At 36.1% G+C, this 72089-nt stretch overlaps 1 long non-coding RNA gene across 2 annotated transcripts; it reads right to left on the bottom strand.

The window, feature by feature from the left end:
• Positions 1-23360: 23360 nt before the first annotated feature.
• LOC110634499 (uncharacterized) lies at positions 23361-46739 on the bottom strand. Of its 2 annotated transcripts, XR_009143684.1 has the most exons (4): positions 46365-46739; positions 44792-44845; positions 40624-40769; positions 23361-23603 (listed from the first exon to the last, which is right to left on the bottom strand). It is a non-coding gene; the product is annotated as an uncharacterized LOC110634499 (long non-coding RNA). The 2 variants fall into 2 exon arrangements; XR_009143681.1 differs by lacking the exon at positions 23361-23603 and having other exon boundaries at positions 40534-40769.
• Between the last annotated feature and the right edge of the window lie 25350 nt (positions 46740-72089).

The following is a 72089-nucleotide window of genomic DNA, read 5'->3' as shown; positions in this document are numbered from 1 at the left end:
TCATGCCCAGTCCTACAGGTCACCAAGGGCAGCCACACTAACCTCAATTCCCACTACACAAACCACTTCATTTCTTGTTTACATATAATCAAATGGTCACTAATTGACCATTAAAACTTACTTTTACCATTACATGATCAAAGTCTCCATTTCATACCCAAACCCTAACCCTAACATCTCAAATCATGCATTTAACTTGCATTTCACCATTTCACTTAAAAGACTAATGTTAAGGTAGCCATACTCCCATTTCTAGTTCCATGAAATCCTCAAAACCTTACCACATCCAAGGTTGCCAAAAATGTGGGATGGGCATACACATGTTATTTGTTAAATTTCTTTGTAATTTTGCACTCAATCATACTCCTTCAACATGAATTTAAAGAGAAAAACAAGTTTAAGTCACTAACCTTTAATGGAGCTAATTTCAAACTTGTAAGAACTCTTCTTTAACACTTCTTTTTGCTCCCAAAAGATTCACCAAGATGAAAGAGCAAACTTTTGTGTTAACACTTAAGGTTTTTGTTGGAAGAAAACTAGGGAAATCAAGCTTTTGGTGAGCTTAGCTATGGAGGAGTGAGGGAGAGAGCATAGGTGACGTTTTGAGGAAGGGAGAGGCTGCTGGTTTGTTCCAGATTTCTGTCCTCTTTTTTCTATTTTTAATGTATTATAATTATCTTGCTTTAATTTGATTGGCCATAGCATTTTTAATTACCTCATGCTTACATAAGCATGAAGTAATAAATCTCATAATTTTCATTTTCTTTTCTTTTATTGGCTATTCATTTTTAAATAATTTTTCATCAATATTTGTTCATATTTTATGTCATATTATTCACTTACATAAATGGACAAGTTGGTCAAAAATTATCTCTGAAGACGAAATGACCAAAATGCCCTTCGTTTGGCTTAACGAGCCAAAATTGTGTGTACCGATTGATTAAATTTTTCTTATGTTTTCTTAACATTTTATTGTCATTGGAACCAATAATCCTTCCCTGAGGTCTCAAAAATTATTTCATGAAGTTTTCTCCAGGTCTCGGGTTGCTAACGGCCTTCACCGTCACTTCCCTTTTGGGTTACTCATCCCTGGGGTTTCGGCTCATTTAACCTTAGTGTATTTCTTTCCTATAAATTTTTCCTTGATTTTTATGAGTATTATTTGATTTCTTTATAACTCCCCACTTTAGTCTAATTATAATTTCAAACATTCTAGCTGCCCGGATCAACATTGGTCGCCAGAATAATAAACTGTATGGACTAGCTAAAGTGAGGATGTTACACCTTACCTCTAGAGTTGGATAAGATTCATAATGTGTTTCATGTGTCCATGCTTCGAAGGTATAGGTCGGATCCTTCACACATATTGTTATTGGAGTCTATTGAAGTTAGTCCATATCTTACTTATAATGAGGAGCCCGTGGCTATTCTGGCAAATGAGACAAAGCAGTTGAGAAACAAGTGAATTTCTCAAGTGAAGGTGTTATGGAGGAACCACTCCAAAAAAGAAGCCACATGGGAATGCAAAGAGGACATGAGAAGACAACATTCACAACTATTCAGAGTTTGATACTAGGTAAATTTCGAGGATAAAATTTCTTTTTAGAGGGGAAGAGTTGTAACGTCCCGAAAATTTCGAACTCTGAATAGTACTATTTTCGGACTGTGAATAGTATTATTCAAAGGCAACTCGAGGACTAAAAATGAGATAGAAATTAATTGAGATAAGAAAAATAAAAACTAAAGTGACCATCGGGTTATAGACTTAGTCGGTATTATTGAAAAGGATGGACTATAACCCGATAAAGGACATTTTGGTCAATTCACTTGAAGAGTTGACTTTTGACCAAAATGTCAATTAACATGAGTAAGATTGATACATTAGAATGGGATTTAATTAAGGGAAAGAAGCATGAAAAAATTTAAGGGGACATAGGAGGAATTATGGAATTGTAATAACTATAATTAAACTTATAATTATAATTAATTATGATATTTTGTAAATAAGATAAATTTGACTAATGGAAGAGAAATATCTATTTACATATGTCATATACCATCATTAACCTCATCATCTTCTTCTTTCTTCTATTGCGCCATTGTAGACCCTTATTTTATGATGAGTATGTGCATTGAGGCCGTGAGAAACCCAATGATGAAAAATTATATGACTGAAAGATATAATTTGAGGCATGGAACTGAATTATTAATTTCGTTGCATGATCTTGAAAAAAAAATAATATGTTTTTTGGGAAATGAATTTAATTAAATTAAAATAAAATTTTATTTTGTTTAAATTTAATATGGGTAGTTTTCTAAATGTACCTAATTAAGCTTAATTGGGCCCCATAGGCCTAAGAAAGCCTAGTTAGGAATTTTAAATATGACCCATTTAATTTATTTTTTGAAAATTAAAATAAGAAAATATATTTTTCTCTATTCCTCTCCCATACAAAAACTCTCTCTCCCCCTTTGGCCTCACTCTCTTCCTTACTCCCTATTGATGCCACCTTTTTTCCCTCTCTTCCTATTGGTTGGAACACCTCACCCATATCTCAGTCTCACCCAAATTCCTCAATCTCAGTTGTTTAAGTTATCTGAACCTTATCACACTAGGACTTCAAACCCTATCACATCTCTTCCTTTGAAGGAGCAGAAGCATGAAAAACACAAGTTTTGTAACACCCTCACTGTAGCAATTCCATACATTCTACTGTTCTGGTGACCAGTGTTAGTCTGGACAGCTAGAACGTCTAGAAAAATATTTAGACTAGAGTGAGGAGTCATAAATAACTCAAATAAGTGTAAGAAAAATTAAGGAAAAATTTTAAAAATAAAAATACAATCAAGTTAAATGAGCTGGTGCCCTAGCGATGGGTGACCGCACGGGGAAGTATCGGTAAAGACAGGTATCGACCCCAGATCCTTGAGAAAATTCATGAAATAATTTTTGGGACTCCAGAGAAGAGTCATTGAGGTTTCTATGGTATTAGAATGCCAAGAAAATATTTAGAAAATTTTTTCAATCGGTACAGACAATTTTAGTCTGTTAAGCCAAGCGGAGGGCATTTTGGTCATTTCATCTTCGGAGATGATTTTTGGCCAACTTGTCCAGTTAAATAAATAATTATTATGATCTAAAATATAAATAAATATTGCTACAAATTAAATTGAAATTAAGTAGAAAAGAAAAGAAAAGAAAAGAAAAGAAAAGAAAATGAAATTTAATTAGGATTATGACATCATGCACATGTAAGCATGATGTAATAAAAATTTGTTAGCTAATCACTATTCAACAAGCATTCATAAAAAGGTTAAAATGAGATAAAGAAAAAAAACCCAAAAATCACTCATCTTCTTCCATTTTCTAGAGTTGGCCGAACCATTCCCTAAAGAAAGCTCCATAGCTTCTTCTTTTTTTCAAGCTTTATTTCTCTTAATTTCCTCCATAAATCTTCATACAACTGTAACATCCCCATTGCACGTGTTCTGTACGTTTTGTTGCTCCTATGGTCAAATAACAGTCCAGGCAAGTCAGGATGTCTAGAACTACACTTCGGTGATAGTGAACAGACATATAATGATGAAATAAATAAAAAAAAAAATACAAGAAAAATCAAACAAAAATGAAAGAGAGAAAATGATGCTAAGTTAAACGAGCCAGCACCGCAGCGATGGGTGACGGCACTTGAAAGGCCGTTGCCGACCCCAGGACCGCGGGGAACCCTCTGAATTTAATTTTGAGACATAAATAAAGGTTTATTGAAATGTAATTGACACTAGAAATATAAAAAAAAAATATTAATAGATTAGTACAAAGAAAAATGAAAAATCGAGAAACAGACAAAAATCGGTGTTACCGAAAAATCGGGAATATAACCCGAAGTGGGGTATTTTGGTCATTTGACACATAGTGTTGCCTTTTGACCTCAATCTCCATTAAAAATAAATGATATTACACTTAGAAAATGTCAAAGAAAAATTAGAAAGTTAGTATAAACGAAAAAAATAAAAATTAAAGAAATCGGCGGTACAAGGAGTAAATCGGTGTTACCGAAAAAGTCCGAACTTGACCCGAAGAGGGGCATTTTTGTCAATTGACACCTAGAGTTGACTTTTGACTTAAATGTCCATGAAAAATAAGTGGTATTATATTTTAAAAATCCCATGAAAAATGAAATTCAAGATAACATGTAATTTAAGGGAATTGGAGGGCATAATTGCAATTAAAGGAAATCATGAATTAATGTAATTTTTAATTATGATTAGTGGGGCATTAGTGGAGTATATAAGGACCACTAGGACAGATTTTTCCACTATTCATCTTCTTCCTCATTATTCTTCTTTGCCGAATTGAAATTTCTCCAAGCTTCATCCATGGCCGCCCCATATACAAGCCTTCATGCACCATTGATCAAGCCATGATTCCATGCAAGTATCTTCATTAAACTTGGTCTACACATCATGGGCAGCATGTAGGAAGCAAGAAAGAGGAGTTTTTGTGAAGTTTAATCAAGCCCAAGTTGAGGTTAGTGCTTAATCTCCCCATTTTCTTTCATTAGATCTTGTTTTGTGCTTTGGGTGAGTTGATTTGTGAAGAAATTGAGTAAATTAATGTATATTTGGTGAGCCCTTCATTTCGGCAGCCAAGACATTCATGGGATTTTGATGTGTTTAAATGATGTAGATGAGTTTAAAGATGATGTTTGATATCGGTATATGTATGGGAAGTGATAGGACTTGAATTGATTGAAATTGAGAAATGTAAATTATGGTTTTAAACAATTATTGGAGATTTGTGTTGTTGCTTCATTTTGGGCAGCCATGAACCCTTGTTGAGCTTGAGTTATTTTTACTTCTAATGAATGAAAATGAAGGTTGATTAATTCAAATGAAAGTTGTAGTAAGTTTGTATTTAAGTATGTGCATGTAGTGTTTAAATTAAGGGTGCGAAATGGAACCTTGATGCCTTGAGCAAATTGCCATGTTTGGCAGCCCCTAATAGCATGAATTTGTGTGTGAACATGTGATTATTAATGGTATACGCTAATGTTAAATTATGGGCAGCAAGTGTAAGTGACATTGAAGTATGAATATGTTGAAGTGTATGGGTAATATTGACATTGAAGTATGTTGAATTTTGGTGGAAGTGAATGTTGAACTTAATGATGAATTGTGTGCATTGAGCACTTGAACATTCTGCCCAGAATTGTTGCTGGAATTGTGTAAAATATATGTATGGAAGTGTTGTTGACTGAATATTGTAGTAATGAGGAGGAGAAGGAACATTAAATTGGGAGTGTATGAGCTTTGTGCAGGTTGTGTATTGAAGGTAGCACATAAATTAGGCCATAAGTGCCAAACTGTGAACCCAATTGGTATGAGGCCAATGGGGGGTGAAACTAGACACCAAATAGGCCAACTTTCATGTAGAAAAGTTGCCAAAATTTTGCCTAGAAACTGACCTTAAAAAGTGACCAAATCCGGATTAGTGCATTTAAGGCCTGAAAACTGACCATTTGGGCAGTAGTTAGTGTTTAGTCCATAACTCACTCAAAATAGGTCCAATTGACCTGAAATTTTGACCATGAATAGTTAAGACCTATATCTACAAGTCTTATGAAGACACCCAAGCCCAGAAATGACCATAAACAAGTCAAAAAGCTTGCACAAGTTCGGGTCCAAAAACTGGCCGAACCTAAAATGACCTAAAATGACCTAAAGTAACCAATTTTGATACATTTTGACCAGCAATAGTAAAATGACCATAACTTGGTCTACATAACTCAGAATGACCTGAAATTTTTCCCCGAGTTCCATAAGACATAGACCTACAAGTTTGTAGTTTGGACCGAAACCCAAAAACCGAGGGAACTAGGTCGTCCGGCTAGGTCAAAATAGTAGACCGAAATCTAGTAAATTGCAATAAAATGCAATACACTTGGAAATGAAATTGGTAACATATACCAACACTAAAGGGCTATAAAATGTGACATATTGGTAACATTAGAATTGACTCATGTAGAGTGCATCAAGGGTCAACACTATAGGTTGACTAATGAAATGAATTGAAGGGAATAGTACCAAGAGAAATAGGACTTTAAGCTAGACAAATCTAGCAAACAAAAATTGAGAAATTGACCAAATTTTGCACTAAAGGTGCAATCTGTCCAACTTTAGTAGATTGACCATAACTTGGTCTATACAACTCGAAATGACCTGAAATTTTGCCCCGCGTGCAATAAGACATAGAGCTACAATTTTGCTTCTTTGACCAGAAGCTAAAAGCCAAGGGAAATAGGACTTTAAGCTAGACCAATCTAGCACACTAAAATTGAAAATTGGTAATTACATAAAATGATGCTTGAAGTGATTTGGTAATGAATGCCAACTTGTGAAAAGGGTAAATTGCATTATATTGACAACATATTGAATTGTAAATTGTGACATGTTGATGCTAGAATCAACGTATCCATGATGCATAAAAAAGGTCAATAATTTTATTGACTAGTGAAAGGCATAAAGATGTATAAACCCCATGAATAAAGAATTAAATATGTAACATTGTAATATGCCCTAATTTGCCTAGTTGACTAGTTTGGATAGGTTGGCATGCTAATAGGATTCTGACAGCTGTTCTGTGAATGACTTTACATCATACTGTGTTTTATGGCTTATTATGCCATACTATGATTTTAATAGCCTATGGCTATACAGTTTGTGTTATTATACTCGGCTTAATGCCTGATTGATTATATGGCTTTTTAGCCACACTGTTTGCACACAGGAGATACTTTGTGATCGATGGTGTGACGGCCGAGGTACTAGGTACCCAGTGCTAGTATATCGATTTATCGATGCAGTCAGTGTATAGGCTATATGGGCAGTCATTTAAAACATTATTCAATTCAGGAAGCTAAGTTAAGTTAAGTATAAGGAAATTTCAGTACAATTAAATTAAGTATTGAATGAATGAGTAAAAGAAATTAGCAAAAGAAATATAATAAAAATATAAATTGTAGGACCGTAGAGACTTAAGATACAATACAGTTAGAATAATTTGTATACTGGGTAATATTACTAAAAAGTTATAAACTAAGCACTTCCAAAGAGGAACAAACTAGTATATAAGATCATTGATACTAGAAATACCATACCAAATTAAATTGATTCTTCAGTATCTGAATTATGATTTATTTCTTTCTTTAATTGTATATATTATTTCTTGTTATACTATTGCACCACTAAGCAGAAATGCTTAGCGCGATGGAATTGCTTCCTCTCGTAGGTACTAAAGGTAAAACCAGTAGACTGTCGACTGAGATTTTTGAAGTCCAGATCTGCAGAAGTGTCAGAAGATTTGAAGGTTGTCACCTCCTCAGCAATGCATGTAGATAGGGCTCATATTTGCACATGTTATGTATTTTGTTCATTCTAAGTATAATGTAAATTATTTGTACATCCTGTACTTGACAAATTTATGTAATTAGTTGGCAAATTATGCAAAATAATAAAATGTAAGAATTTTGATATATGAGTTAAGTATCTGATCATGATGATTCTGATTGAGATTGAGTATGAAAAATTTTGAGACTGATTCTGAGTTGTGAATTTGAGTATACATTGAAATTGTTTTTGGCAGGTTCAGAAGAACTGTTAGTCCAAATTACTGCCGGCACTCTGCTGGATTATCTTTAAAATTTTTGAATTCTCCAAATTAGTCAGATTTTGATAAATAGTAAAAATAGCCTAAACCTTAGATAAAGTTTTTGAACAAGTAAATCTAGAACTATAATGAAATCAGGTAAGATCAGGTGCTCCCGCATGCTGTGTAGCACGCCTTGCTCGGCTACACTGTAGACGGGTAGGGGGTGTTACATTTAGTGGTATCAGAGCACGGTTTAGGCGTTCCTAGGCAAAGATAAGTAGAAAGAACTAGTGTGCATACATGCATTGCATTCATAAGAGTCGAGGTGACACTATGCAGATCTGTTTACTTTTGATTATTCAAAGTTAAGATATTGACTCAGAGTCGCAGAGGGCATTAGAAAAAGAAGTAGAAAACCTAGATCATGAGGTTATAACGTAGTGACTATGTAATGTTCTCGATGTTTGTATTGTAAGCTGCAGATTACAGTACCGACATGGGATTATTGTATAGAGCTACGTGCTTCCTCATGGTACAATAAACTAAGAATATTTGTAAGTAATCTATAATTTGATACAGTTACGCCCGATAGAGTACTATTACGGGAAATAAATGTGAAAAAAAAAAAATTATAGTCAGAAATTTAAAACTTCAGAACTAGCCTATCGAAAGACTACACTTCTAAGGTAGCTAGAGTCAGAGACTCGATTCTGAGAATGTGGACTACCATTACCACAAAAATTGCTATGAGCTTAGAGACTCTAGTATGGCTATAAATTAGAAAGAACACCTTGAGGATGAAGATATCTGGACATTGATATGGAGTCTTATCAGTATTTTAATATTTTTGACAGAAAGGAATGATGTAGGTATTTGAGAATACATTTAGAAATTGTATTGATGCTCTCTCCGGAAGCAAGAATAGATACCTTCCATTGATGGAGTTATTTTGGCTGAGTTGCAAGTGAAGCGAATCATATAACAGATACAGGATGGGCAAAAGACAGATGGGAAATTAATGGTCATATGGGCAAAATCACCGAGGAAGGAAATCTGAATATGAAGTGAAAGAAAATGGGTGCTGTACTATAAAGATAGAGTATGTGTACGGATGATAAAGAGTTGAAAACCAAGATTCGAAAGAAGCACATAACAAAGGTGTATGCTATGCACCTGGAAGCACAAAAATATACCATGACACAAACTCCGATCTGGTGGCTGTGTATGAAGAAGGACATAGTTGACTATGTAACTAGATGCTTGACATGTCACCAAGTCAAAGCAGAACATCAAGTTCCATCAGTTTGTTACTGACCCATAAACATACCGAATGGAAGTGGGACCAAGTCACTATGGACTTTGTCGCTGGTCTACCTCTCACTCGGAAGAAGCATGATGCAAGATGGGTGATTGTGGATAGGTTGACCAAATCAAGACATTTTCTCGCGATCGAATCGACTACTCACCTGGAAAAGCTAGCATAATTGTACATCAGTGAGATAGTTAGACTACATGGAATTCCACTTTCCATTATATCTGATAGAGACCCGAGGTTTACATCTAGATTTTGGAAGAAATTACAAGAATCCTTGGGCACACAACTCCATTTTAGTACGGCTTTTCATCCTCAGACGGATGGACAGTCAGAAAGAATAATCCAGGTCCTCGAGGATATGCTGAAAAGTTTTGTTATTGAGTTTGAGGGAAGTTGGGACAGATACCTTCCACTGGCAGAATTTGCATACAATAATAGCTATCAAGCTAGCATACAAATGGCACCCTATGAAGCCTTCAGATGGGAGAAAATGCAGAACACCTGTATGTTGGACTGAGTTGGGTGAAGATAAGCTAGTGGGGCCAGACCTGATAAAACAGACAGAGGAAAAGGTGAAACTGATAAAGGCCAATTTGAAAGTTGCCTCAGACCGATAGAAATCTTATGCTGACTTGAAAAGAAAGGACATTGAGTATGAAGTTGGCGAGAAAGTATTTCTCAGAGTATCACCATGGAAGAAAGTGTTGAGATTCAGGAAAAAGGGAAAATTATGAAGTTATTGAACGTGTGGGACCAGTAGCCTACAGATTAGCCTTACAACCTGAGCTAGACAATATACATAATGTGTTCCATGTCTCGATGCTCAGAAGATACAGATCAGATCCTTCACATGTCATCTCAGCAGAAGAAATTGTGGTACAACCTGACCTGACATATGAAGAAGAACCAATTAAAATCTTGGCACGAGAGGTAAAAGAGCTCAGAAATAAGACAATTCCACTAGTGAAAATCCTATGGAGACACCACAACACGGAAGAGGCAACATGGGAGAGCGAGGAGACAATGAGACAACAGTTCCCTCAGCTCTTCACATCAGGTAAATTTCGAGGACGAAATTTTTATTTAGAGGGGAAGAGTTGTAACATCCCCATTGCACGTGTTCTGTACGTTCTGTTGCTCCAGTGGTCAAATAACAGTCCAGGCAAGTCAGGATGTCTGGAACTACACTTCGGTGATAGTGAACAGACATATAATGATGAAATAAATAAAAAGAAAATACAAGAAAAATCAAACAAAAATGAAAGAGAGAAAATGATGCTAAGTTAAACGAGCCAGCACCGCAGCGATGGGTGACTGCACTTGGAAGGCCGTTGCCGACCCCAGGACCGCGGAGAACCCTCTGAATTTAATTTTGAGACATAAATAAAGGTTTATTGAAATGTAATTGACACTAGAAATATAAAAAAAAAAAATTAATAGATTAGTACAAAGAAAAATGAAAAATCGAGAAACAGACAAAAATCGGTGTTACCGAAAAATCGGGAATATAATCCGAAGTGGGGTATTTTGGTCATTTGACACATAGTGTTGCCTTTTGACCTCAATCTCCATTAAAAATAAATGATATTACACTTAGAAAATATCAAAAAAAAAATTAGAAAGTTAGTATAAACGAAAAAAATAAAAATTAAAGAAATCGGCGGTACAAGGAGTAAATCGGTGTTACCGAAAAAGTCCGAACTTGACCCGAAGAGGGGCATTTTGGTCAATTGACACCTAGAGGTTGACTTTTGACTTAAATGTCCATGAAAAATAAGTGGTATTATATTTTAAAATCCCATGAAAAATGAAATTCAAGATAACATGTAATTTAAGGGAATTGGAGGGCATAATTGCAATTAAAGGAAATCATGAATTAATGTAATTTTTAATTGTGATTAGTGGGGCATTAGTGGAGTATATAAGGACCACTAGGACAGATTTTTCCACTATTCATCTTCTTCCTCATTATTCTTCTTTGCCAAATTGAAATTTCTCCAAGCTTCATCCATGGCCGCCCCATATACAAGCCTTCATGCACCATTGATCAAGCCATGATTCCATGCAAGTATCTTCATTAAACTTGGTCTAAACATCATGGGCAGCATGTAGGAAGCAAGAAAGAGGAGTTTTGGTGAAGTTTAATTAAGCCCAAGTTGAGGTTAGTGCTTAATCTCCCCATTTTCTTTCATTAGATCTTGTTTTGTGCTTTGGGTGAGTTGATTTGTGAAGAAATTGAGTAAATTAATGTATATTTGGTGAGCCCTTCATTTCGGCAGCCAAGACATTCATGGGATTTTGATGTGTTTAAATGATGTAGATGAGTTTAAAGATGATGTTTGATATGGGTATATGTATGGGAAGTGATAGGACTTGAATTGATTGAAATTGAGAAATTTAAATCATGGTTTGAAACAATTATTGGAGATTTGTGTTGTTGCTTCATTTTGGGCAGCCATGAACCCTTGTTGAGCTTAAGTTATTTTTACTTCTAATGAATGAAAATGAAGGTTGATTAATTCAAATGAAAGTTGTAGTAAGTTTGTATTTAAGTATGTGCATGTAGTGTTTAAATTAAGGGTGTGAAATGGAACCTTGATGCCTTGAGCAAACTGCCATGTTTGGCAGCCCCTAATAGCATGAATTTGTGTGTGAACATGTAATTATTTGTAACACCCTCTCGGTAGCAACTCCGTACATTCTACTGTTTTCATGACCGGTGTCGGTCCGGACAGTTAGAACGTTCGGAAAAATATTTAAATTAAAGTGAGGGACCATAATTAACTCAAATATTAATAAGAAAAATTTAGTAAAAATTTTAGAAATAAAATACAACCAAGTTAAATGAGCCGATGCCCAAGCGATGGGTAACCCAGAGGGAAGTTGCGGTTCTCGCAACTAGGAGCCCTAGACCCGGGGGAAAAATCATAAAATAATTTTTGGGACTCCAGAGAAGGGTTATTGAGGTTCCCATGGCATTAGAATGCTAAGAAAATACCTAGAAAAATTTTTCAATCGGTATAGACAATTTTGACCCGTTAAGCCAAACGGAGGGCATTTTGGTCATTTCGCCTTCAGAGGTGATTTTTGGCCGACTTGGCCAGTTGAGTAAATAAATATTGTGACATAAAATATGAATTAATGTTGATGAAAAATTTATTAAAAATGAGAAATGAAAATAAGAAAACAAAAATAAAAAGAAAAGTAAGTAAATGGGAATTGTGACATCATAATGATGTCATTTAAAAATGGTCTACCAATCACCATATAACAAATACACTTAAAACAAACTAAAGAGGCTGAAAATAAAAGAAAATTTTCATCTTCTTCCTTTGGACCCAAACCAGCCAAAACCCTCCTCCCTCCTCCCTCCTCCCTCCATTGATTTTCAACCAAAGCTCAAGTTCTCTCCTCATTTCACCATAAATTTTCCTACTCCATTCACTAAAACTTATCCCCACATCACAAGGTAACTCTAGGCAGCCACAAAGAGGAGAAATTCTAGAGTTTTCACAAGCTCAATAAGTTGAGCAAAGAGGTTAGTGCTTTATTTCCTCTCTCATTCTTTTAATCTTTGTTAGAGCATCAAATTAAGTTAAGAAATTGTAATAATTTGAAGAAAATTATATATGTTAGAGTATCTTCAATTTTCGGCAGCCCTAAGGAATGAATGATTTTGATTGTTTGATGGACTTAGAGTGAAGTAGAGCTTATGTTTAAAGTGTATACATATATATATACAAAGAATAAAAGAGTTAACTAAGGAAATTTGTGAAAACTTTGAAATTGAGCTAGGGTTTAGGAGTGAAAATTTGACTTTGCTTATAAAATTGTTAAAGAACATTCTAATGGTCAATTAGTGACCATTTGAGGTAAGTTGACCATAAATTGGACTGAAATATGGCATGGCAAAGTGAAATGGTAGGCTGCCTAGGGACAGCAGCAAGGGTGGCTGAGATTCCAGCCCACTTCGACAGCCATAACTTTGGCTGTGTAGGTCCAATTGGTGTTTGGCCAATTGGACATGAAACTAGGCTTATAATAGCACATTTTTGCTGAAGAAACCATGCCCAAAAGACCAAAGCAAGTGGACCAAAAGTTGGCCCCAATCCGGATACCCTGCAACAAAGACACTGCAGAAATGACCAAATGAATAGTAACTGTTCATTTGGCCATAACTCACTGTAGATATGGTCAATTGACCTGAAATTTTTACAGAAACAAGTTAAGACATAGACAAACAACTTTCATGAAGAAACCTACCTCAAATTATGACCAGAACCTATCCAACCAAGCAGTGGCACTGTTCATAGTACTGTAGATTTGGTAATTCTGCAGTTTTGGAAATCCGGCCAGCTGTGGTTTTTGGACCATATCTGGAGCTACAAAACTCCAAATGGAGTGATTCAAAAAAGGAAATTCAACTAGACAAAATAAGGAACAACTTTCATGTTTGCCATTTCTTCAAATTCCCACTGTAACAGTGCTTAATAGAATAATAAACTTAGGCTTCAAAAATTGAAATTTCTGCCCTCTTGGTTTTAAGTTAGAAATGGTAATGGTGACCAATTCCAACAAGTTTTAAATACAAAATGTGGTATGTTGGGAGTGCCAAAACCAATGTACCTAATTTCTACCTAAAAGTCAACATTTTTGTTGACCAAAGAGGTGCATAGTGACACCAAAACTTGAAATTCACAAAGTAAAGAATTTAAAAGTTCCAAATGCCCTAGTATACCTAACAAGATTGGTTTGGATAGTTTGGCATGCCAATAGGGTTCAGTTAGCAGTACTGCATATGGCAATATGCCATTCTGTGATTTCATGGCTTTTAGCCATTCTGACCTTGCATTGAGATTTGGCCTTGTGCCTGAGATTATTCTGACTTGGTAGCCGCTCATGCACACCGGGAGATGCATATGTGATCGATGGTGTGACGGCCCGAGGTACTAGATACCCAGTGCCAGTTTACCCGTTATCCAGTCCAGTCGTCTAGTGTAGGTTATTTGGGGCAACCAAATGAATGAAAGTGGACAAAGTTAATGATATACAAATTCAAAAATAAATAAAACATATACATTCACTACATATTTATTTTCTGCTATTTTCTTTTATTTTATTATTGCACCACTAAGCATTATTGCTTAGCGCGTTGCTTTTACCACGCGTAGGTACTGGAGATACAGATCGTGAGCCCAGTAGACCGCAGACTGGGTGAGTCCATCTGCAGATTCGCACGATGTCCGTGTCACCTCACCACCTGCAGTGCATTGGTAGGGCACTAGGTGTCATTTTGTCATTTTGTAACTAAATTTTTATTTTCTCATATGTATTTAGAATTATGTAATGTATTTGGATGCTCATGTAAATTATGAAAATTGTATTTGTGAATGGAAAAGTAAATATCTATTTGTGATTTATACTTGATTATCATGTGTGATGGATGATTGAGAACTGAAATTGAGAAATGTTGTTGAGATTTTGATATTGGAGTTTAAGATGATGAGATATGAATATTGGAAGTGTTTTTCACAGGTTTCGAAGAACTACTTTCTCCATTTTTAGCCGGTACTCTGCCGGATTTTCTTTAGAATTTTCGGAACCTCAAATAAATAATAATTTTGATAAATGGCTTAAATAAATTATATTTCATAACTAAATCCAAAACTATGACAACAATTAATTAAGGTAAAAATAGAGTGTGCCGGTACACCGTGTGACATTACTTACTCGGATATACTGTACACGGGTATGGGGTGTCACATTATTAATGGTATATGCTAATGTTAAATTGTGGGCAGCAAGTGTAAGTGACATTGTGTATGAATATGTTGATGGGTAATATTGACATTGAAGTATGCTGAATTTTGGTGGAACTGAATGTTGAACTTAATGATGAATTGTGTGCATTGAGCACTTGAACATTCTGCCCAGAATTGTTGCTGGAATTGTGTACAATAGATGTATGGAAGTGTTGTTGACTGAATATTGTAGTAATGAGGAGGAGAAGGAATATTAAATTGGGAGTGTATGAGCTTTGTGCAGGTTGTGTATTGAAGGCAGTACCTAAATTAGGCCATAAGTGCCAAACTGTGAACCCAATTGGTATGAGGCCAATGGGGGGTGAAACTAGACACCAAATAGGCCAACTTTCATGTAGAAAGGTTGCCAAAATTCTGCCTAGAAACTGACCTTAAAAAGTGACCAAATCCGGATTAGTGCATTTAAGGCCTGAAAACTGACCATTTGGGCAGCAGTTAGTGTTTAGGCCATAACTCACTCAAAACAGGTCCAATTGACCTGAAATTTTGACCATGAATAGTTAAGACCTATATCTACAAGTCTTATGAAGACACCCAAGCCCAGAAATGACCATAAGCAAGTTGAAAAGCTTGCACAAGTTCGGGTCCAAAAACTGGCCGAACCTAAAATGACCTAAAGTGACCAATTTTGATACATTTTGACCAGCAATAGTAAAATGACCATAACTTGGTCTACATAACTCAGAATGACCTGAAATTTTTCCCCGAGTTCCATAAGACATAGACCTACAAGTTTGTAGTTTGGACCAAAACCCAAAAACTGAGGGAACTAGGTCGTCCGGCTAGGTCAAAATAGTAGACCGAAATCCGGTAAATTGCAATAAAATGCAATACACTTAGAAATGAAATTGGTAACATATACCAACACTAAAGGGCTATAAAATGTGACATATTGGTAACATTAGAATTGACTCATGTAGAGTGCATCAAGGGTCAACACTATAGGTTGACTAATGAAATGAATTGAAGGGAATAGTACCAAGAGAAATAGGACTTTAAGCTAGACAAATCTAGCAAACAAAAATTGAGAAATTGACCAAATTTTGCACTAAAGGTGCAATCTGTCCAACTTTAGTAGATTGACCATAACTTGGTCTATACAACTCGAAATGACCTGAAATTTTGCCCCGCGTGCAATAAGACATAGAGCTACAATTTTGCTTCTTTGACCAGAAGCTAAAAACCAAGGGAAATAGGACTTTAAGCTAGACCAATCTAGCACACTAAAATTGAAAATTGGTAATTACATAAAATGATGCTTGAAGTGATTTGGCAATGAATGCCAATTTGTGAAAAGGGTAAATTGCATTATATTGAAAACATATTGAATTGTAAATTGTGACATGTTGATGCTAGAATCAACGTATCCATAATGCATAAAAAAGGTCAATAATTTTATTGACTAGTGAAAGGCATAAAGATGTATAAACCCCATGAATAAAGAATTAAATATGTAACATTGTAATATGCCCTAATTTGCCTAGTTGACTAGTTTGGATAGGTTGGCATGCCAATAGGATTCTGACAGCTGTTCTGTGAATGACTTTACGTCATACTGTGTTTTATGGCTTATTATGCCATACTATGATTTTAATAACCTATGGTTATACAGTTTGTGTTATTATACTCGGCTTAATGCCTGATTGATTATATGGCTTTTTAGCCACACTGTTTGCACACTGGGAGATACTTTGTGACCGATGGTGTGACGGCCCGAGGTACTAGGTACCCAGTGCTAGTATATCCGTTTATCCAGTCTGGTCAGTGTGTAGGCTATATGGGCAATCATTTAAAACATTATTCAATTCAGGAAGCTAAGTTAAGTTAAGTATAAGGAAATTTCAGTACAATTAAATTAAGTATTGAATGAATGAGTAAAAGAAATTAGCAAAAGAAACATAATAAAAATATAAATTGTAGAACCGTAGAGACTTAAAATACAATACAGTTAGAATAATTTGTATACTGGGTAATATTACTAAAAAGTTATAAACTAAGCACTTCCAAAGAAGAACAAACTAGTATATAAGATCGTTGATACTAGAAATACCATACCAAATTAAATTGATTCTTGAGTATCTGAATTATGATTTATTTTTTTCTTTAATTGTATATATTATTTCTTGTTATACTATTGCACCACTAAGCAGAAATGCTTAGCGCGATGGAATTGCTTCCTCGCGTAGGTACTGAAGGTAAAACCAGTAGGCTGTCGACTGAGATTTTTGAAGTCCAGATCTGCAGAAGTGTCAGAAGAATTGAAGGTTGTCACCTCCTCAGCAATGCATGTAGATAGGGCTCATATTTGCACATGTTATGTATTTTGTTCATTCTAAGTATAATGTAAATTATTTGTACATCCTGTACTTGACAAATTTATGTAATTAATTGGCAAATTATGCAAAATAATAAAATGTAAGAATTTTGATATATGAGTTAAGTATCTGATCATGATGATTCTGATTGAGATTGAGTATGAAAAATTTTGAGACTGATTCTGAGTTGTGAATTTGAGTATACATTGAAATTGTTTTTGACAGGTTCAGAAGAACTGTTAGTCCAAATTACTGCCGGCACTCTGCTGGATTATCTTTAAAATTTTTGAATTCTCCTAATTACTCAGATTTTGATAAACAGTAAAAATAGCCTAAACCTCAGATAAAGTTTTTGAACAAGTAATTCTAGAACTATAATGAAATCAGATAAGATTAGGTGCTCCCGCACACCGTGTAGCACGCCTTGCTCGGCTACACTGTAGACGGGTAGGGGGTGTTACAACAACCTTCACAAAAAATTCATTTCTAGTCTTGGGAAAGCTATTGGTAGTAACAAAGAGAAGAAATATTGAAGTTTTGGAGAGCTTAAATTGATCTCAAAGAGGTTAGTGCACTAATTTATTTCTATTTCTTTTCTAAGTATGACAAGCTTGCTAAATTAAGTTAGATTGATATAAAATGAAAAGAAATTTGTAGGGACAGAAAATTTCTAAATTTTAGCAGCCATTATATGAGTTGTGGTTTGATGGTTTTGAGGAAATTATTTGTGTTTATTAGTGATATTGATGAGTAATTGTGATGAACAAATTGATTGGCATGTGTTTACATGAATTGAAGAATTGTGAGTTAGGGTTTTTGACCTAACTTTGAGGAAATTGATGTGTGACTTGAAATGGATGATGTTGAGATGATTTAATGGCCATTAGAAGTGCTATATATGTTAAATGAAGTTTGTGGAGTTGGAAGAATTGAGTTTGGGAGTATTGATTTTTATGCAGGAAAATCGGACCTTTGAGTCCAGTGCATTGTTTGAGTTATAACTGGAGTTGTGTTGCTCCAATTGGTGTGAGGACAATTGGAGATGAAACCTAGGACAAAATGCCCAATTTTTCATGAAGAAACCATGCCCAAATTCTGTCCATAAGTTGACCAATTTACTGTCCCAATTCGGATGTCCAGACCTTGAACCTAGAAAATTGACCAAATGAACAGTACATGTTCATTTAGCCATAACTTCTTCTAGACAAGTCTAAATGATCTGAATTTTAACCAATAAAAAGATTAGACCTAGGGCTACAACTTTCATTGAGAACACCAAGCCCAGAAATGCCTTTAACCAAATGAAATTGTTGACTCAAATCGGGACACCAAACTGACCTGCACTATTCTGCCCAGAATTTTCTGGACTAAAGCTCACCCGACCAGTTGGCAAAATGGCCATAACTTGGTCTATAAAAATCCAAATGCAATGAAACCAATGGAAAAAGTTTTATAAGACATAGATATACAATATTGATCTTTTAACCAAAACCCAGAAACCTAGGGAACTAGGTCAATTGACTAGGTTAAGTTAACATATAAATTTTGGAAATTTTCAAAAGAACCATTTGACCTCTTAACACACATTTAGCTATATCTCCTACTAGAAAACTCCAATTAGGTTGGGCCATACAGATCTGGAACCCTAAGAAACAGGGCTCCAACTTTGTTTTAGACTTGGTCCTCAAATTATGAACATAAGAACCCTAAAATGGGAGTCAAAGTTTCTGATCTAAACATGAGTCCTGGTAGAACAGGGTACATGAGTCCAGGCCAGTGATTTGGCCATAATTAATTCTACAGAACTTGAAAAATTGTAATAAAAATTTTTGAGTGACTATAAGACATAGAGAAACAAATTCTATGAAGGGAGTGTGGCCAAACAGTGGCCACATCCTAGTCAATCTGCTATGTAAAGACAGTGCACCAAATCTGGACGTAAAGAAAAGTCCATAAAAAAATTAGGCATATGACATGAAATGAATTAGAATAAATTGTTAAGCATAAAAATAACATGAATTAATGAAATTATAATTACTTAATAATATTATTCTGCCCAAAGTATACCTAGACTCATTTATATAGCTTGGATCGATTGGTATACCAATTAGGGACTACATATTGCAGTACTGCCCACAGGGATAATCATTGACAGACAACATATGTCTAAGATGATTATTCTACTGGCTTTATGCCTGCCCGATGGCCATAGTGCCAATTTTTATTATTACTGGCTTATGCCTGCCTGCTGGCCTTGTGCCTGATATGACCGTTGTATACTTGATAGACATACGGCTATCTAACTTGTATACTCCCGTGTATCCAGTCTTTATAGTCTGTCATAGGTTACTTGGGCACAAAAATAAGTAGAAATCCTTAATTGAAATAAATACATGAGAAGATTATTAAGGTGAACTTCATTGAATTAAACATAAGATACATGATAAAAAGACTCCGATTAATTTATTTTGTCCAAAGTTCTATAAACATGTAAAAGACCTAGAAATTCATAAAATTTTATATTTCCTTATATGAATACACATAGAATAATTATTTCAGTTATTTGTTTATTTTTATTTCAATATATGCACCACTAAGCATTATGCTTAGCGCGTTGGTTCTTACCACGCGTAGGTACAGGAGAGCCACAGCAGCAGCAACAGTAGAGCCTAGACAGAACTTGAGCAGATGTGCTACAGTGTAGATTGTCACCTCACCAGTTCTTTTTGGTAGGGCTCATGTATAGTTAGATTTTGTTTTTTGGTTATTGTATGTAATAAATCAGATGGAGATATGCAACTAAATTTTGGATTGTATATAAAATTGTATATTATTGTGAGTAATGTTATATGAATAAAATGCAGGTTTATTTTATTTGAAAATTTTATGAGTAATGTTATGATATGGTACATGAACGATTAACATGAGAAATGATGTGACAGAATGGGATAAAAAAAAATTCTACACATAATCTAATATAAATGAATTAATATTGTACATGACAAAACAGAATAGGATACTCCGGCACCGAATATAGCACACTTTGCTCGGCTACACTATGGACCGGATAAGGGGTGTTACAAGTTTAGATCATTGAAATTCAAAATTTTTCATCTAGGGTCACGTGCATCATGCAAGATTTATTTTTATCTATTTGATTTAAATGATAAACAGCATATTAAAACTCTTTTAATATATTTTTGGATCTACATTTGCCATTTAAGATTTTAGAATTAACAGATTAATCCATTAGAACCCTAGATTAGATCAAAAACAAGTGCACTAATCTTTTGATGTACTGCAGTGTGTTTGGCACCTTTGGGATGTGTCTTTAGGACACCAGATATTGTCCCTCTAGCTTGTCCACATCAAGATCACCTATGGCAACCCTTGAACAACTTCTAAAGCTTTTTTTATGAATTAGAAAATCAAGTTTTGCCTTTTAAGAGATTATAGATGTAAACAGAACACTGGAAACAATTTCTAGTATTTTTAATTCAAGAGATTGTTTGCTAATCTTTTTGAATTGATGAGAGATGAAGAAGAAGAGAAGGGGGAGGCCTCTTGGGTGGCGGCACCAAAGAGAGCAGCAGCCATGTTATTATTTTCTTTCATAACAACACATTATATAGCTAGGTCATCACTTAAAACCCTTGACATATGTCACCCTCTGATTGGTTCTAGGTTTAATTGACCCAATCACATGTGCCAAGTGTCAAACCTATATTTAATCTTGACTTTGATCATCTTACATGATTAAAAGACATTTGGCAAGCTTATGTGTAGTGCCATGTGTCACCATCTCATGGTGCCACATGTCACCCTGTGAAATGACCAACATACCCCTGTGTCTTAATTTTGAGTTCTCAACCCAAAATAATTATTTCTCTTCTTCTAATCAATTTATATCAAATATAAATTAGTTAGTTAATCTCTATTAATTAAATTCATATTTAAACACTTTAAATATAAATTTAACTTATACTATACATCCAATAACCTAGATTTGGTTTCAAGCCATGCTAGGGACTTTGTAATCTAATTGCAAACCAAACATATTTAATTAATCAATTAAACTCTTTAATTAATTAATTAAATCATATTTAATTTTGTGATTACTTGTGTATGTGTGTGACTTACTAGGCTCATCACTAATTGGAAATGAGACATGATATCAACTCTTAATATCATCAGAACTCTTTCTTACCATAAATGATTTCTCTAAATCATTTTATGCACCTCATAGACCATGGTTAACACCTAGCATAGCATGCCATGGCCACCCAATTAATAATAAGGTTTACCTTAAATGAACCTATAATCATATGTTATCATGCACTAGAATCTCTCTGTTACAAAATCTCAATTCCAAGGTCAAACCCCATTTGCTATGAATATTATGTTCTCTTCTAATTCCAGTTCTTGATTAAAAAGATTTTCTTATCAGAAACTCTTTTTTTATTAAATCTCTCTGTCCTAGCTAGGAGCTTGAAACATCAAGAACAATTAAATGAACATATGATTTTATCCCTATTTACTTAGAGGAATAGATTCCATCTTGATTAACACCTACCTCCATAAATAACTAGTAGGAGCCAACACATGCAAATATACCCATACACAGTACAAGTATGAAAGCAGTATCAAACTCAAACCACCTATATACAAGATAACTGTGCTATCTCAGGTCTAAAGATTATATGCACTGATATGATTTATGACAATACATTGATAAGAGTAAACTCCATGTGCTCGTCATAAATGTCACTGGTTCGACCTACTTATCATGTATAAGTGTCTATCATGTTTGTTATATGGCATAAGACTCACCATTCAATCTTATTTACATCTTATATAAATAACTTGGGAACAAACATGATTACAATCTTTCTGAATAAGTAATGTCCTTATTGTGAAGTAACCTCGATTGTGAACCTATTTATGATGCTTTGTATTAGAAATACTGTAACTCATATTCTTAACAACTTAAGAATAATATTTTTAATAAAATATCAATGGACCTTTTCTATTACACATAAATAAATTATGTAAACGGAAAAGTGAAAATGCCTTTTATTAATAAAATATATACAGGATACATACTAAATGATTTGCTCTATGGCATACTACTAGCAATCTCCCACTAGCACTAGAGCCATTCATTACAATACCTTAGACCCATCTTATCAAGATGTCGGTCTAACTGAGCTTGTGACAAAGGCTTAGTGAATGGATCAGCTGGATTTTCAGCTGATGCTATTTTCTGCATAGCTGTATTGCCTTACCCAACTATTTCTCTGATAATGTGGTAGTGCCTTTCTATGTGTTTGGATTTCTAGTGAGACCGGGATTTCTTATATCCAAATAGCTTCCTTTGCGACATCGATGCAAAGAATATACTCACCTCGATGAGTGGAATCTGCAGTCGTACTCTGTTTGGAACTCTTCCAACTGACTGCACCTCCATTACAAATGAACACATATCCAGAGGTAGACTTTCTATCATCGATATCTGATTGAAAATCAGAATCAGCATAACCATTCAATTGCAAGTCTCCACCTCCATATATCAAGAATAAATCCTTAGTTTTTTTCGAGTACTTAAGGATATTCTTGAAAGCTATCCAGTGTTCCAAACCTGGATTGGATTGATACCTGCTAGTCAAATTAACAGCATATGCGATATCCGGCCTAGTACACAACATTGCATATATCAAACTTCCAATAGCCGAAGCATATGGAATCCTGGCCATTTTATCTCTTTCTTCAGGTGTCTTTGAAGACATCTCTTTAGAACGGTGGATACCATGTCTCACTGGTAACAATCCTCTCTTGGAATCAAGCATGTTAAACCTCTTTAACACCTTTTCAAGTATAGATATGACACCCCTTACCCATCTACAGTATAGCCGAGTAAGATATGTCACACAGTGTACCTGGACATCCTATTTTATTTCAATCATTTTTATTCTTCCTTAATTTATTTTTATTCATAGTTATGAAGTACAATTTGTGAAATATAATTCATTTAAGTCATTAATTGAATTATAAATTTATTTGAGGTTCCGCAAATTTTATAGAAAATTTCGGCAGAATACCGACTAAAAATGGAGAAAACAGTTCTTCGGAACCTGTGAAAAACACTTCCAATAAGTTTTTAATCATTCCCAAACTCCATTTTATCAACAAAGTCTCAATATTTCTCAATAATACTTCCATTTCTCATTCATTCATTTCACATGATATTCATACACAAGTCATAAATAAATACTCAATTTTTCATTTTTAAACACAAATTTTCACTATTTACATTAATATCAAAATATATTACATAAGTCTCACTTATACATGAGAAAATAAAAGTTAATTACAAAATACCCAAATGAAACGTAGTGTCCTACCAATGCACTGAAGTCGGTGAGGTGGCATGGACACTATGCAGAACTATGGACGGCCTCACCCAGTCTGTGGTCTACTGGGCTCTATGTCAGTCTCTCCAGAACCTACGCGTGGCAAAAAGCAACTCGCTAAGCAATAATGTTTCGTAGTGCCAATAATAAAATAAAAAGAACTAAAAGAAAATAAATATACAATGAATATATTGATGTCTTATACAGACAAATTTTTTTGTAATTATTTTTAATCTTATTTATTTGGTATTTGTTATATTCATTATTTCATTAAATTTATCAATTTTCATTTTTTTTTTGTCCAAGTAACCTATTTCATTAAGCTTGCACTGGATACCAAGTACCTCGGGCCGTTACACCATCAGTCACATATGTATCTCCCGGTGTGCAACAGAACAGCTGATAAGCTGTAACAAACATTAGGCACAGGGCCAAGTATCATCATAATATCAGAATGGCTAAAAGCCATAAAATCATAAAATGGCATAATGGTATGTGCAGTACTGCTAACTGAACCCTATTGGCATGCCAACCTATCCAAACCAATCTTACTAGGTGTACTAGGACATGTTACACTTTTAAATTTTCTTGAAATTGAAGTTTAAGTGTTACTATTCATTTCATTAGTCAACTAAAATATTGACTTTTGCATAGACAATAGGTACATTGGTTCTAATATCCTCAACATACCACATTTTGCATTCTAAAGTTGTTGGCATTGGTTGCCAATACCATTTCAAAACTTAGTGTTAGTTATTCACAATTTTCAGATTTCAAGCACTAAGTTTACTATTCCATTATTCATTTGTACAGTAGGAATTTGACAAAATTATCTTCATGAAAGTTGTTCCTTATTGTGTCTAGTTATATTCCTTTTTTGAATCACTCCATTTAGAGTTTTATAGCTCAAGTTATGGCCTAAATACCATAACTGACTGGATTACAAATTTTTCCGATTTTTTGGATAGAACAAAATCTACAGTGTTTTGTACATTGACTGCAGGTTAATTTTTGAATATCTTATGATCAAAATTTAGGTTTGTTTTCATCATGAAAGTTGTAGGTCTATATCTCAGCTACCGGATGGTAAAATTTCAGGTCAATTGGACCTTTCTACACTGTGTTATGACCAAATGAATAAATATTGTTCATTTAGTCATTTTGCCCAGGCAGAATGCAAGTCACCCGGATTAGGGCAATTTTTAGGTCAACTTGATTTGGTTTTTTGGGTAGAGTTTATTCATCAAAGTTGTACCATTATGTGTCTAGTTTCATGTCCAATTAGCCTTGCACCAATTGAACCTATACAACTCCATTTATGGCTGCCCAAACCTGCTGGACACACACCCAGTCCTGCAGGTCACCAAGGACAGCATAGCTAATTTCAAGTCCAACATCCTTACTCACTTCAATTCCTCCTCACACACATTCAAATGGTCACTAATTGACCATTAAAAAGTTAACATACCATTACATGAGCAAACCCTAATATTGTTCAAGTGTCCATATTTTTTTCAAGTTCTTTCATGTATTCCACTTGCATTTCACTTACACAAACTTTTTCAATCACTCATCTCATACCAAGGGCAGCTCATAACCACTTTGCTATCAAGAAAAATCATCAAACCCTAATCAACCCTAGCTGCCGAAATTATAAGGGTGTGTACACACACAATTTTATGTTATTTTCTTACATTTCCTACTTATTTCATGCCATTAAACATGAATTAAATCAACAGTAGTAAGAGTTTGAACACTAATCACTTGGAGCAGAATTTCAAGCTAACAAAACTTCCTCTTTCCTTCCTCTTTTTGCTGCCTAGTGGTGATTTAAGGTGTGAGGATCAAGTTTAGTGAAGAGCTTGAGTGATTTTATGGTGAGATTTGGTGGGGAGTGAAGCTTGGAAAGCTTTTTAATAGAGGAATGGGTTTGGGTAAGGGAGACGTTTGGTTTGGCGAGGAAGAAGCAGAATTATTTTGTCAAGTTTTAGTCTTCCTCATCCCTTTTAATGAGTTTAATAAATTGTGATTGGTGACTGAAATTTAAATGACATCATATGATGTCATAATTAGCATTTCCTTTCATTTTCTTTTCTTCTCTTCTCTACTCATTTCCAATTTAATTTTTAATAATATTTATTCACATTTTATGTCATAATAATTATTTACTTATGTAACACCCTCACTGTAGCAATTCCATACATTCTACTATTCAGGTGACCGGTGTTGGTCCGAACAGCTAGAACATCTGGAAAAAAACATTTAAACTAAAGTGATGAACCATAATTAACTTAAATATTAATAAGAAAAATTTAGGAAAAATTTTAGAAATAAAATACAACTAAGTTAAATGAGCTAGTGCCCTAGCTATGGGTAACCCAGTGGGAAGTTGCGGTCCTCGCAACTAAGAGTCCTAAACCCTGGAGAAAATACATAAAATAATTTTTGGGACTCCAGTGAAGAGTCATTGAGATTTCTATGACATTAGAATGCCAATAAAATGGTTAGAAAAATTTTTAGATCGGTACAGACGATTTTGGCTCAATAAGCCAAACGGAGGGCATTTTGGTCATTTCGTCTTCAGAGATGATTTTTGGCCAACTTGTCCAGTTAAATAAATAATTTGTATGACATAAAATGTGAATAGATATTGTTAAAAATTTAATTGAAAATGAGTAGAAAAGAAAAAAAAAAGAAAATGAAAGAAAAGTGAAATTATGACATCATATGATGTCATTAATGAGCTCTCCACCAATCACAACTTAAGAAAATTACTTAAGGGATAAAATGGACACAAAATAAGATAAAAACAAAAAAGAAAAGTCCAGCAGCCATTTCTTCTTCAACCAGCCAAATTGCTTGAGAGAGAGAGAGAGGAGAGAAAAACCTCCATGAAAGCTTGATCAAGCTTGAATCCCCACCCTTTCTCACCATAAAAGCCCTAGTTGTCTTCACAAAAAATTCACCCCAAACCTTGAGGAAGCTTTGGGCAGCAAAATTTTAAAAAATAATTGAAGTTTTGCAAGACCCAAATTTAGTTCCAAAGAGGTTAGTGACTAAACTTACCCTTTCTCTTTCAATTCATGTTGAAGAAGTGAAATTGAATGCAAACTTACAAGAAAATTTAATAAACATCATGCATACGTCTTGCTTAAAATTCCAGTAGCCTTGGGCTTGGTAGGGTTTTGAAGATTTTCTTGAATTAAAATGATACCCTGGCTGCCCTTAATACTAACCTATTGTTTAGGATAGTGAAAGGCAAGTGAATGCATGATTTGAGATGGAATGGGTTAGGGTTTAGGTATGAAATTGAGACCTTGATCATGTAATGGTGAAAGTAAGTTTTAATGGTTAATTAGTGACCATTTGGTTATGTGTGAATAAGAAATGAAGTGGTTTGTTTAGTGGGAATTGAAGTTAGTGTTGCTGCCTTAGCTGACCTGCAGGATTGAGCATTAGTCCAGCAGGTTTGGGCAGGAATAACTTCAGTTGTAGAGGTTCAATTGGTGCAAGGCCAATTAGACATGAAACTAGACACATAATGGCACAACTTTGGTGAGAAAATCAAACCAAGTTAACCTAAAGATTGCCCTAATCCAGGTGACTTGCATTCTGCTTGGGCAAAATGACCAAATAAACAGTGTTTTTTCATTTGGTTATAACTCAGTGCAGAAAAGTCCAATTGACCTGAAATTTTACCAGCAGAGAGCTGAGATATAGAACTACAACTTTCAGGAAGAAATCAAACCCAAATTGTGACCATAACATGTTCAAAAGATGACCTGAAGTCACTGCATAAAACACTATAGATTTGGTCAGTCCAGAAAATTTGAAAAGTTTGCAATCCGGCCAGTTATGGCTTTTAGGCCATAACTTGAGTTACAAAACTCCAAATGGAGTGATTCAAAAAAGGAAATGTAACTAGACACAATAAGGAACAACTTTCATGTTGATAACTTTGCCAAATTTCCACTGTAAAAATGACCAATAGAACAATAAACACAAGGCTTAAAATCTGAAAATTTTGAACAAATAACACTAAGGTTAGAAATGGTATTGGCAATCAATACCAATAATTTTAGAATTCAAAATATGGTATGTTTGGAGTATTAAAACCAATGTACCTATTGCCTATGCAAAAATCAACATTTTAGTTGACTAATAAAATGAATAGTAATACCTAAACTTAAATTTCAAGAATTGTAAAATTTAAAAGTGTAATATGCCCTAGTACACCTAACAAGATTGGTTTGGATAGGTTGGCATGCCAATAGGGTTTTGTTAGCAGTACTGCATATGGCTTCATGTCCTTCTGTGTTTTATGGCCTCACGTGCCATTGTATGATATAACAGCCTTTGGCTATGTTGATTGAGTTGTTATACTTGGGTTTTATCCCTGATAATTATTACAGCTTATTAGCTATTCTGTTGCACACCGGGAGACACAATGCGACCGATGGTGTGATGGTCCGAGGTACTTGGTACCCAGTACCAGTTTACTCATTTATCCAGTCCAGTCGACTAGTATAGATTACTCGGGCAATTAAAATAAATCTTACCAAATTTTAATCGAATAATACTGCAATGAATGCTAGGAATTAAGTCTACATAAAATGTAAACATACATTCTGCATATTTATTTTATTTAGTTATTTTATTTTATATTGTCACCACCACGCAGAATTGCTTAGCGCGTCGCTTTTGCCACGCGCAGGTATTGGAGACATAGCTGGAGAGTCTAGCAGACCTCAGATCGGGTGAACTTTCAGATCTGCACACAGAGTCTAGAGTCACCTCACATTTGCAGTGCATTGGTAGGACATTAGGTTATTTTTGGTATTTTTTGTTTTGTAAACTTTTGTAATTAGACTTTTATTTTGTCATGTATATTACAAACTCATGTAATTATATTTTGATGTAAACATCTATAAATCATGTTCAGTAATAAATTTGATTATTTCTTATTGAGTTGAGTATGATATGAAGCGAATTGAATTTTGAGATATTGAAGTCATTTGAGAAATTGTAGAAAGATATTGGTGGTTGACTGAGATTGATATTATGATTATAGTGGAAGTGTTTCTAACAGATTCAAAAGAACTGTTTTTCCAATTTAGAGCTGGCACTCTATCGAATTTTCTATAGAATTTGCGAAAAATTCAAATTAATCAAAATTGTAAATAAACGAATTAAAAAGGTTAAATTATAATGAAAATATGATTTGGTGTTCCGGCACACTATGTGACATATCTTGCTCAGCTACACTGTAGACGGTTAAGGGGTGTCACATTTAGTGATATCAGAGCATCGGTTTAGGCGTTTCTGGGCCTAGATAGAGTGCATACCATTGCATTGCATTTTTTTATAAGTGTTGAGGTGACACTGATGCAGATCTGTTTGTTTGCTTATTTTGAATAGAATATGGATCCTACTTCTCAAAGAGCAATTGATGAAGAGGTGGAGAGTTGTGCTCCGCCATGGGCTGAATCTAGAGGCAGGGGAGAATCTGCCCTACCAGCAGCTGAGGCACCTGCTCAAATCTTATTTTGCATTATTTTAGCAAATGACCAAATTTTACTGGCAAATGATAGGGGCAATTCCACCACCACAACCACAGCCACAGCCACAGCCTCCACCAGCACCACAAAAGTTTCATTTAGAGAAACTGCGAAAACATGGGGCTGTGGATTTCTTTAGAAAGAAAGAGGATGACCCTATGACAGCGGAAAACTGGTTAGATAGAACATTCAGAGTGTTGAAACAGCTTCATTGCACCCCCCGAGCAGAACCTGGAAGGTGCTGTGTCCCTACTTCAAGATGATGCATACCAGTGGTGGGACACAGTAACCAGTGAGGTGCAACTGGATCAGATCACCTGGGCTTTCTTCCTCATAGAGTTCAGGAAGAAGTATGTCAATAAGGTATATTTAGAAGAGAGAAGAAGAGAATTTATCAGTCTGAGACAGAGGCAACTATCGGTGGTAGAGTATGAGCGTGAATTCGTCAGATTGAACCGGTATGGGAGGGAGATAGTCCCTATAGAGGCAGAGAGGTGCAGAAGGTTTGAAGAAGGGCTCAATGACAATATCAAAGTCATGATAACAGCATTGGAGATCACGAATTTTGCTAAATTAGTAGATGCTGCATCGAAAGTAGAAAGAGTCCGAATAAATGAGCAAAATAGAAGGGAAAGACAGCAGAAGAGGGGTCCAGGTCAGTTCAATTCATTTTCTGCTCCCAGGAAGAAGAGTAAGAGTCCTCCTGCTCAGGGTTCGGGACAACCACAAGGTCAGGGTCAGTCCCATGGGCCTAGACCACAGTTCACACCTAGAAGAGGCCAGTCCACACCATCGTGGATGCCTCTCGGCACGGTGTTCAAGGGACCACCAAAGATCTTCTCTGTCCCATACCGCTAAGTGGCATAAGGGAGACTGTTGGCGAGTGACTGGTGCATACTTACAATGTGGATCTACAGAACATCAGATCAAAAATTATCCGAAGAGAACTACTACAACTGTCCCAACACAAACAAATAGGCCTGCCCTTACACCTTAAAGGGGTAGGAAGCCCGGTAAATCTAAGGCAGTTGGTCCATCACTGAGGCCTGCATCTGAGTCAGCTGAGAGGCCAGACGCCAGAGTACCTGTTGAAGCCTATGCCATGAGAGCCTAGGAGGAGCAAGATGCCCCAGATGTTATCAGGGGTACGTTTTCCCTCTACAACACATTTGTGCATGCATTGGTGGATCCAGGATCCACTCATTCATACATCTGCATCAAACTACCCATAAAGAGGGGAGTTTCAGTAGAGGAGAGTGATCAAGACATTCTAATCACAAATCCACTAGGCCACAGTGTGGTAGTGAATAAGGTGTATAAAAGTTGCCCGTTGAGGATTCAGGGGTATGAATTCTTGGCAGACCTAATTGAATTGCCCTTCCACGAATTTGACGTGATTTTGGGAATGGACTGCTTGTCACGTCAACAGGCAATAGTTGATTGCAAATTGAGGAGGATTTCTCTGAAAACTCCTGAGGGTAATGAGATTTCAATTGTGGGGGAAAGGACAGATTTCTTGTCCAACGTTATCTCAGCCGCAGTTGCAAGAAGATTGATGAGAAAAGGCTGTGAAGCTTACCTAGCACATGTGGTTGATACTAGGCAAGCTAAGCTGAACTTGTATGATATACCCACAGTAAGAGACTTTCCAGATGTATTTCCTAAAGAATTGTCTGATTTACCACCAGAAAGAGAAGTCGAATTTGCTATTGAGGTAATGCCGGGTACAGCACTAATTTCTATTGCTCCTTATAAGATGGCACCCACTGAATTGAGGGAGTTGAAAATTCAGTTGCAGGAGTTACTCAATAAGGGGTTCATATGCCTCGGTGTGTCACCATGGGGAGCTCCGGTGCTGTTTGTGAAGAAAAATGATGGAACCTTAAAATTATGCATTGATTACCGGCAGTTGAACAAAGTAACTGTAAAGAATAAATATCTGTTGCCCAGAATTGATGATCTATTTGATCAGTTAAAGGGAGCCAGTGTATTTTCAAAAATTAATCTCAGATCAGGGTATCATCAACTAAGGGTAAATGATGCAGATGTGTCAAAAACTGCATTCAGAACCCGATATGGACATTATGAATTCCTAGTGATGCCGTTTGGGTTAACAAATGCACCAGCAGCATTTATGGACTTTATGAACCGTATCTTCCATCCATACTTAGATCGGTTTGTAGTGGTCTTTATTGATGATATTCTAGTGTATTCCAAGACTACGGAAGAACATGATAAACATTTGAGGATTATTCTGCAAACTGTGTGAAAAAAGAAGCTGTATGCTAAGCTGTCCAAGTGTGACGTCTGGATGAGTGAAATCTCCTTCCTTGGACATATAGTATCAGCTGAGGGGATCAGAGTAGATCCCAAAAAGATAGAAGCAGTGATGAAATGGAAACGTACCAGAAATACAACTGAGGTCAGAAGTTTCTTGGGGCTAGCTAGGTATTACAGAAGATTTGTGAAGGGGTTTTCTCTCATAATTGCTCCAATGACCAAGTTGTTACACAAAAATATGAAATTTGGTTGGAACGACAAGTGCAAGCCAGTTTTGAGAGGCTGAAGGCTATATTGACAGAAGCACCAGTGTTAACACAGCCAATGTCGGGAAAGGACTTTGTAGTCTACAGTAATGCCTCGCATAATGGGTTAGGATGTGTATTGATGCAAGAGGGGAAAGTGGTCGCCTTTGCTTCCAGGCAATTAAGGCCACATGAACAGAACTACCCTACTCATGACTTGGAGTTAGCAGCAATTATCTTCGCACTGAAGATATGGAGGCATTATTTGTATGGTGAAAAATATTACATCTATACAGACCACAAAAGTCTAAAGCATTTGCCAACCCAGAAGGAGCTCAATCTTAGACAGAGGCGATGGATTGAATTCCTAAAGGACTATGATTGTATGATAGATTACCATCCTGAAAAGGTAAATGTAGTTACTGATGCTCTAAGCAGAAAGTCCATCACAGCTTTAAAATCACTAAATGTCCGTCTGTCCCTAACTCAAGATGGAGTTATTTTGGCTGAGCTGCAAGTGAGGCCAAACCTAATACAGCAGATTTTAAATGGGTAGAAGGTGGATGAGAAGTTAATGGCTACTATGAGCAAAATCTCAAAAGGGAAGGCAACTGATTATGAGGTGAAAGCAGATGGGTTTCTGTACTACAAAGGAAGAGTATGTGTACCAGATGATGGGAATTGAAAGCCAGTATTCTAAAAGAGGCACACACCAGTGTTTATGCTATGCACCCAGAAAGTACAAAAATGTATCATGATCTAAAGCTTCAGTATTGGTGGCCTGGTATGAAGAAGGATATAGCTGACTATGTGACTAGATGCTTGACATGTCAGCAAGTCAAAGTAGAACATCAAGTTCCATCGAGTTTGCTACAGCCTATACGCATACCTGAATGGAAATAGGATCAGATCACCATGGATTTTGTAAGCGGTCTACCTCTCACCCGGAAGAAGCATGATGCAGTATAGGTGATAGTAGATAGATTGACGAAGTCAGCACACTTTCTGCCAGTTAGGACTGACTACTCACTGGAGAAGCTAGCAGACTTGTATATCAATGAGATAGTTAGACTGCATGGAATTCCACTTTCCATCATATCTGATCGAGACCTAAGGTTTACATCGAGATTTTGGAAGAAGTTGCATGAATCCTTGGGTACACAACTCCACTTCAGCACAGCTTTCCATCCTCAGATGAATGGGCAATCAGAAAGAGTAATTCAGGTAAACAATTGAAACCAATTAAATTAATACAAATATTAAACTGAAATGATAATAATAACATGAAATATATGTCAGGTCCTTGAGGATATGCTGAGGAGTTGTGTCATTGAGTTTGAGGAAAGTTGGGATAGATACCTCCCACTGGCAGAATTTGCATACAACAATAGCTACCAAGCTAGCATCCAAATGGTCCCGTATGAAGTACTGTATGGGAGGAAATGTAGAACTCCAGTGTGTTGGACTGAATTAGGCAAAGAAAAATTGGTAGGGCCAGACCTGGTGAAACAGACTGAGGAGAAGGTAAAGCTAATTAAAGCCAATCTGAAGGTTGCCTCAGGCAGACAGAAATCTTATGCCAACTTGAAGAGAAAAGAAATAGAATATGCAGTTGGCGATAAAGTGTTCCTCAAGGTGTCACCGTGGAAGAAGGTACTAAGGTTTGGAAGAAAAGGTAAGTTAAGCCCTACGTTCATTGACCCATATGAAGTCATTGAACGTGTGGGTCCAGTGGCCTACAGGCTGGCTTTACCACCAGAGCTGGACAAGATCCACAATGTGTTCCACGTATCTATGCTAAGAAGATACTGCTCAGATCCTTCACATGTCATCTCTATGAAAGAAATTGAAGTACAACCAAATTTGACATATGAAGAAGAACCCATACGGATCCTAGCTCGAGAAATGAATGTAATACCCCTATTTGCATAGCCTGGTATATTTCACTATTCTGGTGACCGGTGTCGGTCCGGACAATTAAAGGGATTAGAACCACACTTAAGACAACTAGATAAGCCATAAACACAAATAATTAGTAATTGTCAATTAGTTAAGTATAAATAAGAAAAACAGAACATAAGAAGTTAAATGAGCCGAAAGTCACAGCGATGGGTGACCTTCTCGGGAAAGACTGCGAAGTCAATTTAAACTCAAATTTTGAACCGTAAAATGTGACGCTGCGGTCCTTAGAACTATTACGAACACAGTGAAAAAGAGAAAATCACAAAAAAGAATTGTTAAGCCAGTCAAATAATTAGGTCAGGGAGCCAGAAGAAATATTGAATTATTTGCAAACCAGATCGAACCGGCGAGGGGCAATTTAGTCAATTGACCCCGAGAGCTGACTTCTGACCTAACTGTCAAATAAAATCGGAGAAAAGAAAAATTCAGAATCGAGAATTAAATTAAAGAACTAATGAAAAAAATAAATAAAAAAAAAGAAAAAAGAAATGTAAAAAGTGATAACATCATGCATGACCTCATGCATGATGCAATAAATATATAATTAATAAATTTAATTAATTTGATTTTATGGTCTTCCATAAGACTAAAAACATAAAAGAAAAGAAGAAAAAAATAAGAAAAAGAGTCATATTCCTCATCCTTGCTGCCCCATCTCTCTCTTCCTTCTCACTCATCTTGCTTCCACCATTTTTAAGAGTTAGGAAGCTTGAATATTCCTATTTTCTTCCATATTCACCAAGTCCCAACATTAAAAATTCTCCTTACATGTTGAGCAAGCACTACGGAGCAAAAAGGAGAAGAAAAACTTGAAGATAAGAAAGTTTAGAAACCCTTCAAGCAAGGTTAGTGTTTATTTCTTCAATTTTTCTCTATTTAATGATTAAATACTTGTATTAAGTTGGAATTTGATGAAAATTGAAACAAAATGATAAGATAAGGAATCATAAGGAATTCGGCCAGCCTAGGGAAATATTGGATTTGATGAAAAATTTTGGAATTAAAATGTTAGAGAAGTTGGATTAAGTGTGTAGATGTTGATTTTACACTTTAATGTCATTAGTGGAATGAATTATGTAAACTAGGATTTTGGCATCTAGGGTTTTGGAGATAAAAATGTGAGAATGTATTAAATGGTGTATTGGACTTGGTTTGAGGTGAGAAATGGTCATTTGAGACCAATTGGAGTATGTTAGAAGTGTTGGAACCAAATGCAAATTCGGGTTGCTTAAGATCATGCTGCAGGCAACAGGACCAAGGTCCCTTTGAGGGACTAAAACTGAAAATTTACAAATCCAATTGATGTGAGGCCAATTGGGAATGAAAATAGACACAAAATGGAACATTTTTCATTTAGGAATCATACCCAAAAAGTGACCAAAACCTAGTGAACAAATTGACCAAATCCAGAGTTGGCAATCTGACCTGTACCAAAAATGACCAAATGAACAGTTGGCCATAACTTGGGCTAGGTAGGTCGAAATGACCTAAAATTTTACCAGTGGAAAGTTGAGATATAAACCTAAAACTTTCATAAAGAACACAAACCCAAATTATTCCCTTAACTAAGTCATTTGGCCACCCAAAGTTGGTAACCTAAAACTGCCAAAACCAATTTGGTACCCAGAAATCTGGGTTAAGTCCAATCCGGCAGCCATGATTCAAATGGCTATAACTTGAGATACAAAACTCCAAATGGAGTGATTCAAAAAGGAGAATAAATTTAAGACAATAGGGAACATTTTCTATGAATAAAGTCTTGCCAAATTCTAACAGAAAAATGATCAATAGAACAGTGTAACATAAGACACCAAAACTGAAAAATTGCAAATTTGCCTAAAAGACTTAAATTTTGAGTAAACAACCAAAACCAACAAATTTAGTAACCAAAATGTGGTATGTAGGTGAAGTTGGAATTCTCATACCTATTAAGCCTTAGAAAGTCAACAAATTGACTTGAATAGTATTGGAATAGTAACTCCGAAACACAAATTTTAAAGAACGTCAAGTTTAGCAAATTAAAGCTAGGTATAAGTGAATTTGAATTTATTTTTGGATTAATGATGAGTTGTGATACTGAAACACTGTGAAATTGTGTGTTTTAGTGGAAAAGAACACCGGGAAAAATCCCGAAGAATCGAGTCAAGGCCAAGAGGCAACTCGCTTAAGGTTTGTGCACAACGTAAGATTTCTGTAAATTTTCTTCAGCGTATTGTTTTGAATAATTTGAAATATCAAATTGTGACATCATTGTGATGAAATATTTATTATGCTTTTGATTTAAATTGTTGAAAGTTATTTGTATATATTTAAAATGACAATGTTTAGTAAATTATTAAGATAAGTTTTGAAACCACAGTGTCATGACCATATATTTAAACACCTCACTAGCATGACTAGTGGGGGTAATCAGTTTCAAATTTTGATTCCTTCTCTGGCTGAAGTGTTGAGGTGTGTGCTAGTAGAAGAATAAAAATAATGAGTTCCCATATATTTGAGCTAGCTAGCCTTGTGATGTGACTTCTCTTTATCCTCTGGCTATTGAGATTATATTTGTTTCGAATAGTATGATATAACTGTGGGTTTTATGAAATTGGTTTTGACACTTCGAAATGAAATTGTTTGGATAAAAATCTCAATTCATGTTTTGTATTTAATTCTCATGTTCAGTTCAATTTTTAAATAAATATGATTTAAATTCTGCATAAAGATTATTTTAGTATGTTATGCCCACTGAGTCCTAGTACTCAGCGATGGCTGTTATTGCTGTCACAGATTTAGAGACTATAGGAGCAGCAGATTGAGCTGCTGAGGACTGAGGAACTACCTGCTTTGAAGTTATCGAGTATATTTTATACCCTGACTATAAAAATTTATTTTAATGTATGTAATGTATGTAAAGGTATGGACATGTAAAACTGGTCTTGAGCAGTTGGTATAAAGTTTCTAATAAATTTTAGTTTGAATTTCTCTTAATGTAAATTTTTGTAATGATGTATATAAATTGTTTTATCTTTTATGAAATATGAATGGAAGTATTTTGTTTTAAATTGAATGATATTAATTAATGGTATTTTTATGATTGTTGAATATTGGAAATTGTGGATTTGAATTTTTGGAGATTGATAAATGATGTTGAAATTGATTGGGATGATTGTGAATTTGAAAAAGTTATTGAGACAAATTATTAAAAGTGCTTTTTACAAGTATTTGAAGAACTGTTTTCTTAAAATATAGAAAGCACTCTGCTGAAATTTTTATAAAATTTGCGAAAAAATAAAATGGGCCAAAAATTTTAACTAATTTTTAACTTTAATTAAATGTTTTAATACCTATTAGAAAATGCTCACCACTTATAAAAAGTAAGAAAATTATTTTAAAATCCCTTGTAGGGTACTTAATGAGTTATCGGTAGATGAAGTTCGGTAGTTCATTAGGTATTCTACGGGATTATGTTATGCCTTACAGAGGGGTAAGGTGTGACACGTTTTAGTGGTATCAGAGCAAATTTTTGAAGTATGTTTTAACTTGTATTGTGTCTTTTCTTTGTTAAGTATAACTGCTCAATGTCCTTATTTGTTATATACAGTGCATTACATCATAAATATGAATTAACGGGGGGAAATCTCCTTGTGTTATTTGTTCAGGAGATAATCTAACTTCAGACTGAAATGGAAGAAGGGGATCGCTCAGTCGAGCAATCTGTTGAAGTTGAGGCACAAGGGGAAGCCCCAACTCTACAGAATGTCAGTGGATCAGTAGCACCAGCCCCACAAATGCCGCAGTTTCCTGCACAATTCGCACAGCAGATAACTACGATGTTTCAACAAATGGCTGGGAGTATGCCTGCTCAAGCTCCACCCCAAACACCTGTGGTACAACCACTACCTCCAGCCAAACAATATGACAAGTTATTAAAGTATGGGGCTACAGAGTTTAAAGGTACAGTGGACCCTTTAGAGGCAGAGCAATGGCTTGAAAGGATGGATAGAGTGTTTAAGAAGTTGCACTGCCCAGATGAGTTGAAGTTTGAATACTCTGTGTCACTACTGCAAGGGGATGTGTATGATTGGTAGAAGACCATCCCCCACAGCTTGGCTGAACCACCAGTAGGACGACTTCATCAGAGAGCTCAGACAGAAATATGTCCCATATGCAAATGTGGATCAGAAACTGCAAGAATTTTTGAGTCTAAAACAAGGCAATAGATCAATGGCAGAGTATGAGAGGGAGTTCTCCCGCTTAAGCCACTATGCTGGGAGTCTCCTTTCTACCAGCAAGGCAAGGTGCAAGAGATTTGAGACGGGTTTGAAGCCTAGTTTGAGGATGCAAGTAGTGGGATTCAGACACAGCAATTTTTCAAAACTTATTTCTCAAGCACTTGAGTTGGAGAGAATTGAAACAGAAGCAATCCCAGTAAAGGAAAAATCAGAGAAAGCTGAGAAATCAGAAAAAGATAAGGGGGGAAAGTCAATAGAGCCAAGTTCTGGTGGTACCTCTAGATGAAGAAGAAATTTGGTGGACCTAGCAGAGGTCGAGGTGGAAGATTTGGAAGGGGCAGATTCTCTGGACAGAAACCCCCCTAGGTCTGGTTAGCAGTCAAGCAAGGGTTCATATCCTACCCACCCCTGTGAGACTTGTAACAAGATTCATGGGGGAGAATGCTATTGGGCAACAGGAGCCTGCTTCAACTGTGGAGACAAGGGCCATTTAGCTAAAGACTGCACTAGTGCTCTTAGATTCAGTCCAGCTCCTACCACTGCAGAAGGATCTATTCAGAGTCCTGCTCCAGAGGTTCACAACCGGTTGGCAGAGGAAGAGGCAGAGGTAGAGGCCTAAACCCTGGAGAAAATTTATAAAATAATTTTTGGAACTCCAATGAAGAGTCATTGAGGTTTCTATGACATTAGAATGCCAAGAAAATGCTTAGAAAAATTTTTAGATCGGTACAGACGATTTTGGCTCAATAAGCCAAATGGAGCGCATTTTGGTCATTTCGTCTTCAGAGATGATTTTTTTCCAACTTGTCCAGTTAAATAAATAATTTATATGACATAAAATGTAAATAGATATTGTTAAAAATTTAATTAAAAATGAGTAGAAAAGAAAAGAAAAGAAAATGAAAGAAAAGTGAAATTATGACATCATATGATGTCATTAATGAGCTCTCCACCAATCACAACTTAACAAAATTACTTAAGGGATAAAATGGACACAAAATAAGATAAAAACAAAAAAAAAAGTCCAGCAGCCATTTCTTCTTCAACCAGCCGAATTGCTTTAGAGAGAGAGAGGGAGAGAGAGAGGAGAGAAAAACCTCCATGAAAGCTTGATCAAGCTTGAATCCCCACCCTTTCTCACCATAAAAGCCCTAGTTGTCTTCACGAAAAATTCACCCCACACCTTGAGGAAGCTTTGGGCAGCAAAATTTTGAAGAAAAATTAAAGTTTTGCAAGACCAAAACTTAGTTCCAAAGAGATTAGTGACTAAACTTACTCTTTCTCTTTCAATTCATGTTGAAGGAGTGAAATTGAATGCAAACTTACAAGAAAATTTAATAAACATCATGTATGTCTTGCTTAAAATTCCAACAACCTTGGGCTTGGTAGGGTTTTGAAGATTTTCTTGAATTAAAATGGTACCCTAACTGCCCTTAATACTAACATATTGTTTAGGATAGTGAAAGGCAAGTGAATGCATAATTTGAGATGGAATGGGTTAGGATTTGGGTATGAAATTGAGGCCTTTGATCATGTAATGGTTAAAGTAAATTTTAATGGTAAATTAGTGACCATTTGGTTATTTGTGAATAAGAAATGAAGTGGTTTGTTTAATAGAAATTGAAGTTAGTGTTGCTGCCTTGGCTGACCTGCAGGACGGAGCATGAGTCCAGCAGGTTTGGGCAGTAATAACTTCAGTTGTAGAGGTTCAATTGATGCAAGGCCAATTGGACATGAAACTAGACACATAATGGCACAACTTTGGTGAAGAAACCATACCCAAAAAATCAAACCAAGTTGACCTAAAGATTGCCTTAATCCGGGTGACCTACATTCTATCTGGGCAAAATGACTAAATAAACAGTGTTTATTCATTTGATCATAACTCAGTGCAGAAAAGTCCAATTGACCTAAAATTTTACCAACAGAAAACTGAGATATAGAACTACAACTTTTATGAAGAAACTAAACCCAAATTGTGACCATAACATGTTCAAAAGATGACCTCAAGTCACTGCACAAAACACTGTAGATTTGGTCAGTCCAAAAAATCTGAAAAGTTTGCAATCCGGCCAGTTATGGTTTTTAGGCCATAACTTGAGCTACAAAAATTCAAATGGAGTGATTCAAAAAAGGAAATGTAACTAGACACAATAAGAAACAACTTTCATATTGATAACTTTGACAAATTTTCACTGTAAAAATGACCAATTGAACAGTAAACACAAGGCTTGAAATCAAAAAATTTTGAACAACTAACACTAAGCTTAGAAATGGTATTGGCAACCAATACCAACAATTTTAGAATGCAAAATGTGGTATGTTGTGAGTATTAAAACCAATGTACCTATTGCCTATGCAAAAGTCAACATTTTAGTTGACTAATGAAATGAATAGTAACACCTAAACTTAAATTTCAAGAATTGTAAAATTTAAAAGTGTAACATGCCCTAGTACACCTAACAAGATTTTTTTGGATAGGTTGGCATGCCAATAGGGTTCTGTTAGCAGTACTGCATATGACTTCATGCTATTCTATGTTTTATGGCCTCACGTGCCATTCTGTGATATAATAGCCTTTGGCTATGTTGATTGAGTTGTTATACTTGGGTTTTATCCCTGATAATTATTACAGCTTATTAGCTGTTCTGTTGCACACCTGGAGACATAATGTGACCGATAGTGTGATGGTCTGAGGTACTTGGTACCCAGTGCCAGTTTACCCATTTATCTAGTCCAGTCGACTAGTATAGGTTACTTGGGCAATTAAAATAAATCTTACTAAATTTTAATCAAATAATACTGCAATGAATGCCAAGAATTAAGTCTACATAAAATGTATACATACATTTTGCATATTTATTTTATTTAGTTATTTTATTTTATATTGTCACCACTAAGCAGAATTACTTAGCGCATCGCTTTTGCCACGCGCAGGTACTGGAGACATAACTGGAGAGTCCAGCAGACCTCAGACCGGGTGAACTTTCAAATCTGCACACAGAGTCCAGAGTTACCTCACATTTGCAGTGCATTAGTAGGACATTAGGTTACTTTTGGTATTTTGTGTTTTGTAAACTTTTGTAATTAGACTTTTATTTTGTCATGTATATTACAATCTCATGTAATTATGTTTTGATGTAAACACCTATAAATCATATTCAGTGATAAATTTGAGTATTTCTTATTGAGTTGAGTATGATATGAAGCGAATTGAATTTTGAGATATTGAAGTCATTTGAGAAATTGTAGAAAGATATTGGTTGTTGACTGAGATTGATATTATGATTATATTGGAAGTGTTTTTAATAGATTCAAAAGAACTGTTTTTCCAATTTACAGCCGGCACTCTGCCAAATTTTTCATAGAATTTGCGGAAAATTCAGATTAATCAAAATTATAAATAAATGTGTTAAAAATGTTAAATTGTAATGGAAATATGATTTGGTGCTCCGGCACACTTTGTGGCATATCTTGCTCAGCTACACTGTAGACGGGTAAGGGGTGTCACAACTTAACTGGACAAGTTGGTCAAAAATCATCTCTAAAGACGAAATGACCAAAATGCCCTCCGTTTGGCTTAACAGACTAAAATTGTCTGTACCGGTTAAAAAATTTTTCTAAGCATTTTCTTGGCATTCTAACGCCTTAAAAACCTCAATGACCCTTATCTGGAATCCCAAAAATTATTTTATGAATTTTTTCCTAGGTCTAAGGCTCCTAGTTGCGAGGACCGCAACTTTTCACTGGGTTACCCATCGCTAGGGCACCAGCTCATTTAACTTGGTTGTATTTTATTTCTAAAATTTTTCCTAAATTTTCTTATTAATAGTTGAGTTAATTATGGCTCCTCACTTTAGTTTAAATATTTTTCCAGACATTCTAGCTGTCTGAACTGACACTGGTCACTGAAACAGTAGAATGTACAGAATTGCTATGGTGAGGGTGTTACAACTCTTCCCCTCTAATAAAAATTTTGTTCTCGATGTGGGATTTGCCTAAGGGACCTTTCACCTCCTGGGAAGTTCTCCATTTCACCTATGGGACAAAACCGTGAGGCTTATGACCAAAGCGGACAATTTCTCTAGTGGTTGGAGCCCGACCGTTACAATAAAAACCGTGATGCTTATGGCCAAAGCAGACAATTTCTCTAGTGGTTAGAGCCCGACCGTTACAATTGGTATCAGAGCCGCTCGCGTGTCCTCTTGGGCGATGGTGAGGCAAACCTCAGCGAGGACGCTGAGTCCCGAAAGGGGGAGAGAAAGGTCCCTTAGGCAAATCCCACAACGGAAAAGCACGGAGATGGTCTTGGATTCAAAAAGTAATGATATAGAAAATAGGAGAACTAATCACCAGAGGCGCCTTTTGGTGGAATGGCCTGGAGAGTTAGAAGAACTCCAGGGTTAAGTGTGCTCGCTTGAGAGAAATCCTAAAATGGGCGACCTCCTGGGAAGTTCTCCATTCTACCTATGGGACAAAACCGTGAGACTTATGGCCAAAGCAAACAATTTCTCTAGTAGTTGGAGCCCAATCGTTACAATGTATGACCAATATGGTGTGTAATAAGTGTTGGAATTGAGTTTGAATTCGAATTGAATATGGTCATTCTGCAGGCAGCATAACTAAGGTCCCTGAACTAAAAATTTATAAACCCAATTAGTGTGAGGCCAATTGGAAATGAAACTAGACGCAAAATGACACATTTTTCATTTAGGGATCATGCCCAGAAAGTGACCAAAAACTAGTGAACAAATTGACCAAATCCGGAATTGGATGTTCTGCCCTGTACAAAAATGACCAAATGAATCATTTAACCATAACTTGGGCTAGACAGGTCTAATGACCTAAAATTTTATCAGTAGAAAGCTGAGACATAGACCTGCAACTTTCATGAAGAACACAAACTCAAATTATGCCCTTAACCAAGTTATTTAGCCACCCAAAGTTAGTGACCTAAAACTGCTAGAACCAGGTTTGGTGCCCAGAAAATCTGGGTTAGACCAATTCGGCCAACCATATTCAAATGGCTATAACTTGGGCTAAAAAACTCCAAATTGAGTTATTCAAAAAGGAAAATAAAGTTAACACAATAAGGAACAATTTCTATGAAGAAAACTTAGCCAAATTCTAATAGAAACATGATCAATGGAACAGTGCAAAATAAGACACCAAAACTGAAATTTTGAAATTTTGCCTAAAAAACTTAAAATTTGAGAAAACAACCAAAACTAACAAATTAGGTAACCAAAATATGATATTTGGGTGAAATTAGAATTCCCATACCTATTAAGCATTCGAAAGTCAAGAAATTAACTTGAATAGTATCGTGAATAGTAACTCCGAAATACAAATTTTAAAGAACATCAAGTTTAACATATTAAAGTTATATATAAATAGATTTGAATTTATTTTTAGACTTATGATAAATTATGATACTGAAACACTATGAAATTATGTGTTTCAATTGAAAAGAATACAAGGAAAGAACCTGAGGTATCGAGTCAAGACCAAGAGGTGACTCAATGTTTGTGCACAACATAGAATTTTCTATAAATTTTCTTCTGTAAATTATTTTGAATGAATTGTAATATTAAATTGTGACTTAAGTTGTTGAAAGTTTACGTATGTGTTTGAAATGGCAATAAACATTTGATAAATTGTTAAGATAGTTTTGAAACCACAGTGTCATGACCATATATTTGAATATCTCACTAGCATGACTAATGGGGGAAATTAGTTTCGAATTTTTATTCCTTCTCTGGCTGAAGTGTTGAGATGTGTGTCAGTAGAAGAAGAAATTGAATGGATATCAATATATTTGAGCTAGCTAGCCTTGTAATGTGACTTCTCATAAGCCTCTAGCTATTGAGATGATTATTGTTTCGAATGGCATGATATAACTGTGTGTTTTTATGAAATTTGTTTTGAGACTTTCGAAATGAAATTGTTTGGATTAAATGCATATAAATAATGTTTTGTATTTATTTCTCATGTTTAGTTCAATTTTTGAATAAGTATGATTTAAATTCTGCATAAAAATTATTTTAGTATGTTGTGCACCACTGAGTCACAGTACTCAGCCATGGCTATTATTACTGTCGCAGATATAGAAACTAGAAGAGTAGCAGAGTGAGCTATTGAGGATTATTGAGCCACCTTCCCTGAAGTTCTATCGGATATATTTTATACCCTGATTGTAATAATTATTTTGATGTATGTAAATGTATGTACATGTAGAACTAGTTATGAGCAGTTGTATAAAGTTTGTAATAATATTAGTTAAATTTTTCTAATGTAAATTTTGGATGAATGTAATTTTTTTTAACTGTAATTAAATATGAATGAAAGTATTTTGTTTTAATTTAAATGAAATTACTTAGTATTATTTTGGATGTTATTTGAATTGGAAATTACTGATTTGAATTTTTGGAATTTGAGAAATGATGTTGAAATTGGTTGTGATGGATGTTGATTTGATAAAGTTGATGAGATAAATCATTAAAAGTGCTTTTTACAGGTATTTGAAGAACTGTTTTATCAAAATACAGACGGTACTCTATCGAAATTTTTCTAAAATTTATGGAAAAATAAAAAGGGACAAAAATTTTAACTACTTTACAAACTCTAATTAAATGTTTTAATACCTATAAGAAAATACTCACCACTTTTAAAAAGTAAGAAAATAATTTTAAAATCCCTCGTAGGGTATTTAATGAGTTATCGATAGGTGAAGTTCGGTAGTTCATTAGGTATTCTACGGGATCATGTTATGCCTTACAGAGGGGTAAGGTGTGATAATGTAATAATTAAATAAATTAATAATAGCATAGCTTGATATATTCCATTTCCATGTCAAATACATGCACATAATAAACTTCCTATCAATGTATTAAAGTCAATAACAAAAGGTAATGGACCAACTTAGTGAAAGTAGAGATTAAGAGACTAATAAAATATTTGTGAAAGATAAATGAATAAAATAGGAAGAAAAAAAAGGACAAAATGAAGTGAATTACCTCTGTTGAAATTCATTCATTCATTGACTGGTTCAAAACATAAATCCTGCATTTCTTTTCCATAGTAAACGACTCAGAAAATGAAGCAGCTCTTTCAATGAAATCATATAGCTGAAAATTTATATGATTCAACATCTGGACATGATCATCTCCAAAGCAATAGAAGATCAAGGGAAAAAATAAAAAATAAAAAATAAAAAAGAGCTGCTTGCCATAAGTTCCACTATCCTCATAATAGGAAAACTATTATTTGAATTAATTACATTAACATGCTAGTCAGATGGTGGATGCCCTAACAAAGTAGCAAAAATATTGGTACCGACACTTGTAACAAGATTAAAGACAGCAAATATTCTACATATAGCAAGTCAATGGATTGAGATTTTACAGTTAAAAGCAGTATATATCATAATATACAAAAATTTTGTCGTGTTTTCTCAAAGTTTCTAAAATAACCAATGAATCAGGAGAAACCCTACTTGTTACCTCAATCTCTGCTTTTTGGCTTTACTTTGTAAATTGAAAGTCAAAATATAATAAAATATTTCTATACTATGAATGATGAATTCCTATGTAGCTTTTCTACAGGTGAATGAAAATAGAATAGAGCAATATCCATCATTAAATTCATTAAAGATAATTATATAAAAATCAAAATAAAAAATAAAAAATAAACATACACACACACAAGCAACTAGATAAACATCCAAAATGACATCCAAAAATCTAAATTTTGATTAGCTTTTCTATAGCTTTACTTGATATGGTGACGGGTAGATTTACTGTAATCTTACCTTTTATGGTGCTTGATTAATGATCTTTAATAATCATTTGTTTAAACAAGCACAATAAATCCCCCAGTACTAAAAAAAGGTTCGAACCCCAATATATGCTCAAACAAATAATAGAATCAGCAACTAGAATAATGAAATCATCTTTCAAAGCAATAGCAAAGGAACTCTCTTTTAATATCATAGATCGCACTTTGCATGTTTCAATTATTACTTTGACTGTTATACCATATTACCAATAGGATAATGCTATAGACATTAATAGATGTTACATACAGTTTCATCAACCTACATGACAATTCTTAGTTATATTGTAATCATGAAAAGAATGGGCAAATAATTGCATAAATCCAAACTTTGGGATAATTTCAATTCTATCTAATTCTCTAAATATAATCAATTTAGGCAATATATTTAGAATCAACAACATATTAACATGCAAGAAATGGCTAATCAGGATTCAATTAACAAGTGGAACCCACATGATGATCTCTTACCCACCGTGCAATGGCATTTTGAAACAAAGGTAACAAGAAATTAAGGTGCTCATCTATGATTTGAGTCAAAGGTAATAAAGGAAGTTTATTTAAGGTCACCTAAATCGTGTCTCACACATTCAATCAAGAATCCAGCATATATACACAAACAGAAAAAGTCCAATCACACCATTTAGGAAGAAATCAACCCAAAAAATTCCATTTTTAAAATCATAAATCAATTAATCAAAAGTAACCAGTATTTTAATGTAAATATAAAGGAAAACAAAAGGATTGAAGCATTACCTACAAATACTGTAGTTGACAAAGGAAAAGAGGCTGAACTGAACTGTTGATAAAAGAAGACCCAAAAGAAAAACGCTAGTTTCGGTTGAGCAGTGTCCAGTAAATGTGCGACTTTTTGAGGGGGATGGGTCTGCAAGGTGATTGTCGCTATTGGCTCAAATGGGTCTTCTCTCTGTGCCATGAAAAGTAGACACAAATGGGTCCTCTCTCTGTGCCGTGAAAAGCTTTTGCCTATAGAAGAATTGGGTGTTCCTTGCAGTGTGAAATGATGTTGTCCAAGCAATTGAAGAAATGGCTAAGTATTGAGTTTGTGAGGAAGAAGGAAGCAAAGAGGGAAAATGAGATTCTTAAGTGCTCACTAAAAATGCCTGTAGAGAATTGCGTCGTTCTTTTTGAAGGGATTTATTTTTTTCACCCTTTTTTTTTCTTTTTTTTTCCCTTTTATTTTATCTTATGATTTTTCAAAACTTCCAATAAAAATTCTCGCCTCAAATTGAATCAAATCTATCTCAAATTCGATTATTATTATCACATTTTACTCACCTACCGATAACTATAGTATAGCTAATAAATTATCGAACTTCACTTACCGATAACCTATTAAATATACTACAAAAGATTTTAAACAAATTCAATTCGTTTCAAATTCTAAATTAGTGATAAGTAATCATTAAAGAACTTTTAAACGAAGTTTATATCATGGATTGAAATTTTGATTAATTCGAGATTTTGTAAATTTTACAGAAATTTCTTCCGTTTAAAAATTGAGAAAACAGTTTTCCAAAATCTATTTAAAATACTCCCAATACGTATAATGTCCACAACTCCATTTAAACCCAATACAATCCAATCTCAACCAACATAATTTCAAGCAATTCAGTATCATTTAATTCAGTTCAATTTACATATAAAATTCTCAATTCAAGAAAAAGAGAACAAAATAATATTATTACAAATTTTATTGTATAACTGCTCATTTTGCAACACCCTTCCTGTAGTAACTCCGTACATTCTATAATTTCGGTGACCAGTGTCGGTCCGGATAGGTAGAATGTGACACCCCTTACCCGTGTACAGTATACCCGAGTAAGTAATGCCACACGGTGTACTGGCACACTCTAATATACCTTAATTATTTTATACCATACTTTTGAATATAATTTGTGAAATATACTTTATTTAAGCCATTTATCAAAATTATTATTTATTTGAGGTTCCGAAAATTTTAAAGAAAATCCGGCGGAGTACCGGCTAAAAATGGAGAAAACAGTTCTTCGGAACCTGTTAAAAACACTTCCAATATTTATGTTCAATCATCTCAAACTCCAATATCCAAAATCTCAACAATATTTCTCAATTTCAGTTCTCAATAGCCTTTTCATTTCTCAAACATCCATTTCTCATAATACTCATATACAAACAATAAATAATTGCTCAAATTTTGCATTCATAGTCATAACTTCCATTATTTACATGAACGTCAGAATACATTACATAAGTTCAAATACATATGAGAAAGTAAAATTAGCTACAAAATATCAAAATGACACCTAGTGTCCTACCAATGCACTGCAGAAGTTGAGGTGACACGGACATCGTGCAGAATCGCAGATGGACTCACCCGACCGTGGTCTACCGGGCTCACGATCGTATCTCCAGTACTCACGCGTGGCAAAGCAACGCGCTAAGCAATAATGCTTAGTGGTGCAATAATATAATAAAAGAAAATAGCAAGAAATTAAATGTGTAGTGAATGTATATGTTTTATTTGTTTGGTATTTGTATATCATTTACTTTGTCCACTTTTATTCATTTGGTTGTCCCAAGTAACCTACACTAGACGACTGGACTGGATAAACGGGTAAACTGGCACTGGGTATCAAGTACCTTGGGCCGTCACACCATCGGTCACATATGTGTCTCCGGCAGGCAATGTAATGAGCCTAACAAGTCAGAATATATCGAGCACAAGGCCAAAGCTCAATACAAGGTCAGAATGGCTAAAAGCCATGAAATCACGGAATGGCATATTGCCATGTGCGATCGCTAATCGAACCCAATTGGCATGCCAAACTATCCAAACCAATCTTGTTAGGTATACTAGGGCATTTAAAACTTTTAAATTCTTCAATTTGTAAATTTCAAGTTTTGGTGTTACTATTCACCTCATTGGTCAACAAAAATGTTGACTTTTGGATAGAAAATAGGTGTATTAGTTTTAACATCCCAAACATACCACATTTTGTATTTAAAACTTGTTGGAATTGATTGCCATTTTCATTTCTCAACTTAAATCTAAGAGGGCAGAAATTTCAGTTTTGGAGACCCAATTTTACTGTTCCATTGGGCCCTGTTTCAGTGAGAATTTGAAGAAATGACAAACATGAAAGTTGTTCCTTATTTTGTCTAGTTGAATTTTCTTTTTTGAATCACTCCATTTGGAGTTTTGTAGCTCCAGATATGGTCCAAAAACCACAGCTGGCCGGATTTGCATTCTACAGAAATTACCATATCTATAGTAACATGAACAGTGACTGCCACTGCCATTTGGGTTAGGTTCTGGCCATAATTTGGGGTAGGTTCCTTCATGAAAGTTGTTTGTCTATGTCTTAACTTGTTGCTGTAAAAATTTCAGGTCAATTGACCAAATCTACAGTGAGTTATGGCCAAATGAACAGTTACTGTTCATTTGGTCAATTCTGCAGAATTAGTTTCAGGGTATCCGGATTGGGGCCAAGTTTTGGTCCTCTTGCTTTGGTCTTTTGGGCATGGTTTCTTCAGAAAAAATGTGCCATTATAAGCCTAGTTTCATGTCCAATTGGTCAAACACCAATTGGACCAACACAGCCAAAGTTATGGCTGTGTAATTGGACTGAAATCTCAGTCCATTGCTTTGTCCTAGGGCGACTTACTCCTTCTCTTTGCAATCCTATTTTTCAGTCCAAATTGTGCTCAACTTACCTAAAATAGTCACTAATTAACCATTAAAAAGTTCTCTAATAATTTCCTAAGCCAAGTCAAATTTTCACCTTCCTAAACCCTAATTCAATTTCATGATTTATGCCATTTACCTTGGTTAGCTACTAATGCATTACTCATATGTTTATAACTTCAAACATGGTTTCTATTTCACTTCAATCTCATCAAAAACACTCCTACGTATTCCTTTTCTAGGGCATCCGAAATTCAAGAGCTCATACACATAGGTTTTTGTTCATTTAAATTACAAGTCTTACTAAATTTCAAGTCCAAAATCATGAAATTTAAGAGTTTTATGTTTATAGTTGCACTAACCTTGAATGGGTAGAATTTCCAAAGCCCCAAACTTCACTTTTCTTCCTTTTCTTGGCTGCCAAAAGATCATGCAAGGTGCTAGGATAAATTTTAGTGAAGCTAGGTTATGATTTTATTGGGTAGAAATGGGTGAATCAAGCTTGGGAAGTGGGGTTTAATGGAGGTTTAGGGCAAGGCTTGGGTTTCGGCTGGTTTGGGGAGGGAGATGGCAGATTGTGTTTTTAATTTTTTGGTCTTGGTTTGTCTCTTTTATTGGTTAATAAAAGAGTTGTTTAACTTTGATTGGGTATGGCTTTTAAATGACATCATTTTGATGTCATAATTAAGCCTTTTTCCTCATTTTTCTTTTCTTTCCTCCACTACTCATTTCCAATTTAATTTCTAGTAATATTCATTCATATTTTATGTCATATTAATTATTTACTCAACTGGACAAGTCGGCCAAAAATCACCTCTGAAGGCGAAATGACCAAAATGCCCTCCGTTTGGCTTAACGGGTCAAAATTGTCTGTACCGATTGAAAAATTTTTCTAGGTATTTTCTTAGCATTCTAATGCCATAGGAACCTCAATGACCCTTCTCTGGAGTCCCAAAAATTATTTTATGAATTTTTCCTCGGGTCTAGGGCTCCTCGTTGCGAGAACCGCAACTTCCCTCCGGTTACCCATCGCTTGGGCACCGGCTCATTTGACTTGGTTGTATTTTATTTTTAAAATTTTTACTAAGTGTTTCTTATTAATATTTGAGTTAATTATGATCCCTCACTTAAGTTTAATTATTTTTTCGGACATTCTAGCTGTCCAGACCGACACCGGTCACCGAAACAGTATAATGTACGGAGTTGCTACCGGGAGGGTGTTACAACTCTTCCCCTCTAATTTAAATTTCATCCTCGAAATTTACCTGATGCAAACAGTTGAGGGAACTGCTGCCTCATCGTCTCTTCACTTTCCCAAGTTGCCTCCTCGGTGTTGTGGTGCCTCCAAAGCACTTTCACCAATGGAATTTGCTTGTTCCTCAACTCTTTTACTTCCCGAGCCAGGATCCGTAGAGGTTCTTCTTCATATGTCAAATCCGGTTGTATTTCAATTTCTTCTCTGGAGATGACATGTGAAGGGTCTGAGCGATATCTTCTAAGCATGGATACGTGAAACACATTGTGGATCTTGTCCAGCTCTGGTGGTAAAGCTAGCCTATAGGCCACTGGACCCACACGTTCGATGATTTCATATGGGCCAATGAACTTAGGGCTCAACTTACCTTTCCTTCCGAACCTCAATACCTTCTTCCATGGTGACACCTTGAGGAACACTTTGTCGCCAACCCCATATTCTATTTCTTTCCTCTTCAGGTCGGCATAAGATTTCTGTCTGTCTGAGGCAACCTTTAAGTTGGCTTTGATTGATTTCACCTTCTCCTCAGCCTGTTTCACTGTGTCCGCCCTACCAGCTTGTCTTCGCCAATTCACCCAAAGACACTGGAGTTCTACATTTTCTCCCATACAGCGCTTCATATGGGGCCATTTGAATGCTAGCTTGGTAGCTATTGTTGTATGTAAATTCTGCCAGTGGGAGGTATCTATCCCAACTTCCCTCAAATTCAATGACACAACTCCTCAGCATATCCTCAAGGACCTGACATATATTTCACGTTATTGTTATCATTTTAATTCAATATTTGTATCAATTTCATTGGTTTCAATTGTTTACCTGGATTACTCTTTACGATTGCCCATTCGTCTCGAGGATGGAAAGTCAGGCTGAATGGAGTTGCGTACCCAAGGACTCATGCAACTTCTTCCAGAATCTCGATGTAAACCTTGGGTCTCGATCAGATATGATGGAAAGTGGAATTCCATGTAGTTTAACTATCTCACTGATATATAATTCTGCTAACCTCTCCAGTGAGTAGTCACCCTAATCGCGTAGAAAGTGTCTCGACTTTGTCAATCTATCAACTATCACCCATGCTGCATCATGTTTCTTCCGGGTGAGAGGTAGACCACTTACAAAATCCATGGTGACCCGATCCCATTTCCATTCAGGTATGCGTATAGGATGTAGCAAACCTGATGGAACTTGATGTTCTGCCTTGACTTGCTGACATGTCAAGCATTTAGTCACATAGTCAGCTATATCCCTCTTCATACCAGGCCACCAATACTGAAGCTTCAGATTATGATATATCTTTGTACTTCCTGGGTGCATAGCATATACACTGGTGTGTGCCTCTTTTAGAATACTGGTCTTCAATTCCCCATCATCTGGTACACACAGTCTTCTTTTGTAGTACAGGCACCCATCTGCTTTCACCCCATAATCAGTTGCTTTTCCCTCTGAGATCTTGCTCATAATGGCCATTAACTTTTCATCTGCCTTTTGCCCATCTAAAATCTGTTGTAGCAGGTTTGGCCTCACTTGTAACTCAGCCAAAATAGCTCCATCTCGAATCAAAGATAGACGAGCATTCAATGATCTCAAGGCTGTCATGGATTTTCTGCTCAAAGCATTAGCAACTACATTTGCCTTCCCAGGATGGTAGTCAATTACACAGTCATAATCCTTCAGGAACTCAATCCATTGCCTCTGTCTAAGGTTGAGCTCCTTCTGGGTTGGCAAGTATTTTAGGCTTTTGTGGTCTGTGTAAATGTAGCACTTTTCCCCATACAAGTAATGCCTCCATATCTTCAGTGCGAAGATAATTGCTGCAAGCTCTAGATCATGGGTAGGGTAGTTCTGTTCATGTGGCCTTAGCTGTCTGGAAGCATAGGCGATCACTTTCCCCTCTTGCATCAATACACACCCTAACCCATTATGAGAGGCATCACTGTAGACCACAAAGTCCTTTCCTGACACTGGCTATGTTAACACTGGTGCCTCTGTCAACATAGCCTTCAACTTCTCAAAACTGGTCTAACACTTGTCATTCCAGTCAAATCTGACATTCTTGTGTAATAACTTGGTCATTGGAGCAGCTATTAGGGAAAATCCCTTCACAAATCTTCTGTAATACCCAGCTAGCCCCAAGAAGCTTCGACCTCGGTTGTATTCTGGGAGGCTTCCATTCCAAAGATCGCTTCTATTTTCTTGGGATCCACCTAATCCCATCGGTGACACTACGTGTCCAAGGAATGCAATCTCATTCAGCCAAAAGTCACACTTGGACAACTTAGCATACGCTTTCTTTTCTCTCGTGGTTTGCGAACAATCCTCAAATGCTCATCATGTTCTTCCCTGGTCTTGGAATACACCAAAATATCATCAATAAAGACCACTACGAACCGATCTAAGTGTGGATGAAAGATACGGTTCATAAGGTCCATGAATGCCGCTGGTGCATTTGTTAGGCCAAAGGGCATCACTAGGAACTCATAATGCCCATCTTGGGTCTGAATGCGATCTTGGGCACATCTACATCCTTTACCCTCAGCGATGATACCTCGATGCGAGATCAATCTTAGAAAATACTCTGCTCCCTTCAATCGATCAAGCAGATCATCAATTCTAGGCAACGGATATTTGTTCTTCATTTGTCACTTTATTCAATCGCCGGTAATCAATGCATAGCCTCAAAGTCCCATCCTTCTTCTTCACAAAGACCTGGAGCTCCCCATGGTGACACATCTGGGCGTATGAACCCTTATCCACAAACTCTTGCAACTGAGTTTTCAACTCCCTCAATTCAGTGGGTGCCATCCTATAAGGAGCAATGGAAATGGGTGCTGTACCCGGCAGTGTCTCAATAGCAAATTCAACTTCCCTTTCTGGTGGCAAACCAGACAATTCTTCAGGAAATACCTCTGGAAAGTATCTCACTGTGGGTATGTCACTCAGGTTTGGCTTAGCCTGCCTAGTATCCACCACATGTGCTAAGTAGGCTTCACAGCCTTTTCTCATCATTCTTCTTGCAACTGTGGCTGAGATAACATTGGACAAGAAATCTGTCCTTTCACCCACAGCAGTGATCTCATTGCCCTCAGAAGTTTTCAAAGAAATTCTCTTCAATTTGCAATCAACTATTGCCTGATGACGTGACAACCAGTCCATTCCCAAAATCACGTCAAACTCATGGAAGGGCAACTCAATTAGGTCTGCCGAGAATTCATACCCTTGAATCGTTAACGGGCAACCCTTGTATACCTTGTTCACCACTACACTGTGGCCCAATGGATTAGTGACCAGAATGTCTTGGTCACTCTCCCCTACTAGTATCCCCCTTTCTACGGGTAGATTGATGCAGATATATGAATGAGTGGATCCTGGATCCACCAATGCATGCACAGGTGTAGTGTAGAGGAAGAACGTACCCCTGATGACGTCCGGGGCATCTTGCTCCTCCTGAGCTCTCAAGGCATAAGCTCTGGCAGGTGGTCTGCTGTCTGGCCTCTCTGCTGGCTCAGATGCAGGCCTCTGCGATGGTCCAACAGCCTCAGATTTACCAGATTTTCTACCTCTCTGTGGTGCAGGAGCAGGTTTTTCTGCTTGTGTTGGAGCAGTTGTAGTGGTTCTGCGTGGATAATTTCTCAGCTGGTGCTCTGTCGACCCACATCTCAAGCAGGCATCAGTTACTCTCCAACACTCCCCCTTGTGCCATTTAAGGCAGTGTGGACATGCAGAAGATGTTGGGGCTGGTCCCCTGAACCCCATCCCTGGAGAGCTGCCCACTAATGGTGTGGACTGACCTCTCCTAGGGGTGAACTGTGGCCTGGGCCCCTGAGACTGACCCTGACCATGTGGCTGAGCTGAACTCTGTGCAGGTGGACCCTTGAACTTCTTTCCAAATGCAGGAGCTGAGCTAGACTGACCCGGTCCCCTCTTCTGCTGTCTCTCTCTTCTAGTCTGATCACTGATTCTCACTTTTTCAACTCTTATTGCAGCTTCTACTAGCTTGCTAAATTCTGTGATTCCCAAGGCAGTGAGCTGGATCTTGATGTTGTCATTTAGTCCCTCTTCAAATCTCTTACACCTTTCAGCTTCATTAGGGACTATCTCCCTTCCATAGCGGCTCAATTGAACAAATTCCTTCTCATACTCGGCCACTGACAACTGTCTCTACCTCAGATTTATGAACTCTCTTCTTCTCTCTTCCAGGTATACAGTACCCACATATTTCTTCTTGAATTCGGAGAGGAAGAAGTCCTAAGTTACAGCTTCTGGCTGCACTTCACTGGACATAGTGTCCCACCATTCGCAGGCATCGTCTTGTAACAAGGATACAGCAGCTTCTAAGTTCTGCTCTGGGGTGCAGTGGAGTTGTTTTAAGACTCTGCCCGTTCTGTTCGACCAATTTTCGGCTGCAACAGAGTCATCTTGCCTCTTGCCGAAGAAATCCACCGCCCCAAACTTTCTTAGCCTTTCCAGGTGTGATTTCTGCTGTGGAGCTGGTGGTGGTGGTGGTGCTGCTGGCATTACTGTGGCCATTTGTCTAAAGAAGTCGGCCATTTGTTGGAACATGGCCTGTGGAGGCCGAAAGGTGCTCTGCCGAGTGGGCGAGTAGGTTCTCCCCTACCCCCAGTCTCAGCTGCTACCGATGGAGTATGACTTTCCACTTCCTCCTCAACTGCCCTCTGAGATGAAGGGTCCATATCCTATTCAAAATAAGAAAAACAAACAGATCTGCATTAGAGTCACCTCGACTCTTACAAATGCAATGCATGGTATGGACTCAATCTAGGACCAGAAATGCCTAAACCGTGCTCTGATACCACTAAATGTGACACCCCTTACCCGTGTACAGTATACCCGAGTAAGTAATGCCACACGGTGTACTGGCACACTCTAATATACCTTAATTATTTTATACCATGCTTTTGAATATAATTTGTGAAATATACTTTATTTAAGCCATTTATCAAAATTATTATTTATTTGAGGTTCCGAAAATTTTAAAGAAAATCCGGCGGAGTACCGGCTAAAAATGGAGAAAAGCTTCTTGAACCTGTTAAAAACACTTCCAATATTTATGTTCAATCATCTCAAACTCCAATATCCAAAATCTCAACAATATTTCTCAATTTCAGTTCTCAATAGCCTTTTCATTTCTCAAACATCCATTTCTCATAATACTCATATACAAACAATAAATAATTGCTCAAATTTTGCATTCATAGTCATAACTTCCATTATTTACATGAACGTCAGAATACATTACATAAGTTCAAATACATATGAGAAAGTAAAATTAGCTACAAAATATCAAAATGACACCTAGTGTCCTACCAATGCAATCGCAGAACTTGAGGTGACACGGACATCGTGCAGAATCGCAGGATGGACTCAACCGATCACGTGGTCTACTGGGCTCACGATCTGTATCTCCAGTACTCACGCTGCGTGGCAAAGCAACGCGCTAAGCAATAATGCTTAGTGGTGCAATAATATAATAAAAGAAAATAGCAAGAAATTAAATGTGTAGTGAATGTATATGTTTTATTTGTTTGGTATTTGTATATCATTTACTTTGTCCACTTTTATTCATTTGGTTGCCCCAAGTAACCTACACTAGACGACTGGACTGGATAAACGGGTAAACTGGCACTGGGTATCAAGTACCTCGGGCCGTCACACCATAGGTCACATATGTCTCTCCCGGTGTGCAACAGAACAGCTAACAAGCTGTAAATATATCAGGCACAAGGCCAAAGCTCAATACAAGGTCAGAATGGCTAAAAGCCATGAAATCATGGAATGGCATATTGCCATGTGCAGTACTGCTAACTGAACCCTATTGGCATGCCAAACTATCCAAACCAATCTTGTTAGGTATACTAGGGCATTTAAAACTTTTAAATTCTTTAATTTGTAAATTTCAAGTTTTGGTGTTACTATTCACCTCATTGGTCAACAAAAATATTGACTTTTGGATAGAAAATAGGTGTATTAGTTTTAACACCCCAAACATACCACATTTTTGTATTTAAAACTTGTTGGAATTGATTGCCATTTTCATTTCTCAACTTAAATCTAAGAGGGCAGAAATTTCAGTTTTGGAGACCCAACTTTACTGTTCCATTGGGCCCTGTTGCAGTGGGAATTTGAAGAAATGACAAACATGAAAGTTGTTCCTTATTTTGTCTAGTTGAATTTCCTTTTTTGAATCACTCCATTTGGAGTTTTGTAGCTCCAGATATGGTCCAAAAACCACAGCTGGCCGGATTTGCATTCTGCAGAAATTACCATATCTACAGTAACATGAACAGTGACTGCCACTGCCATTTGGGTTAGGTTCTAGCCATAATTTGGGGTAGGTTCCTTCATAAAAGTTGTTTGTCTATCTCTTAACTTGTTGCTGTAAAACTTTCAGGTCAATTGACCAAATCTACAGTGAGTTATGGCCAAATGAACAGTTACTGTTCATTTGGTCAATTCTGCAGAATTAGTTTCAGGGTATCCGGATTGGGGCCAAGTTTTGGTCCTCTTGCTTTGGTCTTTTGGGCATGGGTTCCTCAGCAAAAATGTGCCATTATAAGCCTAGTTTCATGTCCAATTGGCCAAACACCAATTGGACCAACACAGCCAAAGTTATGGCTGTGTAATTGGACTGAAATCTCAGTCCATTGCTGCTGTCCTAGGGCAGCTTACTCCTTCTCTTTGCAATCCTATTTTTCAGTCCAAATTGTGCTCAACTTACCTAAAATAGTCACTAATTGACCATTAAAAAGTTCTCTAACAATTTCCTAAGCCAAGACACATTTTCACCTTCCTAAACCCTAATTCAATTTCATGATTTATGCCATTTACCTTGGTTAGCTACTAATGCATTACTCATATGTTTATAACTTCAAACATGGTTTCTATTTCACTTCAATCTCATCAAAAACACTCCTACGTATTCCTTTTCTAGGGCATCCGAAATTCAAGAGCTCATACACATAGGTTTTTGTTCATTTAAATTACAAGTCTTACTAAATTTCAAGTCCAAAATCATAAAATTTAAGAGTTTTATGTTTATAGTTGCACTAACCTTGAATGGGAAGAATTTCCAAAGCCCCAAACTTCACTTTTCTTCCTTTTCTTGGCTGCCAAAAGATCATGCAAGGTGCTAGGATAAATTTTAGTGAAGCTAGGTTATGATTTTATTGGGTAGAAATGGGTGAATCAAGCTTGGGAAGTGGGGTTTAATGGAGGTTTAGGGCAAGGCTTGGGTTTCGGCTAGTTTGGGGAGGGAGATGGCAGATTGTGTTTTTAATTTTTTGGTCTTGGTTTGTCTCTTTTATTGGTTAATAAAAGAGTTGTTTAACTTTGATTGGGTATGGCTTTTAAATGACATCATTTTGATGTCATAATTAAGCCTTTTTCCTCATTTTTCTTTTCTTTCCTCCACTACTCATTTCCAATTTAATTTCTAGTAATATTCATTCATATTTTATGTCATATTAATTATTTACTCAACTGGACAAGTCGGCCAAAAATCACCTCTGAAGGCGAAATGACCAAAATGCCCTCCGTTTGGCTTAACGGGTCAAAATTGTCTGTACCGATTGAAAAATTTTTCTAGGTATTTTCTTGGCATTCTAATGCCATAGGAACCTCAATGACCCTTCTCTGGAGTCCCAAAAATTATTTTATGAATTTTTCCTCGGTGCAGGGCTCCTCGTTGCAGAACGCATAACTTCCCTCGATTACCCATCGCTTGGGCACCGGCTCATTTGACTTGGTTGTATTTTATTTTTAAAATTTTTACTAAGTGTTTCTTATTAATATTTGAGTTAATTATGGTCCCTCACTTAAGTTTAATTATTTTTCCGGACGTTCTAGCTGTCCGGACCGACACCGGTCACCGGAACAGTAGAATGTACGGAGTTGCTACCGGGAGAGTGTTACATAGAACATCCGGAAAAATATTTAAACTAAAGTGAGAAACTATAATTAACTCAAATATTAATAAAAAAAAATTTAGGAAAAATTTTAGAAATAAAATACAACCAAGTTAAATGAGCCGGTGCCCTAACGATTGGTAACCGAATGGGAAGTTGCGGTCCTCGCAACTAGGAGCCATAGACCCAGGGTAAATTCATAAAATTATTTTTGGGACTCTAGAGAAGATTCATTGATGGTTCTATGGTATTAGAATGCCAAGAAAATGCTTAGAAAAATTTTTCAATCGGTACAGACAATTTTAGTCTGTTAAGCCAAACGAAGGGCATTTTTGTCATTTCGTCTTCGGAGATGATTTTTGACCGATTTGTCCAGTTAAGTAAATAATTATTATGATCTAAAATATGAATAAATATTACTAAAAATTGAATTGAAAATGAGTAGAGAAAAGAAGAAAAGAAAATGAAAGAAAATACGTAATTATGACATCATATGATGTAATTAAAAAGAGCTCCACCAATCATCTTTTAACAAGCACCTTTAAATCAATTAAAAAGGAGAAAAAAAGAGTTAAAAATTGAAAACATTTTCTGCTCTTCTTCCCCAAAATTTCGGCAGCCTTCTCATTCTCTCCCTCAACCACCATTAAAGCTCCAAATGAGCTTGATTCCATAGTCAATCTTACCCCCTAACCCTAGGATTCCTTCACTAAAAATTATACCCACACCAAGGAGAAGTGTTCGGCAGCCAAGAAAGAGTAAGAAAGTAAAGAAAAATTGAAGTCTTGGTTAGCTTGGTTTTGAGCTACAAGAGGTTAGTGCATATTTTCATATCTCTCACTCTTTATTCCATGTTAGAGACTTAAATTGAGTAAGAAATTGTAAGGAATTGAAATAAAATATATGTGTATGAATACTAAGAAATTCGGTAGCCATGGGAGGAGTTTGGAAATTATTGATTTATTTGAATTAAATTGCTTAGAAATGGTTGTTGATAAGGATATTTGAGCTAGATGTTGATTTGTGTATGTTAGATAAAGAGATGGATTGTTAGGGTTAGGGTTTTGAGATTTAATTGAGGGTTTAATGCTTAGATGTTTAAATTAAATTCTAATGGTCAATTAGTGACCATTTGATGAATTTTGACCTTAAATTGGAGACCATTGTGGTATGGGAATTGAAATGGTATGCTGCCCTTGGTGACCTGCAGGACTGGTTGTGAGTCCAGCAGGTTTGGGTAGCCATAAATAGAGTTGTATAGGTTCAATTGGTGCAAGGTTAATTGGACATGAAATAAGACACATAATGGCACAACTTTGGTGAAGAAACTCTGCCTAGAAAACCAAACTAAGTTGACCTAAAAATTGCCCTAATCTGGGTGACTTGCATTCTGCTTAGGCAAAATGACCAAATGAACAGTGTTTATTCATTTGGTCATAAATCAGTGTAGGAAGGTCAAATTGACCTAAAATTTTACCAGAAGAAAGCTGAGACATAGAACTACAACTTTCATGAAGAATACAAATCCAAATTCTGACCATAACCTAGTCAAATTGCCAACCAAACTTAGGTTATCAAATCCGGCAGAACAGTTTTGCCCAGAATTTTGGATTCTATCAAATCAGGTCAATTATGGTGTTTAGGTCATAACTTGAGCTACAAAACTCTAAATGGAGTGATTCAAAAAAGGAAATATAACTAGACACAATAAGGAATAACTTTCATGAAAATAATTTTTCCAAATTCCTACTGTACAAATTACTAATGGAATAGTAAACTTAGTGCTTAAATTCTAAAAATTGTAAATAACCAACACTAAGCTTAGAAATTGTATTGGCAACCAATACCAACAATTTTAAAATGCAAAATGTGGTATGTTGGGAATATTAGAACTAATGTACCTATTGTCTATGAAAAAGTTAATATTTAAGTTGACTAATGAAATGAATAGTAACACTTAAACTTCAATTTCAAGAATTGTGAAATTTAAAAGTGTAACATGCCCTAGTACACCTAGCAAGATTGGTTTGGATAGGTTGGCATGCCTGTAACACCCCTAAGTTCGGTAGTGCGTTCTGCTGCTCCGGTGACTAGTGTTGTCCGGACAGCTAGGATGCCAAGAACCGTACTTCAAAATGGGTGAGGAGACATAAAATAATGAAATACAAGAAAAGGAAATACAAGAACAAAGGAAAAAATCATAGCAAAGAAATGTAACCAAGTTAAGCGAGCCGAAAAACCTAGCGATGGGTGACCGCACCGGGAAGTCACGGCGTGGACCGTTGACTAGCCCTGGACTGCGGGGAACCTTGGAAAACATTTTTAGGACATAAATAGAACCTTATTGAAGTATAAATCTCATTAGAAAGATTAAAGAAAAATTAAATAATTAGTACAAAGAAAAGTGAGAAATCGAAAAACAGACAAAATACGGTTTTACCGAAAAATCGGGAATGCAACCCGAACAGAGGCATTATGGTCATTTGACATCCCGAAGTATCTTTTGACCTAAATGTCCATTAAAAATAAATAGTATTACACTTAGAAAATAAAATGAAAAATTAAATTGGTGGTACCTAAAATAAATAGTGGAAATAATGGGTTAAATGTGGAATAAATGGGAATTTGGCTTATTATATTGTTAAATGGGTGAGTGGTCCACTAATGAATAAATTAAACATGTAATGGGGCAGGTGTAACTCAAAAATGCCATCTGAAATTCCATCTCCCTCAAATCCTCTCAAATGGCCGAATTGAAGAATCCTTGAAATCTCCATGAACGTTTTCTTTGAGCTTGATTTCCTCTCTCCATTTCAACTCCATTCACTTAGGTTCTTTCATGAAAAATGGTCTAAACACCACAAGGAAGATATTGATACCAATTTTGAGAAGTTTGGTGAAGGTTTAGCAATTTACAATTAAAGGTAAGTTTGCATTTTTGAGAAGTTCTTTGTTAAAGTTTATGTTTATGTTATGGGTGTTAGTTTGGTGGAGGAAAATTTTGAGTTTGAAGGGTTATTATTGTTTCCATTTTGGACAGCCATGGGGTCACGTTTTTGATGATTTAATATGCACATAATTGATGAGAAATAATGTTGATCATGGTGATTTAGTAACCTAGTGATTTACTTCATGTTTATATAGTGATTTATGCACTTGGATGGGAAATTGTATATTGGTACGGCAATGGGATGTTGAAGAATGGTTTGTGGCAGCTTGTGGACACTTGAGTGATGGTGTATATTGAAGGAAGAGTGGGCAGAATATTGACCTAGAAGGATTGATGATATGTATGTGAATGAATGTTGTAAAGTGTATGTAAAGTTTGTAATGTTTAGGTGTGGTTGTAATGGTATTTAGAAATTGTAATTGTGAATGATATTTGGTGTGTTGAGGGTGATTGGAATCTGCCCAAAATAATGCTAATGTAATGTAGAAAATGCTTTTGGTAATGTGCCAAAACAGTTTGGTAGGGTATGGAAGTAAACCTTGCAAGGTGAGTATGTGTTTGAAGTTGGGGTGTGAAATGCATATTGAGGGCAGTGTATATTTTAGCCTATAACCTTGAATGTGTAACCTCAATTGGTATGAGACCAATTTGAGGTGAAACTAGGCACAAAATGTGCCAACTTCCATTGAGAAACCATGCCAAAATTCTGCTTGCAAGGTGACCTAAAAAAATGACCAATTCGGATTAGGTGCAATTAAGACCTGAAAAATGACCAATTGGGCAGCAGTGAGTGTTTAGGCCATAACTCACTCAAACCAGGTCCAATTGACCTGAAATTTTGACCAAGAATAGTTAAGACCCATACCTACAAGTCTTATGAAGACACCAAAGCCCAGAAATGACCATAAGCAAGTCAAACAACTTGCACAAGTTCGGGTCCAAAAACTGGCCGAACCAGAATTGACCAATTTGACCTAAAATTGACCTAAAATGGTACCACTTGACCAGCAATAGTGTAATGACCATAACTTGGTCTACTTAACTCGGATTGACCTGAAATTTTGCACCGCGTGCAATAAGACCTAGATCTACAAATTTGTAGTTTCGACCAAGACCCGAAAACCGAGGGAACTAGATCGTCCGGTTAGGTCAAACCAGTGTCCCTAATCCAAAGAATTTGCATTAAAATGCACTAAGCAAGGAAATGACTTTGGTAAAACATACCAAACCTAAAACCCTATCAAATGTGACATATTAACGACACTAAAACCTAATTTACCTAAAACGCAACGAGGGTCGGTATATTAGGTGATTAAGTGAATAATTGAGTTCAGTGCATTATTTACCAAACACCATCGATAGAGACAGTTTAAATTAGTACTGAAACACTTCAAATTGTGTTTCTCAGTTACCAAAGACTCAGGAAAAGGGAAGGAAACACTGAGTCCAGATCAGGGGGACAGTCATCAGAGGTTTGTGCACAACAACTATTTCTCTTGAATTTTTCAATTGAAATAAATATTGACTATTTGTATATTATTGTTTTAAATTGAGGAAATGTGTTTGATGGACACTTATTGATTGAAAAACATTGTGAATGGTTTGAAACTGTGAAAATTTGTTTGAATGATATTGATGGATACTTATTGATTGAAAAGCACTGTAAATGGTTTTTGTGGAAATTGAAGTGAATTTCGAATTGTGTTGCCATTTTGTGAATGAAATTATAACTTTGGAAATTTATTGGATTCTTACGGATCATTTGAATAAAATGTTTGGAATTGTTTTGACTCACAATTGGCATGACACTGATATTATGTTCCTCCTCCATTAATGGGGTGAGTGTGATTATTCCTCCCTCTTTGACTTATCAGTCTGGGGTGAGTATGATTATGTTCCTCCCTCTTGACTTCCCAGTCTGAGGTGAGTGTGGATGAGTACTCATTATTCAGCTAGCTTCCTCCCTCATTGATTTCGATTATTGGGGTGAGTGTGTCTTGTCGTGGTGTACAACACGGCATGTGTGGAAAAATTGTGTCATGGCCTAAATTGTATTATCGATTGGCAACACTGTATTCTTCAGTTATTTGATCAATTGATATTATTGATTGGCAAAACTGTATTGTTCAGTTATTTGATCAAATTGTGTTTTTGATTGGCAAAACTGTATTATTCAGTTATTTGCTTAAATTGTGATATTGATCGGCAACACTGTGTTATCAGTAATTTGATCAAATTGTGTATGAATTGGCAATACGGTATTCTTAAACTATTTGACTAAATTGTGTTATTATGAATTTTGATAATTTGTGAATTGGAGTTTAAATTCCTTATGACATTCATTGTCTTGAATTTAACTATGGTTTTACGTATCCACTATTTATATGGTTTATGAGTTGTGATTTAAAGTTGTATTTGGTTAATGTTGTGCACCACTGAGACATTGTCTCAGCGATAGCTTTTTATTGTCTGCAGTGACAGACAGACAGGCAGACTAGGCCGCTAGGATATCCAAATGAGAGATTTTTCTGTATAACGAGTATACCGCTTTTTGCATTTTGTACTGTAATGTATGACCACTGTATGTACATATTGTTTTGGTTTGAGCAGTTGTAAATTCAAATTGTAACTTGAGGTTGTAAAATAATTATGATTTATTTTGACTTGTAAAAATTGTATTATATTTCCTATATCTCAGCTTTTGAAAAATCACTGTGGATTGAGTTGAGAAATATGTTGTATTGAGAAAAATGTTGGAGTTGAGATTTGGAAAATAATTGAAGTGCTTTTTACAGGTTTTCTGAAGAACTGTTTTATCCAAAATACAGATGGCATTCTGCCAAAATTTTTACAGAAATTCCAAATAATTCAAATGTGTTAGTCGATCACTTCAGATCAAAAAGGTTTTTAACACCTGTAAATAGTGCTCACCATTGTAAAAGAAGTAAGAAAAGTTTTTAAAATCCCTTGTAGTATATTTAATGAGTTATCAGTAGACGGAGTCGGTAATTCATTAGGTATACTACGGGATCATGTTATGCCTTACAGAGGGGTAAGGTGTCACAATGCCAATAGGGTTCAGTTAGCAGTACTGCACATGGCATTATGCCATTTTGTGATTTCATGGCTTTTATCCACTCTGACATTATGTTGAGACTTGGCTTTGTGCCTAATATTATTACAGCTTATTAGCTATTCTATTGCACACTGGGAGATACATAAGTGACCGATGGTGTGACAGCCCAAGGTACTTGATACCAAGTGCCAGTTTACCCGTTTATCCAGTCTAGTCATCCAGTATAGGTTACTTGGGCAACAAAAAAATGAAAGTGGATAAATTTAATGAAATAATGAATATAACAAGTACAAAACAAATAAGACTATAAATAATTATCGAAAAATGGACTGCATAAGGCATCAGAACATTCACTGCATATTTATTTTCTGTTATTTCTTTTATTTCTATTATTGGCACCACTAAGCATTATTGTTTAGCGCATTGCTTTTTGCCATGCGTAGGTTCTGGAGAGACAGATAGAGAGCCCAGTAGACCACAGACTGGGTGAGACCATCTGCAGCTCTGCATAGTGTCCGTGTCACCTCACTGACATCAGTGCATTGGTAGGACACTAGGTTTCATTTTGGGTATTTTGTAATTAACTTTTATTTTATCATATGTAATTAAAAATTATGTAATGTATTTTGGTATTAATGTAAATAGTGAATGTATTATGTTTATGAATGAAAAAGTGAATATTTATTTATGACTTTTACATGAATATCATATGAGATGAATGATTGAGAAATATAAATGTTGTTCAAAAATATTGAGATTTTGTTGATGAAATGGAGTTTAGGATTGATTGGAAATTTTGGAAGTGTTTTTCACGGGTTCCAAAGAACTGTTTTCTCCATTTTTAGCCAGTACTCTACCGAATTTTCTATAAAGTTTGCCAAACCTCAAATAAATTATAATTTCAATAAATGACTTAAATGAAATATAGTGTACTTCATAACTATGATAAAAAATAAATTAAGAAAGAATAAAAAATGATTGAGATAAAATAGGGTGTTCAGGTACACTGTGTGATATATCTTACTCAGCTATACTGTAGACGGGTAAGGGGTGTCTCATTTAGTGGTATCAGAGCACGGTTTAGGCGTTTCTGGGTCTAAATAGAGTCCATACCATGCATTGCATTTGTAAGAGTCGAGGTGACACTAATGCAGATCTATTTGTCTTTATTAAATAGGATATGGACCCTACATCTCAGAGGGCAGTTTAGGAGGAAGTGGAGAGTCATGCTCCACCTGCAGCAGCTGAGACTGGGGGTAGGGGAGAACCTACTCCGCCAGCTCCAGCAAAGTCTACTCAGCCTCTACAGGCCATGTTCCAGCATATGGCTGAGTTCTTCAGACAAATGGCTGGGGTAATGCCACTACCACCACCTCCACAGCAGAAATCACATCTAAAAAGATTGAGAAAATTTAGAGCAGTGGATTTCTTTAGCAAGAGAGAAGATGATTCTGTTGCAGTTGAAAACTGGTTGAATAGAACAGGCAGAGTTTTAAAATAACTCCACTGCACTCTAGAGCAAAATCTAGAAGCTGCTGTATCTCTGTTGCAAGATAATGCCTACTAATGGTGGGATACAATGTCTTGTAAAGTGCAGCCAGAAGTAATAACTTGAGACTTCTTCCTCTAAGAATTTACGAAGAAATATATGGGTAGTGTATACCTGAAAGAGAGAAGAAGAGAGTTCATTAATCTGAGGCAGAGACAACTGACAATGGCAGAGTATGAAAAGGAATTTATCAGACTATGTCGTTATGGAAGGGAGATAGTCCCTAATGAAGCCGAGAGGTGTAAAAGATTTGAAGAGGGATTAAATGACAACATAAAGATCATGATTACTGCCTTGGGAATCACAGGCTTCATCAAGTTAGTGGAAGCTGTAATAAAAGTTGAAAAGGTTAGAATAAGTAAGCAGACTAGAAGGGAGAGACAGCAGAAGAGGGGCCCGGGTCAGTCTAGCTCATCTCCTGCACCAGGAAAGAAGTTCAAAGGTCCACCTGCACAGAGTTCAGGATAACCTCAAGGTCAGGGTCAGTCCTAGAGGCCCAGGCCACAGTTCACCCCTAGGAGAGGTCAATCCACACCATCAGTGGGCAGCTCTCCTAGGACGGGGTTCAGGGGACCAGCCCCAGCATCTTTTGCATGTCCGCATTGCCTGAAGTGGCATAAGGGGGAGTGTTGGAGAGTAATGGGTGCCTGCCTAAGGTGTGGGCCAACAGAGCATCAGTTAAGGAACTGTCCACACAGAACTGCTACAGTTGCTCCAACACAAGCAGACAAACCTGCTCCTGCACCACAAAGGGGTAGGAAATCTAAAAAATCTGAGGCATTGGGACCATCACAGAGGCCTCATGATCCGAGCCCAGAGAGGCTCGAGGGCGAGCACTGCGAGCCTATGCCATAAGAGCTCAGGAGGAGCAAGATGCCCCGGACGTCATCAGGACATCTGTGCATGCATTAGTGGATCCAGGATCCACTCATTCATACATCTGCATCAACTTACCCGTAGAAAGGGGGATACTAGTAGGAGAGAGTGACCAAGACATCCTGGTCACTAATCCATTGGGCCACAGTGTAGTGGTGAATAAAGTGTACAAGGGTTACCCGTTAAGGATTCAAGGGTATGAATTCTTGGCAAACCTGATTGAGTTACCTTTCCATGAGTTTGACATGATTTTGGGAATGGACTGGTTGTTACGTCATCAGCAATGGTTGATTGTAAACTGAAGAGGATTTCCTTGAAAATTCCTATGGGAAATGAGATCACAATTATGGGGGAAAGGACAAATTTCTTGTCCAATGTCATCTCAGCCACAGTAGTAAGAAAACTAATGAGAAAAGGCTGTGAAGCCTACCTAGCACATGTGGTGGATACTAGGCAGGCTAAGCCAGATCTATGTGACATACTCACAGTAAAAGACTTCCCCGATGTGTTCCCTGAAGAATTGCCTGGCTTGCCACTAGAAAGGGAAGTCAAATTTGCTATTAAAATACTGCCGGGTATAGCACCAATCTCTATTGCTCCTTATAGGATGGCACGCACAGAATTGAAAAAACTGAAAATCCTGGATAAGGGGTTCATACGTCCCAGTGTGTCACCATGGGCAGCTCTAGTACTGTTTATAAAGAAGAAGGATGGGACTTTGAGGTTATGCATTGATTATCAGCAGTTGAATAAAGTGACAGTAAAGAACAAATATCCATTGCCTAGAATTGATGATCTGTTTGATCAGTTGAAGGGAGTAGGAGTATTTTCCAAAATTGATCTCAGATCAGGGTATCATCAGTTGAGGGTGAAGGATGCAGATGTGCCAAAGACTGCATTCAGGACTCGGTATGGACATTATGAGTTCCTGGTGATGCCCTTTGGCCTAACAAATGCACCAGCAGCATTCATGGACCTTATGAACCGTATCTTCCATCCATACCTAGATTGGTTCATAGTGGTCTTTATTGATGATATTTTGGTGTATTCCAAGACTAGGGAAGAACATGATGAGCATGTGAGGATTGTTCTACAAACCCTGAGAGAAAAGAAGCTGTATGCTAAGTTATTCAAGTGTGACTTCTGGTTAAATGAGATTGCATTCCTTGGACACATAATGTCAGCTGATGGGATTAGAGTGGATCCCAAGAAAATAGAAGCAGTGATGGAATGGAAGCCTCTTAGAAATACAACTGAGGTCAGAAGTTTCTTGGGACTAGCTGGGTATTATAGAAGATTTGTGAAGGGATTTTCTTTAATAGCTGCTCCAATGACCAAGTTGTTACGCAAGAATGTCAGATTTGACTGGAATGACAAGTGTCAGACCAGTTTTGAAAAGTTAAAGGCCATGTTGACAGAGGCACCAGTGTTAACACAGCCAGTATCAGAAAAGGACTTTGTGGTCTACAGTTGTAACACCTCTATGTTCGGTAGTGCGTTCTACTATTCCGGACAGCTAGGATGCCTCGAAATACATTTAAATGTTAGTGAGGAGACATAAAATAATGAAACACAAGAAAGGAAAATACAAGAAAAAAAAAGGAAAAATAATAGCAATGAAATGTAACCAAGTTAAACGAGCCAGCACCGCAGCGATGGGTGACCGCACGGAGAAGTTACGGCGCAGACAATAGCCGACCCCAGGACTGCAAGGAACCCTCAGAATTTAGTTTCAAGACATAATTAAAGACTTATTGAAGTATAAGTGATATTAGAAATATCAAAGAAAAATTAATTAATTAGTACAAAGAAAAATAAGAAATCGAGAAAATGACAAAACTCGGTGTTACCGAAAAATCGGTAATGTAATCCGAATAGGGGCATTGTGGTCATTTGAAACCCCGAGTTGCCTTTTGACCTAAATGTCCATTAAAAATAAATAGTAATAAAGTTTGAAAATGCTATGAAAAAGATGAAATATTATGTGTTGTATAAATAAGGAAAATTATGGGTATAATGTGAATAAATGAAAGTTTAACATTAAATTAGATTTTTAATCACTTAGTGCTCCACTAACATATGATAATTAACATATATCCAAGCTTTGGATAGCCACCTCCACTAAACAGCCTTCTTCCTCATCCTTTCTTCTTCATTATCGAACCAAACTCTCCCAAGCTCTCATCCATGGCCGTCCACCATGTAAGGGCAAATCCACCATCATCAAGCCATCAATTCTTCTAGGTTTCTTCACTAAAATTGTTCTACACAACTTGGGCAGCAATTAGGGAGCAAGAAAGATAGGTTTTGGTGGAGTTTTGAGGAAGTCCAAAAGAGGTAAGTGGGTGTTTTCATTTCTTATTTCATTAAAATTGTAACTAAGGTTGTGGTTGTTTGATTTATGGAAGAAGTTTGAGTTTTAATGAGTTAAGGTGCTACTCAATTTCGGCAGCCATGGGAGTTCATCATGTATAGCTTGTCTTTACATGTAAATAGTTGTTTGAGATGTTAAATTAAGTTCTTATATGTACTAAAGTTGATTCCCATGTATAAAGTTTGAATGGTGAGCTTGAAAAGTGAAAATGAAAGTTTGGTGTGAATGTGTTACTTGGGCAGCCTCATAATGGAAATGGGTAATGTTTAAGTTCATGAAATGTTGTTGAAGTATTGTATAAAAACTGGTAGCATGTGTATGTGGAATAATAGTGATAAGGCATGTAATTTGATGATGGAAGTATATGTAATAATTAGAAGTATTTATGTGTATATATTGTTGGGTTTGAACCTTGTGAATTATGAGTGCAATTGGTGCATTGTGAAATTGTTATATTCTGTTCAAGTTGACCTATAATGTAAAGAATTGAATGGTTATGGTTAGTGCCAAATGTAGAATGGTATGGAGAAGTGAGGAGAGAGTTGGTGAATGTGTGTTGGTTTGGTGTTTGAAAGGCATGTAGAGGGCAGTGTGCAAATGAGCCTATAACCCTAAGAGTGTGACTCCAATTGGTATGAGGCCAATTGGAGGTGAAACTAGGCACAAAATGTATCAACTTTCATGAAGAAAGCCTACCTAAATTGTAACATCCCTAATGTACGTATTCTGTACGTTCTGTTACTCCAGTGGCCAAATATTAGTCCAGGCAAGTCAGGATATCTGGAACTACACTTCGGTGATAGTGAACAGACATATAATGATGAAATAAATAAAAAGAAAATACAAGAAAAATCAAAGAAAAATGAAAGAGAGAAAATGAAGCTAAGTTAAATGAGCCGGTACCGCAGCAATGGGTGATCGCACTGGGAAGGCCGTTGTTGACCCCAGGACCGTGGGAAATCCTCGAAATTAAATTTTGGGATGTAAGTAAAGGTTTATTGAAATTTAATTGACACTAGAATTATCAAAGAAAAATTAATAACTTAATATTAAGAAAAACGAAAAATCGAGAAACAGACAAAAATCGGTGTTATCGAAAAATCAAGAATATAACCCGAAATAGGGCATTTTGGTCATTTGACACCTAGAGTTGCCTTTTGACCTTAATGTCCATTAAAAATAAATAATATTACACTTTAGAAATGTCATGAAAAATTAAAATGAGATACAATGTGTAAATAGTAAAAGAATGGAGCTAAATGAGCAAATAAGGAAACTTTAACTAATTAACCATTAAACTATTACTTAGTGCTCCACTAACTCTAGCCATGGGACACTTATCTAAGCCTTGGGACAGCTGAATCATCATCTTCAACTTTGCTCCACAAACCAGCCTAAACTCTCATCATAGAAACCACCATTGCCGCCCCACATGCAACCTTCATTGGTGCATGATCAAGCCACCATTTCCACTTGGTTCCTTCATTAAAGCTTGCCTACTTACCTTGGGGAAGATATTGGCAACAAGAAAAACAAGATTTGGTGAAGTTTTAATAAGCTTCAAAAGTGGTAAGTGTCCAAAACCTCTCCCTTGCTTTAGTACACCTTGTGTTTAGGTTGAGGTGAGTATTTTGGTGAAGAGAAATGAAGAAAACATTGAGATATGTAATTGTCCATTTTCAGCAGCCATGAATATTTGTTGTATTTGAGTTTTTCTTGCCTCTAATGGATGGGGATTATGGTTGATTAACTAAAATGGAAGATGTAGTAAGTTAAAATCTAAGTATGTGTATGTAATGCTTGAATTAAGGGTTTGAAATGGAACCTTGATGCTTTGGCAAACTTCCATATTTGGCAGCCCATAATATCATGAATTTGTGTGTTAATATAAAGTTTATTAATGAAATATGATAGTATTAAATTGTGGGCAGCATGTACAATTGATATTGAAGTATGAGTATATTGAAGTGTATGTGTAATATTAATATGGAGATATGTTGAATTTTGGTGGAAGTGAATGTTGAACTTAATAGTGAATTGTGTGCATTGAGCACTTGAATTTTCTGCCCAAAATTGTTTGCTGGAATTGTGTACAATATATATATGGAAGTGCCATTGATTGAATATTGAAGTAATGAGGAGGAGAAGGAATATCAAATTGGAAGTGGAAGTGTAAGTGTTTTGTGCAGGTTGTGTATTGATGGTAGTACCTAAATTAGGTCATAAGTGCCAAAACCGTGAACCCAATTGCTATAAGGCCAATGACGGGTGAAACTAGACACCAAATAGGCTAACTTTCATGGAGAAATGTTGCCAAAATTTTGCCTAAAAACTGACCTTAAAAATGACCAAATCTGGAATAGCAACCTTGCAACCCAGATTTTTGACCATATGAACAGTAATTATTAGGATGACCATAACTCACTCAAAAAAGGTCCAATTGACCTGAAATTTTTACCATGGATAGCTTACACATAGAGCTACAATTCTTATGAAGACATCAAAGCCCAAAAATGGCCAGAACCAAGTCAAATAGCTTGCACAATTTCGGGTACCAAAACTATCAGAACTAAAAGTGACCTAAAATTGACCAAATTTTGCACTAAAGGTGCAATCTGTCCAGCTTTAGTAAATTGACCATATCTTGGTCTATACAACTCAGAATGACCTGAAATTTTGCCTTGAGTGCAATAAGACATAGAGCTACAATTTTGCTTCTTTGACCAGAAGCTAAAATGTCACACCTTACCCCTCTGTAAGGCATAACATGATCCCGTAGAATACCTAATGA

The sequence above is a fragment of the Hevea brasiliensis genome, chromosome 2, assembly GCF_030052815.1.
Source record: "Hevea brasiliensis isolate MT/VB/25A 57/8 chromosome 2, ASM3005281v1, whole genome shotgun sequence".
In the NCBI taxonomy this organism is placed as follows: domain Eukaryota; kingdom Viridiplantae; phylum Streptophyta; class Magnoliopsida; order Malpighiales; family Euphorbiaceae; genus Hevea; species Hevea brasiliensis.
Note: the sequence above shows the minus strand (reverse complement) of the source record. Positions and strands in the feature narration are given on the sequence as shown.